We start from the raw sequence: 72089 nt of genomic DNA, 5'->3' as shown, positions 1-72089 counted from the left end.
GTGGTGTAACCCCTTTAAATGGGGTCACCCGATGTGAACCGCGCCCCTCCCCGCCACCTTGTGACGCCACTGGCTGTAACCTTGGAATATGAAACGATTATTTAGACACAACTATCTCATTATTCATGAACTGTGCGCTAAGTTTATGTTTTAAGCAAGATGATTAAAGAAACGTAGTATTATTGTCTAGACCAGGGGTCTCCAAACTACGGCCCGCGGGCCGGTTGCGGCCCGCGACGTCCTCTCATCCGACCCGCAGAGATCTTTTTGTCCACGTAAAAAACGTTTGTTGGTGATGGCTGAGGAACTTTGCCCGGAAATATCAAAGACATGCCTGGAAGAAACTGGCCCCCGAACTAAAATTTGATAGTTAATGCGGCCCTCGGACTGAAAAGTTTGGAGACCCCTGGTTTAGACGTAGAGTTCAGCTCAATGCAGTCAAATGAAGAAATAAACCACGACAGACATAAACCAAATATTTCATTATAACTGATGCTAACTCTTTTGAGGACTAGAACTAGGGATAGGGTTAGGGCTAAGCTTATGTTTATGTATGACATATTGTCAACATCAAAGAGAAGCCGTGGTTAGATGGTAGAGCTTACGACCGCTAACCCGAAAGTCTCGAGTTCGGATCCGGGGCCCGAGTATGTTGGACTTCCCTGATGGGTACCTAAGTCACTTGAGGGAAACAAAGTCGGATGGGTATAGCACTGACCACTTTATCCTCATTAAAGCATATGAACTCTACTTCATCTACCCCATTTGACAAGCCACACACGGTAAATTTTGGCGATTGACAACATCGATACCACGAATGTGTACGGCATCGATACTACATACTACTAGTGAAGAAGTATCGTATTTATAATACACATTTTAATCAAAACACAACGATTATCTCTTTTCAGCGATACCTTAAGAGCCCCGCTCCCCCACCGCCCACAGCGACCTACCACCACCCTCCCCCCTGCTCCCCCCACCAGCTTCAGCACTGTGGCTCCACCAGCTACATCCTCACCACCGGCAGCCGCCACCGCAGCCCCGGCACTGCCCCACCCCCTGCTGCTGGAAGCTGCCACCGTGCCCGGAAATATTGCGCCCTTCACGGTCACGCCTTTCACGGTTACGCAGTGGGAGCTTAGGATGGAGCGCAAACGAAAGAAGAGCAGCGAATCCTTGGAGTGAGTACTTGTAGAGATTCCTTGTTGATTGAGCTGTTTTTTGCTGGTTTGTTTACACTTAATGGATACGCTTGTCCAAAATTTATCTGGCATCTCTTGTAACCTACTTATACTTGCAAGCGATCCGTCAGTGCTGTGTTTTCATCTCTGTTGTTCAACCGTCCCATTATTCCATAGTCTATTGTGCTCAAGTCTTCTTTGTCCCATAACCCATTGTCCTGTAGTGTTTTGTGTTGTAGTCGTTATTTGTGCAAGGTTCCCGTAGGCTGTTATAATGACCTCAGTTTTTTGCCCATATTTCCAGTTTATATATATATATATATATATATATATATATATATATATATATATATATATATATATATGCTCATCGTCATTTGTTTACATTTTCATATAAATTGCTTACACGGTCTCATGTCCCATATTCCTTCTGTCTCATGTCTCATTTTCCATGTCCTGCTGTCTCATGTCCCATAGCCACATTGACCATAGTAAGATGTCCCATGGTAGTATGTCCCATAGTAAGATGTCCCATAGCCCCATGTCCCATTGCCCCATGTCCCATTGCCCCATGTCCCATTGCCCCATGTCCCATAGCCCCGCGTCCCATTAATCCCTGTCCCATTACCAAACCATTCTCACACATATTTCTAACCCCAGGAAAGACGACGAGTCAATCTCTTGTGCTGACCTCAACGACAGCGATGGCCGACAACCCGGGTAAGCCCAGATACAAATCTTACACAACTTTTTAACAGTATCTTAAAGCCTATTTGCACGGTATGTGTACATCAGCCCATCCAACACTATAGGGCTGGTAAGTAGGTCACCAACCAGTTCTACGGCTCAATAAAACCTGCATGAGCCATAGAACTGGTTGGTGACCTACTTACCAGCCCTATTCCCAACAACACTGTGTACATGGATGTTAAAACTTGCCACTGCCGGCTTGTTGTGAGTCGAGTTGTGTTCCCATGAAGAATCCACCCACGCTGATGGGCGATTGGCGCGCTACTTAACGAGGAGAGTGAATGTTAATGAGATGAGTTCCGTTTTCAAATAACTAGATTTAAATTTCGAGGTGCATGAGCTTTTATGAGAAAAAATTGGGGAACGGTTCTATGGTTTGTGTCAGCTGAATACTCGAACCAACTTCAGGCGTTTCTATGACTGCAAAAACGTAACAGGTCCGAAAAGAGAATCCCTTTATTGGTTTTGCTAATCAAATACTTTGAAAAAAATAGTGTATGTATCTTTACATTTAAAGTTAAGTTTCATTTGTTTAAAGGTTAATTTCAGTTATATTTTTGCAAAGTTTAAAATGGTTTTGGTTCAGAATTATTTCCGTAAAACAGTGGATTTTAAAAATAGATTAAACTGCTTTAGTTACTTTTTTTGTCATGCAGGTTAAGTTAAATTTTTCATGGGTTAAATGCTACGTCTAAGTGTTTTATTGGTTAAAGGTTTAAATTAATGTTTGAATGTTGAAGGTTAAGTTTAAATGTTTCATTGGTTAAAGGACTAAGTGTAACTATTTCCTTGGTTAAAGGTTAAGTCCAATGAACAAACAAAACCACAGCGAGATAGAGAAGAGGAGACGGGACAAGATGAACACGTACATCACCGAGTTGTCCGCCCTGATTCCCATGTGCAGCGCCATGAACCGGAAGTTGGACAAACTCACGGTACTGCGCATGGCCGTGCAGCATATCAATTCCCTCAAAGGTAAAATAATATCTACACATTTTTTTTACAATTAAAAAAAATTGTTTTAATGTTTGACAATTAAAATAAACACGTCTCAGTTGGGGAAGAGAGTGGTCTAGCGGTAGAGAGCTGGACTGCTAACCCGTAAGTCTTGAGTTCGAATCCGGGTTCAAGTCAGTAGACCGTCCCTGAGTCCACCCAACTCTGATGGGTACCTAACTCACGTTAGGGAAAGTAAAGGCGGCTGGGCATAGTGCTGACCACACCATCTCTTCATATGCGGAGGTCACAGAAACAGGTGAACTCTACTTCACTTGTCCCATAGACCCTCAGGTTTGAAAAAGGAACTTTACGTTTTTTAATTGGGGAAGAGGCAATGGGAGTCCATTTATGATGTCCACGCAGAGGGGGACTGGGGGTCCGAAAATAATCGCATTTGGACGGGGGAGGAGGGAGGAAATGGGGTCCATTTGGACGCTCAATTTAACATCAGAGTACTACCATTTTTTAAAGCAAACGTAAAACTCGCATCCTAAGTGTTAAAAGTACAATGGAGGCGAGCGAGTTGACGAGATTCCTTCCATAATGTTGTTGACATGGAATAAAAACGTGCTTTTTAGATTTAGACCGTAAAAAAAAAAAAAAAAAATAAAAACTTAAGCCTAAAATTAATTTAGAAATTTTATATTTTTAGAATAAATGCTATAAAAGTTGCAAATCCAGAGAAGTTGAAAATAATTTGTTGAGTTTAAGGCCACATTTCTATTTATTTTCATCAAGCCTAAGTTATAACCGGATGTTTCACTTTCGTAAGACAAATATTGATTGGCTGTACAGTAACTAAGTGATAGATAACTATTTGTTTACAAAACTTTGCAGATCAAGTTTTTAAATAACAATGCAAATTTAAAACCCCATGACCTAGTTTTCTATTTTTAGCTTACAATGTGTACAATAAAATCTATGGCGGCCTATCCAATAGCAGGATGCCATTGTTTATGTCGCCATTACACGTGAAAACCAAATTGTTTTTGGTTTTTTTTTTTAAATTTTTATTTAGTTACCGAAAATATTATAAACATCAAATACATCCAATCTTTAGTAAAGTCCGAAAAAAACCAGACAGGCAGGAGTTTATAACCATATTAATTGTAACTACGCTGTGCATGATTTTTAAATGAATTTATACACCTCTCAAATACCTTTGAGACTTTTTTCGCTGGTGTCCATTAAGATGACAGTGCTCGTTTAAAAAAAAAAAACAACAATCTCGTGTAAATAAATCACGGTATTCATCCAAACTTTTTGTGGACGTCAATAGATGACCCCTGATATAACGATATTTCTACTAAACAACTATCATAGATACCAACACCAGTTATACTACATACAGACAAGAGCACCTGTTGTGTTACCTATAGGTACCAACACGTGTTGTATTAGCTATCGACACAACACTTGTTATACTGCCTATAGGTACAAACATCTGTTGTGTTACCGATAGATACCAAATCTTGTTATATCACCTATAGATACAACAACTGCAATATTACCTATAGGTACCACCATGCGTTGTGTTACCTATAGGTACCAACATCTGTTGTGTTACCGATAGATACCAACACTTGTTATATCACCTATAGATACCTACGCATGTTATATTGCCTTTAGGTACCAACGTCTGTTGAGTTACATATAGTTACTAACACACACCTGTTATATTACCTATATATATCAACACCTGTTATATCACCTGTAGATACCAACACCTGTATGTTACCTATTAAACTCACCACCTGTATGTTACCTTTATTCAGGTACCACCAAAGTATGTTCTGAAATGAGCGACAAACCATCTTTCATCTCAGAAGATGATCTCAAACAGCTCATCTTGAACGTGAGTACACCCCCTCCACCACTACCCCACACGCATATACAGACACACACACACACATATATATATATATATATATATATATATATATATATATATATATATATATATATATATATATATAGTCCTTATTTATTAGCCTCTTCCGCCCCTTAGATAAAATCCTGCCTACGCCCAAACTATTCTTGTGCTTGTTTCCAAAAGTAGTTCAGCAAATCCATTGTTTGCACATAAAGTTTATTTTTTTAAAAAAAACATTTTTTTAGTACCCACACGCTTTTGTTGTTCAACAAAGCTTCTCGGTACAGCGCAGATCTTTCCACCACACGATGGGAAGAACTAATGTATTCGATCAATCGTTTTTATCCTGTCTCGTAGCCTGTAATTATGTAGTACCGTAAGTAATACATTCCGTCCGAAATGCGATCCAGACAGATTTATATTCTCTCAAATTTTTGGAAGGGACGATAACTCGGCTTCTACGTGGTAGATAACTCTGCGGAATTTTTTTTTTTTGTCTTTAGTCAAATTTGTGACTTGATTTGAAAGGGGGGGGGTCAGAGTTTCTTTCAGGCATCTCTTCGGGGGGGCTTCGCCCCCCCGAAAAATTTTTACCGCCCCCCCGAACGAAATGAAATTTATATATTTTATATAGAAAATATATACTTTTAACAGTGTCCGCCCCCCCCCCCCCCGAAGAAAGTTTACCGCCCCCCCGAAGATTTCAAGTGCCCCCCCGGAGAAAAAAGTCTGGAAGAAACACTGGGGGGGGGGGGTGCCAGTGTTGGAGTATGAAAACTTCCCCTTAAAGTGTGTTGTTTTATTCTATCTATGTAACCATCTCAGTGCTCTGGTATTGGGAGGGGGTATCTTTTCTGGCATTAATGTTTTTGGTATAATGTTGTGAGCACATATCAAACTCTGAACGTACGTGCAGGGTATAGCACTGAACAAACTATCCTTTCATAAGCTCAGGTTGCAGAAACAGGTGAACTCTACTTCCTCTGACCCATGGATCCCTGGATCCGAAAGGGTAATTTTACTTTTTTTTAACGTACGTAGCTCTTTACGTTCGTATCTCGGGACATTCGTAAAGTGAGATCCGACTGTGTTAAAACTGTCCTTTCCCTCGCTTATAATAACAACCTTTTTCTGCATCATTATGTCCTAGAAAACTTTTAGAAATTAGGAATGTTCGTAACCAAAGACGGTCGTAGCCTGGGACATTCGTAAACTGAAACACCTTGTATTAAACATTTCCTTTCCCACATTTGTATTGACAATCTTTTTTTCATCATAATGCCCACGAAAACTATAAAAAATAAATAAATTAGGAACGTTCGTACTCATAGACGATCGTAATCCGGGACATTCGTAAACTGAAGCACCTTGTATTAAACCTTTCCTTTCCCACCCGTTTTTTTTTTTTTTAATTATTGTTACGCACTTAACTGTAAAGAATCCTGAACGTTCGTAATTCAGGACCGTCGAACGCCGAGACATTTGTAAACCGAGACCCGACTTATTAAACATTTCCTTTCTCTTGAATGTAACAAACACCTTTTGTTTTTATTGTGACGTCCTGCTTAAGTTTAAGGAAATTCGGAACGTACGTAATCCAGTACAGTCGTACCCTAGGGCATTAGTTAACATATGCCCGACCGCATCAAACCTCTCCTTTCCCACGCTTTGTAATTTACCCCGCTTTTTCCATAGTAACGTCCCTCGTAACATTTGCCTGGGTTAATTGGGGCGCGGGTTTTTATTTCAGTGAACTTTGACCTTTATTCGTTCCAATTTCCTTTTACACCGGGTAATTTGTATACTACAAGACCCAATGACCTTGACAGAAACCCGTTGTTTTGTTTTTGTTTTAATTTATGGGAAACAGACTAGACACGATGGCATACTTTATATCGCCAAGGGCGGAGTCTGGATATTCGCCCCCTCGTCTAAATACGCAGAACGGTCTAATTACTCTATACTAGCGCAAAATTGGTCTAATTAAAAGTAGCACAGTTATACTCATTATACAGGCGAGTTTGAAATTATGTTTTGTTCACGTTATATAAAAAAAATTCGGGCGGCCCACCCCCTCTTTTCACCCACCCCATCTATCTCCGCCTCTGAGCACCGTAACCTCTGAACTCTGTGTACTACAGGTTGCCGATGGTTTTCTATTTGTTGTTGGTTGTGATCGAGGCAGAATCTTGTACGTCTCAGAGTCGGTCAAAGACATCTTACAGTATTCACAGGTAATGTCTTACTTGTGCTGAGAAAATCATTAGAATGGGGTGGATAGAAATGGCGTGGATTCAGTGAGATGGATGGAGAATAGGATCTAATGAATGGTATTGACGGAGAATGGGGTGGATGGAGAATAGGTTCTAATAAATGGATGGAGAGTGGGATGGATGGAGAATGGGATCTAATGAATGGTATTGACGGAGAATGGGGTAGATGGAGAGTGGGGTGGATGGAGAATAGGATCTAATGAATTGGATTGACGGAAATTGGATTGAAGGAAATGGGATTGACGGATAAAGGGATTGACTGAGATTGGGATTGAAGGAAATGGTTTTGACGGAGAATGGGATTGACGGAGAAAGGGATTAACAGAGAATGGGATCTAAAGAATGGGATTGACGGAGAATGGAATTGACAGTGAAAGGGATTGACAGAGAATGGGATTTAAGGAAATGGGGTTGAAGGAAATGGTATTGACGGAGAAAAGGATTGACAGAATAGGATATACGGTTAATGGAATTGACGAAGAATGGGATTAACAGAAAGGAATGGACGGAGAATAGGATTGACAGTGAATGGAATCGAAAGAATGTGAGCGACAGACAGTATTGAAGGAGAATGGGATTGGCAGAGAAGTGGTTTGTCTGTGAAAGTGTCTGTCATGTTTGTGACTAGGTTAGAGGGTGAAGAAATGCTTGACCCCAGAACCCTTACAAAAGTGTGTCAATTAGATTATAAAATTATCCTTTTTTTGTAAAAAAAAAACCCAGTCTGACTTGATTGGCCAAAGCCTGTTTGACATTCTCCACCCACGTGACATCAGCAAGGTCAAGGAACAACTGTCGTCTTCAGACCTGACCCCAAGAGAGCGGCTCATCGATGCAAAAAGTGAGTTTTTGTTTTCATAATTATCCGGCATTTTTTTTTTTTACTGACCTCACATATAGTTCTTGCTTTTTATCCCCCTCCCCAATTATCCCGTTGGTTTTTTTTCAGTGTCCCCTTATCCCGTTATGGTTTTTTTATTTTCCCAAAATTCCGTTGGTTTTTATTGTCCCCTCACCCACATACAGTTCTTGCTTTTATCCCCCCCCCCTCCCCAATTATCCCGTTAGTTCTTTTTTCAGTGTCCCCTTATCCCGTTATGGGTTTTTTTTTTATTTTCCCAAAATTGCGTTGTTTTTTATTGTCCCCAATTGTTTTTATTTTATTTTCCCTAATTCCCGTTCATTTTCCCTGAATTCCTGTTTTTTCACCCACTATCCCATTTGTTTCTTTTTTCCTATCTCTAACATCCCGTTCGTGTTTTTTTTTCCACCAAATTTTAATATCCTTTCGTGTTAAAATCCCAAGGAACAACTTACTGTGCGACACCAAAATAAAAACTGTTATGGGTGATTGACCTATAAAAAGCGACCCCCCTCCCCCACTTTTTTAAAATGGGAGTGAGATGGGGCGCTTTTTTTGTCGAGGTGAATAACTTCATATAAATCGCGTCGGACGCTGGAATGTGTCGCTAAGCCCCTGCATTATCGGCATCCACACGTTACTGTTAACAAATGAACAAAGTGGGTCTTGTTTCACATACAATACATACAGTTATTATCAGCGGTCCTGCTTGACTGCAAGAACATAGAGGTAGATATAATGCCTGTACCTCGAAGTCAGTACACCCGGACTAAAAAAATTGTTGGAAATTTCTGCCGGGTATTTTTAAACATGGAAATGTTTAGTATGGCCCTCTTGAAGAAGTTTTAAGGCGACAATGCTTTTCGTAATGCGCATCGAATGATCGAGAATGTCTGTTGAAAACATCTTTTGTTATGCTAATTAGCTCAATGTGGAAATAGGATAATTATACTTAGAAATTAGTTTCGACCTTTCCATAACCATTCCCGATTGTCATTTTTTTTCAGATTTGAATTACCATTAATCTAAATAATCAACCACACGTGTTTTAAATATTTTCTCTACCCCCGTGCCTCACAATTTACTTTATTGTATGCCCTATTTCAAATACTTTAGTATACGTAATTTATTGAGAGACAGTTATAGCAAACGACTTTTTAACCCGGAAATCTCGTCCCTGAGTCCACCCAGCTCTGATGGGTACCTAACTCAGGTTATAAAAAACACAGGCGGCTAACAGTGTTTCATCCAGACTTTTTTCTCTGGGTGGTGGCACACTGGTAGAAGTATATGTTTTCTGTATAAATTCAATTTCGTTAAGGGATGGGGGACGGTAGAGATGCCTGGAAGAAACTCTGGCGGCTAAGCATAGTGCTGACCACACTATCCCTTCATATGTCTAGGTCACAGTAAGATGTGAACTACTTTTTCTGTCCCATTATCCACCACATTCGTATGGGCAACCTTAGTATGTTACCCTTTCTAAACTAAACTTTTGAAATTTGCATCATGTCTTACTGTTTTTGCGAGCGCGGATAAATCGTACTACAACAGGTTTCAATTCAAGGTTAGCGTCAAGGTTTAGGTTAGAACGAGCATTGATTTTCTTACAGCAAGTCGATACACTGATATAACAAATGATACGATACTGTAGGTCAGTGGCGTAGCGAGGTCGGGTGTCACCCGGTGCGGCACTTAATGGTGTCACCCCCCCCCCCCCCCCCAGAGGCGTAGCGACCCTTCCCGGGGACAAACTTTCAAATTTTTTTATTTGCACCCTCCCCTCAAACTTTCGATTTGCACCCCCCCCCCTCAAACTTTTGATTTGCACCCCCCCCCCCTCAATTTTTCTCTATCTATATTGCTATTTTTTGCCTTGGTGTCACCCCCCTAAATGGTGTCACCCGGTGCGATCCGCACCCCACGTCCCCCCCCCCTCGCTACGCCTCTGCTGTAGGAACAGCTAACCTAACTGTAAAGTTTCTTTAAGAACTTACGTTTTTTTTTTGTCCACTCCCTGCTCCCCATCATTCCCCCCCCCCCCCCCCCCCCCCCACTCGTCTTTAAGAACCCTCATCTCCACACAAAAAAAATCCCCACAGTAAGCTTATCACTGTTGAGAGGAATTATGCGCGACTCAGTTATAAGACTATCTTTCACCATCATTCAATATTCCTTCTCTTTTTATTCCCCTTCTCCTTCTGTTTCAATAACTCCATTACTTAGTGCACCGCGGGCGACAGCGCGCAGGTCGGGGGAAACCTGTTCTATTTTTAGCGCTGACAGTATCGTAAATTCAGCGCGGCGGTTTTTTTGATTTTTGATACCCGTTGACAGTGACGCGTTTGTTGTTCTTTTTCCTTCAAATCTTTGCCGTCAAATATCAAAATATTCGATCTTCAAAAGCGGCCCACGATTTAATTGTCTTATCCGTAATGTAGGCGGGCCAATCCAGGCTTTGAAGATAGCGTTCCTAAAAATAAAATAAGACGACGCAATTCAATCTGATTTCAACCCAACCCTATCGTTACAAACTACAAAGTTACATGTTACAAAATCCTATCAGATCCTCTCACCTAAGCCCTAAGCTAATGTTGTAATTATTTATAACTAAGCCTTCTTTAAAAAAAAATAATTAGCCTTTTTTTTGCTAGAAAACCCTAGATCTGTAATCTATATTCTAATTCTATAACACTCAAAATCGAAAGACCTCGTTGACTTTTTTCCAAATCTAGAATCTACATGTCGAGATTAGATCTAGATCTAGAATCTAGATCTAACTTAAGACAGTCTTAAAGAATTAAGAGCTGAGCACCTGTGCTTCCAGGTTGCAGTGTTTTCTTCCAGACCTTTTTCTCGGGGGGGGGGGGGGGGGGGGGGGGGGGGGGGCGGTCAACATTTTTCGGGGGGGGGGGGGGGCGGACACTAGTAAAAGTGTATGTTTACTATATAAATTCCATCTCGTTCGGGGGAGGCCCCCCCCCCCCCCCCCGAATAGGTGCCTGGAAGAAACTCTGCCAGGTTGGCCATTAGACGCACCTTTTTGAGTAAAGCATCTCTACCGCCATGTTGTTTGTCAGTTTAAGAGATACAAGAATAGAATCATTAAATTTATTCCCAGTGTACTATCCAGGGGGGTGGGGGGGGGGGGGGGGGAGACACTGGTAAAAGTATATATTTCCTATATAACTTTCTATTTCATTCAGGGTGGGGGGTAGATGCCTGGAAGAAACACTGATCTTGATTCTGTCCAATATAGCATTTATAGCAGTGGTCAAATTATTAAATTTTTGTTTATAATTAGTTATTATTAATGCTAAGGTCTCAAATACAAAACTAGGCCCTGAATCAATGCCTATCCTACCCTTTAATAAAAAATGGCATTGGGAACCCCTCACCATTATACACCCTATTTACACATCATTATTTTGCTCTGGCTTCTAGCAATGCTTCCAGTAAAAACTGAATACCCACAGAAACCCACTCATCTTTGCTCTGGGGCACGGAGATCATTTTTCTGTCACATGAAATCAGCTGGGAAAGTCTCCGCAGACCTAGCAGCCTCCATCAAAGTTAAAAAGGAATTAATGGAGACAACGTACCACCGCAAGAGGAAATCAGGTCAGTCGTGATTTTTATGTCATTTTTTTCCATCTAACTGCTCTATGTATTAAATAATTTAAAGGGCATTGATAAAAAATTTTTTTAAAGTAATAGCCTACAGTTGTTTTTCTAAAAATATTTTAGAAATATCTAGATTTTGCAATTAAAAAATTCGCATATCATTACTAATGAAAAAAAAAATCTATTTGGGAGATGTGGAAAAAATATTTTTTTCACAATTCAAGTTAGAATAATAATCATTAGTAAAAAGTAAAAGTTATATTACTATTGATTAGATAATACTATTGACTTTTATTAGGGAGCTTGTAGAGAGTCAACAGTATTAGAAACTGTAAGAAAATCACGGCGACCCACATTTTTGATCGCTTATAGTAGAGTGATCGCTTGCATTATTGTGATGTATAGCAATTATTTTCTACTTTTTAGTTCAATTAGAAAACGTGGGTTTTTTAAAACTTTTTTAATGATTATTATTTTCTACTTTTTAGTCTTTGTCTGTTTGTTTGCATTAAAATCTTGCTATCGATTTTATCTTTTCACTTTTTTTTTGGGTAAACGAAGACAATTCGTAAAAAGACAACTCGTAAAAAACACGTTGTGTGAATACGTTACTGACTAGAACACATAGATTTGAACCCGTGTCGAGTGGGATAGCAATCGTGTGCCCAACCACTCGACCATATCGTCTCCCCCATTCTGGCCACCATTTGTTACGGTTGTTTGTACACATACACCGCGTGAACACTACTCAGTAAGCAAAGAGGGAGAGTACCGAACCTTGTTTTCATCAAATTACAGTTACTGGGTTATGTCCCCTTTTCCCCACGTTTTTACTACAATTATATAGCGGTCTAAAATGCTCAATAAAATGTTTCCATGGATCAATTTAGTAATAATAACAATTGAATATTCTATGGTCATCAGAAACAAAGCTTCCCTGAAAATTTCAGCGCGCTAGCTAACTGGGAAGTGCCCGAAATATCGATCGCAAGATTTGATTGGAGAACCAAACAAACAGACGCGAAAGCAAGTTAAAGAAAACGTGGGAAAAAAGATTATACTCCCCATATGTTCTTTGCTATATTTTTGAAATTGACAATCACGTAGTGATGGCTAAAAGATGAGATGGACACTCCACTTATCTTCCATCCCCCTCTCCCCTGTGTTTTTATAAAAAAAATTCTAAAAAAAAATTCACTGGATTTGAACAACAAAATTAACAAAATTGAGTTTGTTCCTGCAGCGTGTAGGCCTCTCATCACAAACTTTGTTTATAAATATTTACATTTTATTTTACAGAGCGTAAAAATTTCAAAGTGATCCATTGCACTGGATACCTAAAATCCTGGAGCAAGGCCAAAATTGGCCTGGATGAGGATAGCGAGGCAGATAATGACTGTTCCATTCTGAACTGTTTAGTGGCCATTGGCCGAGAGCAGCCGACCTATAACCCCTACCTGGCGGAGGAGAGTAGTCACATAAAAGTCAGGTCCCTGGAGTATATGTCCAGGCATAATGTGGATGGGAAGTTTACATACGTTGATGAAAGGTGAGGATTAGATGTCTTACTAAAAACTTTTTTTTTCTGTTTTCAAGATGAATACTAATAAGCTAAACACCTGTTATAAAAGAACCTTTTATTTTTCAAGATGTAAGAAAAAAATTCAGTGTGAATAGAAAAATATAAGCTAAAATTACCCAAGTATAAATCATTATCACATAAAGTGTACAAAAAATATTGATAACATTAATTTATAAAGGGATTTAGCCTTTATTGGCCAGAAAAGGCATGAAAGTGCCCAGAGTGACTCATTTAGTGTGATTGAAAATACTATGTTGGTCTAAGTGTGATTGATAGTAAAATCTAATAGCAATCGATAGCATTGAAAATTCACTAGAGGTTTTGTTAGAAGTTATGGTTTTGATTAGGATTATACAGAAGCAGAGTTCTGAAAGTTTGGTTATTTTTTTTTTTATCCCTTGTTTAAAAAATAGTTTCTACATTGAAAGAGGATCTACAACATTTGCTCAAAATAAAAATTTTAAAATTAAAGTGCAGTAATCAAAGCTTGTGGTGCTTATTTCTGATGTTGTTTTGTTTTAGGGCAACTGTAATTCTTGGCTATCTGCCCCAAGAGTTACTAGGCACATCTGTTTATGAGTATTACCACCAAGATGATATTCCAACATTAGGTCAAGTTCATAGAAAAGGTAAGCATATTTGAATTTTATTGGTTCAATCTAAGGTCATTGCCATAGGGATGGTAGCATATTTAAATTCAATGGGTTCAGCATATTCAATATTAGGTCAAGGTCATTGGGATGGTAGCATATTTAAATTCAGTTAGTTCATATTAGGTTAAGTTAAAATAGAGAAGATTTTTCAATTGATTGATTTAATTATTTTTATATAAGTAAGGTTTATTGACAGGGTTAGCACAATTAAATTCACAGGGTTTTATATTCAGATGAAGTTAATATAAAAGATTAGCACATTTAAGTTTATAAACAATGAACAAATATCATAGCTAAATGTTACATGTGTCGAACAGATTAAATGAACTTTATGTTAATGTTTGGAAAAATTCTGGGCCTCCTTAAAAACCATATATTTCATTGTAAACAAAAAATAATTCACTTTGCAATAAAAAGTTGAAACTTAAAATATACAGGAATAAATTTCTCCCTTTTTTTGTGTGTGTGCAGTTTTATCTTCAAAAGAAAAGATAGAGACAGACGTTTATAGGTTCAAATTGAAAAACGGAAAATTTATTCATCTCAAGTCTCGGTGTTTTGGTTTCCGGAATCCATGGACAAAAGAAGTTGAATATATTGTATCCACAAACACAGTTGTACAGTAAGTTTATATTTTATTGATTGAAATGGATCATGACATTATTAACAGGCTAATTGATTTTATCATTATGATATAATTCTTCATAAAACAAAAAATGTAGCGCACATATCAGACAAGGGGGAGTATTCATTATTTTAATTGTTAGCGTTACACTAATTTAACAAATTAAATTATAGTTGATATGTTGAACATAAAAAACAGTTTCTAAAGCAAGCAGACTAATACAATAATTTTTACTGGGTTGCCCTAAGTCTTTGATGACCAGTCTCTTGTTACATTTTATCAACAACAAAGAATAAAAACAAAAACAAAAGAGTTCTCTCCTACACGGGGGATAATTTGTTTACAAAGCTATTTTTAACCTCTCCAGTATGCAGGAAGTTACCAGCTCAGGGCAGATGTTTGATGCAACACTTTCATTACCTGAAGAAAGCAATGAGTTTCAAGCGATGGATATGATGGGTAAGTTTCTATTTGTGGCCATGATGGATTGTAGGACCCTATATTTTAAAAACTACCCCTTAATATCATGAGATCACAGAAATAGGTGAACTCTACTTCACTTGCCCCATGGACCATCAGGTTTGTAAAGGAAACTGCTTTTATTATTACAATTTTAAAGAGTGAATTTTTCTTTGTATCCACTAGCTCTCAAATTATTTGTTTTTGTTTAGCTATTTTTCTGTTAATATTAAACAAAAGAATTGACAATAAACTTATTTTAAACTTCAATTTTTAAATAGCATTAGTGATATTGATTAATGTGGGATATTTTCAAAATTTAAACAACCACTCATGTTTACAAGGTGGTTAATTTATAATTCATCAATAGTTGCATTATACTTTTGTAATTATTAGCGTCTTATTGTAATCTGTGCAAGCCAAATTATTTGCATTCTAAAAGCTGTTTTCTTTTACTGGGCAAACTAAACTAAAAGCGGAAATATTTAATTATCAGCTGTCAGAGGTAATGAGCACTTAGTCCAAATGTCAGAGAGTAATCCAATAATATCTGAACTTGAAAAATGATTCACTGTCATGTGACTTGACCATAGACTAAGGGGAGGCAACTGTAATTATCATTGTTTATGTCTTCAGCCTTTTAAGTTTTTCTTTTTTTTGTTAATAGATCTAGAAAGATTTCTTAAGTCATGGGTTGTAGGCCTACAAAAAAAATTCACATTTACTTTGATTATTAATATTGCAGGCCTACTTTAAATCTAATTACATCTTTACTTATAATTTTCTTTACACCCTTTATAAATTTGAGTATATTTTTATATAGCATATTAGTACAGGGTATTGTTGATTTATTTCGAAAAGGATGTTTGTGGTTTTTTACAATATTGGTAGACTAAAATTATTTACACTCTTCAAAGGTACCACTTTTTACTAAAATATTTTTACTTGTCAATACTTTCACTTATATATATTTTGTTCTGATTTTCTTTAAATTAAAGTTTTATACTAGTATTTACATCTATAGAAATTGAACATAGCACAAGCATTTGTTACATATGGTTATGAGATGCATGCAATATTATAATATCTTGTACTATACATTTAAACTTGTTTAATTGTTAAAAAGCAATATTTCCTAGCCAAATTCCACTTGTTTATCATCACTGTTAAAATCAGTAGTTTCTTGATCAAGTTAAAATAACAGTCAACTTAGTTGGTCAAATATTAGTTCTATCTTTATCCATCTAATACCTGGTGTAGAAATTTCAGGATAATGTTATCAATGTTAAACTAATTTTTTCAAAGTATTTTTTTTAAATGTATAGATTTGGCCTGGTCTTGACATTTAGTCAAGAGTTATATCCCCTTACAGAGTGATTTCCCCTAGGGTTCTGTTTATTAATCTGCCTGTCCTTAGTAATGTCAGGTTGCTTGTAACAGTTCACTCCCTTGTAATGTGTTAGGTCAGCTACTTGTAATTATAATGCTGTGGTGTAATTACCTCTAAGGGTTATATTTTTGTTCTTTAGCTGTAGTGAAACTGAAAGAATTTTTGTGTGTTGGAAATATTGCTTACTGACTTTATATAGTTAGTTTTGAGTTATTTTTTTATGCATTATATTTTGTTTTTCAAAAAGCTATTTTCCCTCCTTAATAAATTCAATTTTAATTTAGTTCTATTCTTGTATCCTTTCAATATATCTTAATGAAAAACAAAAATTCTTGGGAGTTATTTTAATTAAAATGTTTGTAAAACTATAAAACTATAGAAACAAGTTCTAGCATATTCAATTATAATGACACTTCATAAAACTTCATCCATTGCTACATCTTTTTTATACTGCAAAACTTTTTTCTCACTCTTCATTTTCGGATGCTGTTTTTAATTAGACTAAAATAAATTTTCAAAAACCTTAATGAGGATTCCAAACAATAAATGTTTTTACACTTATATATATATATATATATATATATATATATATATATATATATATATATATATATATATATATATATATATATATATATATATATATATTTGTTAAGAGATTAAATAAAATATAAACAAGTTAAGTTACACATTTATTACTGGGGGCAAGTGGTCACCCTACTTATCTCTTTAGGTCTTGGCCCTTTCATTTCATAAAACTTTAAATATTGCATTATTTGTTTCATTTTTATTAGTTTAACAGTTAATAATTTAAAAATAAAAACTATAACCTGATATTGAATGTGAATTTTTATTTCAGCTGAGCTTGCGTCTAGCTCTAAATCAACCATACCAAATATCCCCGGCATATTGGGTGGGACTTTAGCAGGTGCTGGAAGGATAGGTAAACAGATTGCTGATGAGTGCATGGAACAGCTCAAGTGAGTAACACAACTGTCTAATCATTAGTTTGATACAGGGGTCGGCGTGGTCAAGTGGGTAAAGCTCATGGTTGCTAAACTGAAAAGTCTCGAGTTTGAACCCTCGGACAGATGAGGCTCGTTAGCTGGGGATAGCCACTCTAGGAGAGACAACTCCAAAATCAAACAACTGCTGCCTTGTAGTTTGTTCTTGGTTGAACAAAGGCTATAGAAGCAAATACAAAAAGAAATGCAGGCTGAAATTGGAGTCAATGGCCTCAATGGCGCATAATCAGTTGACATGTACACTTAATTGCGTTGGAGGGGATCCCTTCCAACACTATAATTAAGAACGAAGAAGAAGATTAGTTTGAATATTTAACCAGCTTAAAAAAAATATCCTGCTTAGTAAAATAAATAAAATTGACTTTTAGGTTAAAAATAAATTAAAATTTGACGAGTCTACATCTATTATAGTCATCAGGTATTTAGAGGAAAAAGCTGCAGAAGATTGTCCTGCTGATCAATCAGGCAGATAAAGTAGTGTAAATTTATCTGTGAGCCAGATACTCATCAGAGCTAAGTGGACTCAAGCATGTCCTACAAATTGGAGTCCTTAATCAAACTCGTAAATTTCAGGCCATGCACTGTATAGCCCAATATCAGTACCTTACTCATCATCATCTTTTCCCAATTTTGCCCAAGACACACAGGGCAGATAAAGTAGAGTTCATCTATTTCAACAACCTTGGCATACAGGAGGATAATGTGGTCAGCACTATGCCCAGGTTTCACTAACGTGAGCTGAGTGTACTCAGGATCGTTCTAGTGATTTGAATCCGAATTCAAACATTCCGGGTTTCGCAGTCTAGCTCTACTGTTACGCCACTCTGCCCCCATCAGCTCCCTATTGCTGAGGAATAACTGTAATAAAAAAATTTCCTTTTTTTGGTGTTGAATATTAAACACGTCTTTCTCTTCACCAGCAAAACTCCGTCAGCCCATGCAGACAGCAGTAACCTCACCCAAGCCAACAACCCACCCCATTTTTTACCCCCTATGGTCCCCAACAACTTCACACTCCGACCTCCTACCTCCGCGCCAACCAATACCAACTCTTCGCTGTCGTCCCAGTTTAACAGTAACATGAACAACATCATCAGTAACAATAACAACAATAACAACAACAATCACAGTACTCATATCCCTTCAGGTGAGCTGATTTAACCCTTTATGGTCTAGTTACTGTTCTGTGTGTCTAGTTTTCTTTCTGTTTACAATATATATAAATTCTTTATACAATAGACCTATATAGCATCTAGGGTATTTATTTATGCAGATTAATAGGGAAAAAGCTGCATAATATTATTTCAGGTGTGAGCCTATAATATTATCTAGTATAAAATACATTTTCTGTTAGAATTTCTATATGAGCAATTTTTCATTCACTTCAATGCCTGTATATTTAAAAGTTGTTTAAATAAAATGCTAGTACATTATTAGTTCAAAATAATAATAAAACAAAACAAATAAAACATCAGTGTTTAATGACATTTTTATTTATTAAAAACCTGATTTAACCCTTTATTGTCTAGAATACTTTTCAGTAATCGGAGTTTAGCTTTTAGTCTTGTTTTTTGTGACAATTGAAAATACATGTAATTTATTCATATATGCAAAACCTACATCATAAATTTAAGATATATTTATAATTTTATGTTCTGCATTAGAATTGCTTTTAGGAATTTTGTTTAAAAAGTAAATTTTTTAAAACGACATTGTCATTAAAATTTTGTATATTATTTTAGTTAAACATTTTAACAATTTAATAACATATCATATATAACGGAAAATTAAATTTACCCAAATAAATTTCACTTTATTTTTTTTAATAATAAACCACTTAGCAGCAAGTGATTTTTACCAACATGAAATACACATTATTTTTTTTTTAATTATGTACCACATACCAGTATCTGATTTTTATCCAAATAATTTGAGTATTTATTGTAATATTATACCACACCCTAGCATGTGATTTCATCCAATCAATTTCTCCCAAAGGCTCCTCCAACTGGTTTGACGTCAGCCATGTTGAAAGATCTGGCAATGGCCTCAGCCTCCTCCACACACACTCCCACTCGGACGACTCGTCCACCGAGGGCTCCCTCATTCAGAGCGTCATGCAAGAACAAACCATGGACAACATCCAGAACCCAGGGAACGACGTCAACGACGAGGCGGCGTTAGCGTTTTTAATGAGTTTGCTTGAAGCAGACGCAGGGCTGGGGGGCCCAGTGGACTTTAATGATCTCCCTTGGCCATTGTGATATTTGCCGTGCTGTTTTGTTATTTATTGTTGGTCTCATGGTGATACTGTTATATTTTCCTTACACTTCAAATGTATTTACATTCATGTGTTTTAATATATGTGAAGTACACATTTTGTACTTGAATCATTTATTTAAAAAGAAATAATTTAGTAAATCAGTACTGCAAGTGAGTGAACTACAGATAGTTCTGTTTTCAAATATAAGTTTAAACATAAAAAATTAGGTTATTTATATCAAATACCAGTATGCTTGTTAACATTAAGTGGGATTTGTTTGTGTCAGCAACCAAAAAAAAATTAATGTCCAGATTTAGCAAATTATTTACAGTTTTCAGTCTCAGATTTAGTTTCATGGTCTGTTAATGTACAATAATCTGTTTATCTTTTAAAAACAGCAATGTTGTATATCATGGTGCTTAATTTTTGGCTCTGTAATCTATATAAATCTGGAAAGAGACATTTTATAATGTTTGCATTCCAAAATATATGCTTTATTTTTGGTCTGTTACATTTCATCTTTAGCTTTTAACAAGAAATATTTATATCTTTTACTATTCTATCTGTGCTTGGAAAAAGAATTCACTTTACTATTTAAAAATAAATTCAAATATAGCTTTATTAGTATTTAGTTCTTAAAATGTGGTTGACTACTTGTAAATTAAATTACCAGATTTTTATATTATTTTTTACATAGATTAAAAATGGTATAAATAATGCTTTTTTTAATAGTTGCCCAACTAGAAAAATAAATATTTAAACATATTTAGTGCAACTTAAAGCCAACATTTAATATTGACAAAATACTTTAAAATGTTCTTAGTAACTTATCTTTGAATTGATTTTCAACCATGAGTAAATTTGTTATTTAGCTTACATTCCAACATACAGATAAAACACATTGTTCTAGCCTCGACCAAATTATTCCAATATTCTTCATTTTGAAAATTGTCTTCTCAGTAATGTATCAGAGTTTATGTGATAGGTATTTAAGATTCATAACACTGAAATGTTCAAAACTTGTGTAATAAGTTTACATTAATATATTTCTAAAAAATTGTGCCTTTTGTTAAAATTTTCAAAATATTTTAAAAAGTAGTAACATGTAATAACACGTTCTTTAGATAAATGAATGATTCCTCTTCTTTTATGTGTTTCACACCATGTGTATGATAAGCTATAAAACAAACCAATAATAACAAATTATTGTATTTATTCTAGTACTCTTTAAGAAAGATATAAACAATAAAGTATTTTATATATTTAAGAAATCATCATGTGCCTGAATTCAAAGTGCCACATAATTCTTTCATATACATACAAAAATCTGGTATTGTCAAGAAAATGCCTTGTAAAATAAATTTATCAGGTTTGGTGATTTTCCCATAGCCTACAGCTACTACTGTATTGTCATGTCTGTTATGGTAGATGTACAAATGAAGGATTTATAATCTTTCCTGATATATTTTTTTTTCTCTGTGAGTTTGTCTTAATTTAGCCTAATTTGTTTCTTTGTAGACTCATTCCCACCTCTGGCATAGGCATTGGCTAAGGCAGGGGGTTACAGTAAATCCCCACAATAGTTGCAGCGTTATGATTAGCTGCTGGCAAAGATATGCTTTTGTAGCGCTTAACTGCAAAGCTCTGAATGTCATAAAACCAAAATTTGTTTAAAATTTTATATATATGTGTAAAAACACACATATATGTATATATAATGTATGTGTATATATATATAATATATGTATATATATATATATAATATATGCATGTATATGTATATATATATATATATATATAAATATATATATATATATATATATATATATATATATATATATATATATATATAATATGAATCATCTTGTAATCCCTCTAAGCAAGATCCTGCCTATGCCACTGCATCCCATTGTTCAATGTAAAAAAAAATATTGTGTACTGATATTTAGTTTTAAAACTGAAGTTTTTTACCAGTATTTTATCACCTCACGTATTCATTAAAATCTGACTAATTTAAAAAAAAAAAATTTTTTCATTTAATAGAACAGTTTTATTTTTGACTTGTGATAAAACATTTGAGATTTTTATTTATCTAGTAGAAATATTTTAAATAAAATATTGTGATGAAACAGTGTATGCATATGTTGTATAAGCAGACTCTTAAGTGTTAGTGATCAAGCTTTTTCAGCGTAGGATACATCTGTCCCTTAGTTGAGTCTTTCAACTTGATTGGCCATCTTATAATCTGAATAAATTTATTTTTAAAAAAAAAGTGGCATATCCATGGGTGGGCTCTGAATTAGTTATCTCCACCTCCCCAGCCAAGCCCTGATATAAAACAAGTTAGCAGGTTTATGATGTTATTAAGCTTGTGAACTGCTTTAAAAACTGGTTATAAGAAAATTATGTGTGGTATGTCAAGGCTAGTACAGTTTTATTTCACATTAAAAGCTTATTTTCAGATACATTTTTGGTCTACATATTCACATACAGAAGTAGTTTCTTTCTTACTAAAGCCATGTTTTTTTTTGTTTTTTTTTAAATTCTGCTGTATTTAATTTATTATGTTCATTTTTAAGGCTGTAAATTATTATTTTATTTTTTTATTTGTTTTGCTTTGAAACTTTCTTTATTTCAACAAAATTTAATTTTTTCCTACTACTAAAAGACAGTTAACTATAACCCATAGGCTTATATTACAAGAGCCGCATTACTTATTAACATTTTAACCAGTACTAACAGGTAATTTTCTGGATTCTGAAATAGTTACAAAAGGATATATTGAGCCCATATTTCAGCTTACTTTCTAATTTTATAAGTCTCAGTTACAAATACCATTTGTTTTTTCTTAACTTATCTTAAAAATTATAGACAATCTATAAAAGATTCCTCTTTAGACCTAGCAATCCGTTGCACTGTTGAAGAAGAGTTCTCATGTTTCTTGACCTATGCCCAGACGCCTTTACTCTCCCTAACGTGAGTTAAGTACCCATCAGAGCTGGATGGACACAGGGATGTTCCACTGACTTGAACTCAGATTCAATCTCAAGATTTTCTGGTTAGCAATCTATCGCTCTACCGCTAGGACACACAATATCATCAACCTATAGGGCGTTACATATGTTACAATTATTTTTCTTTATAAAACAGCTTTACATTTTTCTTATTTTGAGTGTTAAAACATCAAAGCTGTTGAATTGATTTTATAATTATATTCCACCTACAATTATATTGATTTAGACACTCCTTGTATATGAAAAAGGTTCAATTTTTAGTAAAGTTTAAATGGTAAAAATCTAGGCCATGGAATAGAGCTCAGCATGCTTTTAAATGGCTGTGGTTAATGATTGGTTTGAAAGTAAATTGGTGCTGCAAGTCCATTGCTTGCTCACAAGCCAAGCTTATTCTTGCTGATTTTTCTCTAGGTTTTATTTTTAACAATTTGTTTGACGCTAGAAGAGAGAGGGAGGGATAAAAATAATTACAACATCAATACAGATTAGATAACCTTTAGAAAAGTAATGTCACAGCTCCTAGTTGAGATCAATCTTGTTATGTGGGAGGACTGTAAAGTAAACAGTTACTTGACTTCTTCTTCTTCTTCTTCTTCGTTCTTAATTTTTGAATATGGTGGAGGATTCAGACAACAAGACCAACTTCGTGGACAAACCGGACTGTGGTTTCCAGTTTGTCAGGTGTCCCATATAATTTTTCCCTGAGTGGGGTGGGCTGGGGCCAGTGTCTGCCTCTTGCCTGGCTATACAGAGTACAATCCTGGAGTACGTGTTCAGTGTTTTCCGGGGCCTTGCCACAAGGGCACATTTCGCTACACCCAACCTTCAGTTTTTTGTGCATGTGTTGATTTAGTCTGTTGTGGCCTGTTCTGAGTCGAAAGATTATGTATTGTTGTTTTCGTGTTAAATTGTAATAGCCGTCGTCTTTAATGTAGTGAGGGTGTGTGACAGACCACATTTGCGTTTGTTTGTTTTTAATTATTCTTTTTATTTCTTTTGGGTGTAGCGAAATTTCCGGTTGTGGTTTCTTTCCCCCAATTTTTGCCAGCTGGTCTGCGATCTCGTTTCCCTGGATCTGGCAGTGGCCCGGGATCCACTGTAGCACAATTCTGCTGCAGGTATATTTAAGCCTCTCTAGTGCTGTCATAAGTGTTTGAATATAGGACTCCGGATTTTGTAGGGATTGTAGGACTGATTTGGCATCTGTAAGGAATACAATCTGACTATTCGGTGATTCAGGGTGTTCTGACAGGAGGTTTGCTGCGTGTTCTAAAGCTTCTTTTAGTTACTTGACTGAAGGTCAAGGTTACCACTCATTCTTTTTATTTTATTTTGTAAAACATCTTTACATACTTAATTAGATTTTTTTTTAAAAATTATTTGGAAATGTATAAAATTAAAAGGCTTTAAGAATTTATTTAGATATTTTAAATTTTTTCACTACATCTTTAAATAATGCATATTACTGGTATAAATTAAGCAAACTTTATTTTTTGTTTGATAGAATTTAAAGCTTTTATAGAAGACCTCTCTTTTAAATAATCTTAACTTTGTAGTTTTGAGAACTTTAGTAAAACTATTGTTTTCATTTAGTGACATAAAAACTTAGAAATACTTGTAGAGGAAAATATTAACTTTGAAAATGCCAGGAACATTTTTTTTAACCTCCTTCCATGTACCAATAAATCAAACAAGTTGCTTGTTGTAGCATGCTCAAGAATTTAATTTTTTTTAATTCCCATTCTACATTCCTTTCAATTTTAATATTACTTTGTGAAATTACATAATAGGTCTGAGATTTTTTGCCATATTATTTTTATTCCTTTTATTTAAAAATTTATTTTTACTTTTGTTTGCTCATATCATTGATTTTTAAACTGTACATTTGGTTTGTTTAAACCTTTTTTTTTTCTAAATAATTTAAGTTAGTTTTTTAATTTTTTTTTTGAGTTTTACTTATTAGGGAAACTAAAATAAATATATTTACATACAACATATAGACTGACATATTTCATATCTGCTCAAACCATTAAGAGGAAAATATTTATGATCTCACTAAGCATGATACAATTTTTGTTAGTCTTAGCTATTCTACAAGTCCCTTCAGCTGTTTGATGGTATGTTTTTTATATACTGAATGCCTTGGCTTTCTATTCGTAAAAAATACATTTATTTATATATTTATATGTGGTTGCTCATTTTTGTAATAGCTCACATTCCTGATTGCCTTTTTGATTGTGCATGTTATTTCGTCTTGTCTTGTTTTTAATTGGCTTTTTTAAAGTAATTTTAATTTAGTTGGTTGTCTTCCTTGCTTGTAAGATTTTTTTAACGTATGGGAAAGAAAGTAGTATTCTTATTAGAATCAAGAAAGAAAACAACACTTTAAAAAAAAACTAAAACAAATCAAGAAAGAAAACAACACTTTTTCAAAACTAAAACGAATAAATGAAAACTTCTTACACTTGCCATACATTTTTTTTTAAATGTTATATTTGTTTGAAGATGTAGATACATAATTATAAAGCTTCTATTTTCAATTATTTTTTTTAATTGTTATATTCCATTTATAAAATTTCATTTTATTTTCACATTTTTACTTAAAGGTAAATCAGGCTCATAGTTTAATTTAATGGTTTTTTATTTGGAGGAGGAGGGAAGACAATCACAATTATAACTACATACCAACAGGGTTTTACATGTATAAATAACATCTATATAATGTTTATAGACAGGGTTTACAGGAAAGCTGCTAAGATACTTAGCCATCCCAAGTATTTTTCAGTTTTTTTTTTTTTACATTCTATTACCAAAAAAAATTTTTAATTTTCATAACTTAATCTTTTCTGTGGACTTTTTCATAAATTCTAGATTAATCCAACAACTGGAATAACTATTTAGTGCTTACATTATTTTAAAAAAAATATTAAATACCACACAAATTTATCAATATAAAAATGTTTTTGTTTTCATAAAAAAGCAATATTTACAGTGTCAAAATGTAAATTAGCTGGTATAGGAATCCTCTGGGTTCACAAAAGGTATTGTGTTGATGTACGCATATATTTTCTTTAGGATTTCTCATTTATTTAATGTTGGTTGTTTTTGTATTAAATTCGTGTCAAATTTTATAACAAATGCCAAACTGTTTTGTTAGCAATATCTTCATTTTTAATTGGTCTTGCTTTTTTGCAATGTATTCAAAAAAAAAAAAATCTCATACTTAAAAAATTTCATGTAGAAATGCATGTGTCTTTACAGTGAATAGTGTGCCAAATTGTGTACAAATTGTATTTTGTTTTCTGTGGTGAATTGTGTGCCAAATTTTGTAAAAATGCATGCGTCTTTACAAGGGGGACTACTACACTATTTGTTTTTCTATTTTATCATTTACACAAATTCTGAATTTTTATCCCTGTTGGTTGGTTTAGTTTTTTTTCAATCCTTGTGATTCTTGCACATCTTTTAGTTTCCTCAGCACTTTATACTAGCTTTGAATCTTTGATAAGTTCTCTATTAACAATTAGAGGTTTTCTTTTATATTTCTGTTTACAAATTGTTTTACTCAAGTATTTTTTATTTAAATAAATGTTAGGTTCTGTTATGTTCTTTTTATAATGGAATAAGGTAAATTTATTGGAAAAGCAGGATAGTCTACACTACATGACAAGTGAATTAATGTTTCTATTTTTTTCACATTTTTAGCTTGTGTGTGAATACATTTTAAATGCTGTCAGTGACATATTTTAAGAAAAAAATTCACCAAAACAGTCTTCTGGCTTGCTTGTTTACTTCTTGTTGTTTAAACTGCTGTATAAATATCATGACGTCTTTTCTCCTGACATACATACATAATTCATATAACAATTTCTCCCCCATCAATCAGTCTTGCCAACCCACATCAAAATGTTCACATGTCCACATATTTTAAATAATATTTCCAGTGCCAATTTGTTTTTGTCCAATTGTGTTATAAAATCAATGTGATTATAGATTTTCATAATTTGTTCAGTTCATGCATAAAAAATGTTAATTTTCAAAGGTTAATTTATTCCTTTTTTTTGTATTATTTCTTTTTATAATTAAAAAAGAAAGACATTTTAACTTACTACGTTGTTTGAAGGCTTGTTGTGTGTTGATTTTTACCGATGCTGATAATTAAGAATTTTGTACATTGAGTTTATTTAACATGAGGGAAACTGAGGGTGTACATTGATGAAAAAAAAACAATCGAAACATAATTAATGTAAATAAAAAATTTATAATGAAACAATCACTTCTGTATTTTGCTGATTATTCTATAATTACTTATTAGATTTATTTATAAAATGTAAATAAATAAGATCTATATCTGTATTATGCATGTACTTTGCATATTATTTTTTGCCCAACACTAATTTAGTGTGACAACAATATGAGAAAAAAAAGTTAAAACTGGCATTTAAAAAAGTTGCAAAAACTTGCTTAAGTTAAGATACTTTTTAAAAAAAAAAGTTGCTAATCAATTTTTGTGCCCTTTGTTACCGATATACTTTTAACCATTGAAGCAAGTCTAAATAAGGCTAACTAAAAATATAAAACACTGTTCACATTAAAAACTTGGAACGAATCAGGCTTTAATACAAAACAAAAACAGGCATTCTTTGCTTAAGCTGTGTGTTTAATTAATTATCTGATCATTTAAAACACGACAGAATTTGTTTTTTAAATGCAGCACAAAACATGTCAATTAATTCACAGCCACAATACCCTATAATTTAACAAAATTTATGCTCCTAAAATCTAGTTTAAAAAAAGTTATACACATAAATTTTAGACTAGGATTTAAAGAAATAATTAAAACTCCCTTGGCATGAAAACAATAAATAAATGCATGTACATTAAGCAACCTAAGATAACTAACTGCTCCAACATTTGTTAACATTTAAAAGTAGTACAAAACTTTGAATAGCTAAAAGCATAAAACGATGAACTGCTTTTAAAATCTAGAGCAAAAATAATTTCTGAAGATAATCATAATATAAATACTTGCAACATAAAACTGCAAATTTTAAAATGCTTTTTCAAAACCAAATATTGTTTCAACAATGAGAAAAATACTGCATTTTTTAAAATGACCAATGTTTAAAGTGACTAAATTATAAGAAAATGATGGAAAAATTTGTAGTATATACTTGTATTAATTTCAAATGTTAAGAGATTCGTATTATGAAAACTTGAAGAAGTTTAATAAACACTGTATAGAAACATGACTAGAATAATGAAATTATTTAAATTATATCAAGAATAATAAGCCAAATAGGTATATATCATTTTATGAAATCATTATGATTGTGAATTTCTTTTAAATTTTTACAAGAGTTAATACAATGGAACAATATTTTTAAAAATTGTATCCTTTTTCTTAATTTAATTTAAAATCAACAAAATGGTTTTAAAAAATAAATCATTGTTTAAATTGTATTTTTTTACAAAATATTTCATAAATAAATTAAAATTAAATTGGTTAATTAAAAAACTACACTTTATAAATAAAAAACTGCAACACAATATACATGCACATTAAATTAATAAAAAATAAAATAAAACAAGGATGGGACAGGATAGGAAGATTAAAACAGATTGAGAAAACAGTTCAGGGGAGAAAATACCAATAGCTTGGCTAATTAACAATAGACAGATGCCCTTAACCAAACATTACACCATTACAAAGCACAATACTGAACTAGTTAATTCTTCAGACAAACTTAACTTCATATAAGCTGTTGACTTAGGCTTTAAAACTCTGGTTTTTCATTTGGTTATATTATTTAGTAGACATTTATATTATGTAAGGGAAATTTATTTCTTTAAAAAAAAATTTGATTCAATTTTTACTTTAACCCTATTAGTATTAGGCCCAATGCAAAAAAAATCTATTTATATCAATCACAATTTTACACATCACAAATAGCTGGGTGTGCAACTTTATGCAAATAACTAAAGCTTCAAAATAATAAATCACAAACTTAATAAAATGCACAACCACAAGTTGCTAGTGCAAGGTGTCACAGTTGACAAAAATGTTTATCATTAAAACAATGAGATAAACTGCTATGTAAACAGCATAAAGTTTGCAGATCTGGTGCACACAACAGTATTGCACACAAAAAATAAAGAATGTTTCCACAATAGATAGAGGAATGATGGGTAAGGAATGCATAAACATAATCTAAACATTAATATGACTAGTTATTTTTTTTTAAAATTAAAGCTTATGGATGAAGTCCATATATTCCCTAGCTTAAGTTTCACTGATTTTAATTCATTTCTTTTTTTGTCAACACTTACACAAATATTACTTTATCTAAGACCATTCTACTAGATCTAGATCTACTACTTTTAATTTCCTATAGTAATAATAACAAATGGAATGTGATACAATTTTTACACATTTTTTAAATGTATTAATCAACCAAAAAAGGTAACTAATCCCACATAATATAGATCTAAATTAAGAAAAAAATTATTTGACTTATTTTAACCTTTTCACCCATGGAAATGTGTACATTCCAATAATACCATGTAATAAAAAAATTTTTTGCTATAGTGAAATTAAGTTTAGTTTTTTTAAGTTTTTAAATTGTCCAATCAAATTATGCCTTTCATGATATTGAGAGATACAAAACAAGGAGTAAAATCTCCAGTCAACAAGTGGTGAGTAAATAAGGGAGGTAATCAGAATAAAAATTATTATGGCAGTCTTGAAATTTGTAAATAATATAAGTGTCACAGATGTGGTTATGGAATAATTATTAAAACCAACATTACCAAGTAAATAAAAATGTTGAAAAGACCAGCACCAAAAAAAATTTGAAGTAAAATGAAAGAAAACAAATTAAGTAGTCAGATTACATTAATATTGACATGTGAACGTTTTTAAAAAAACTTGCAGATGAACTTTTATCTTAATAAAGTCTCAAGAATCAGTGAAACATAATTTGTTTTTTCAAAACTATGAACACTTCTATAATTTGAAACATATTTAAATAAAATGCTCTTTTAACAAAAATGGAAACAGAAAGGTTTTGAACATTTCTTGAACATCAAAAAATATTTTTGCCTTAATGAAACCAAATGTTATACAGTATATAAAAATATTCTATGAATTTTTAACCCTATCAAAACTATTGATGAACTAATGATTAGGACATAATTCTGAAAGTAGCAGTTATGTATTTTCTTTTACTGTAATACTGATAAAATACTGGAATGAAAAATAAAATACTTACAAATAAGAAATCTTAAAAACTGTAAACAGTTAAATTAAAGCTTAAAAAATGTTTCTCCCTTTTAAATACAAGTTTTAGGATTAATTACACATGTCAGCAAAAGGTGATACTGTGTAAGCCATCTGAATATTGTGGTTTTGTAAATATTGGCAAAAAGACTTTCATTCTACAAAAAAAAAATGGAATTTCCAATAGTTACAAAAGATAGTATTTCTTTTGTTTATTGTAAGCAGTTTTTGAATTTAACTTTAAAGGAGAAAATATTTTTATAACAAAAATTATATAATCCAAATATACTTTTTCTTTAAGTAATATTTTGAATACAATTTTAGTTACACATTTTGATAAAAAAAAATAACATTGCAAATTAATAATATTTTAGCACTTTTAAAAATAATGGCACAACATTCTATACTCAAAGAAGGTTGTAAAATAACTTTGGTTAAAACTAGAAAATAAATCTATTATCACAATTATTGCACATCTTCACAGAAATTCACTACAAAAATTATGATTTTCTTTTCTAATACAGCAGGGAGTGAGAAAAAAAAAAAGTAAAATCATAAATGGGAGATAATAAGTAAATAAATGCTTAAATTTGTTACGGTTCTTTAAATGCCAGGTTTTACTATGTGTATAACTATTTTCACACCCTTTATCTTAAAAGAATTTGAGACAGAATGATTGGTTTTTAAGAAATTGGGCATTAGCTGTTAATTTCAAAATACCCGAGAGACTTAAAATTTTTAGACCACAGGATCAAAAGGCATCTTTGATGTTGCTGAATGTTCTGACAGCAAGGTCTACTGGCAAATTGAAATTAATGACCAACAAACGTTCCAACGATCGTAAAGCATCTTCAAAACCTGTCAATAGGAAACACATTGTAAACCATATTTAAACCTGTCAAAAGGAAACATATTGTAAATCATATTTAAACCTACTAAAGTAGTTTTACTGAGGTACAGACACATGTGCAAATATTTCAAGATGTTGGTAGGCCAGATAGCAGAAGGTATTATTTAGTTCATGTTAGCTTAGTGGGGGGGGGGGGGGGGGTCCGAAAAAAAACTGATTTTTGTGTCCAAAATCCCAAAAAAATTGTGGACGTCATAAATGGATGACCCCTAATCTCTTTGAAGGTATTTATTTAGCTCATGTTAGCTAAATATAAAGAAATATATCAATTTGTTGGAAGGTATTATTTAGTTCATGATAGCTTATAAAGAAATAAGTTACTCTTAAAATGTATTTTTTTATTTAGTCCATGTCAGTTTAATATAAAGAATAAAGTCAATCTATTGGAAGATATTTATTAGTTCATGTTATATTAAAAGAAATAAGTCAATCTATTGGAAGGTATTATTTAGCTCATGTTAGATTAAAAGAAATAAGTTAATCTATTGGAAGATATTATTTGGTTCATGATTCGTAAATATAAAGAAAAAACTGAACCTTTTGGAAGATATTTATTTCATATTAGCTAAATATAGAAAAGTAAGGTAACCTTATGGTTATTATTTAGTTCATGCTAGTTAAATAAATAAGTTAACCTATTAAGATCATGTCAAAAGTTTAGAATACTTTTATAAAAACACCTTTTCTTCCAACATTTATTCTTTTTCCTGAATCTACTTTGAGTTTTAAATCAAATAAAAAACTATCGTAGAATATTCAAAGAGCCTAGTATTAAGAAAAACAACTAGCTATCTGCTTACAAACTCAATGCAACAGACCTGTTCGAGCAACATAACTCCAGTCCTGGTAATACATGTCAATGAGGGTCTGTGTCCTGAAGAGTAGGCGCAGCCAAGTCACTAGTTTACGTTCACTACAAGTAAAGCATAGTAAGTTAGACACAGCATAGTAAGGCAAATTTATGAAATTTTTTCTTCTTGAATAAACAGCAGTATAACTATGTACATACTAAAAGTTCAATACAAGTAAAACATAGCAAGTTAGACACAGTATAGTAAGGCAAATTTATTAGATTTTTTTCTTGAATAAAATTGAAGTATAGCTTTGTAAGTACTAAAAATAAAAATACCAAAAACAAATCTTGTAAATTTTAAATAAGAAAGTTTTCTACTAAAACTAGACCAGTTATTTATTCTTTCTATAATAAGAAAACATGTTGAAAAGTAGTGATATAAACATTTTGATCATGCATGCCAGCCTTTTGGTTACAAAAAGTAAAGAAAAAAAAAGAACAGGGAATAGGAACATAAGAATGCCGTTTATAAACATAGTTCTTAACCCTTTAACCTCCAAATGTCACTCTATGCCCCACACAACATCCAAGTAATAATAATACAAGAAAAAGTCTAAATCTATTATATGATACAAGCTAATCTATAAATTGGATTATGAATAAGGTGTTGGATCAAGTTAAGATGTGATATGGTTAGGTTTAGTCTAGGCATAGGTAGAAAATGTAGGATATAAAGAAACAAAATAAAAATAATTTCACAATAGTAGTTTATTCTTATTATTCATTTAAGACATGGCAGGTCAAGGATGTCAACATTTCACTTACTTGAGAGCCATACTTATAAAAGCCTTGAGGTGGGCGTCCTCGCTGCGCTTGAGGGGTGTGTGAGAGTTGATGACTGTATCAATAGCCCCTAGAAAAGTCTGCTTGGCTGTGATGGGTTTACCCCCCACCATATCAAGGTGAAACGACTGGGACAATTTCCTGGCTGGAGACTCATTATATTCCCTGCCATTCTGTAACACATAATAAAAATATTACAATATATTCCCAGCCATTCTAAAACACAATAAAAATATTACAATATATTCCCTGCCATTCTAAAACACAATAAAAATATTACAATATATTCCCTGCCATTCTAAAACACAACAAAAATATTACGTTATATTCCTTGCCATACTAAAACACATAATTAAAATATTACGTTATATTCCCTACCATTATAAAACACACATTACAAAAATTATGATATTGAATATTTTTTGCAATGAAATCTTGAATATTGAAAAAGATTTTTGGTTATTCAAGCTTCATTCAATTTCAACATTTGCTATTTTGGCTTCATTTCTATACAGGAGAAAATGTCCCTACTCACATCTTTAACAGTAAAGTTTCCCTACCTTGATCTATAGCAGTGAAGTTTCCATATATTCATCTATAGAGCAGTAAAGTTTCCCTATCTTCATTTATATTGCAGTAAAGTTGCCCTGCTTTTACCTCTAATAGTAAGGTATCCCTACCTTCATGTGGAGCACAGTAAAATCTCCTTACCTTAATCTCTAAGAGTAAAGTTTCCCTACCTTCATCTCAAATAGTAAAGTTTCCCTACCTTCATCTCGTAATACTTGAGAAACAAATCCCAGGCATGCAACATCCGGGTCATCTGTGCTGACCGGCTGGGAAAGCAGCCAAACGGCACTAGGCTGGTGGACTGGCCCACTTCCATCAGGCCATGCTGCATCAGGTCGCGCAGGGCCATGGCCAGGTCCTTGCGAACACACTGGGTCAGTGCAGGACTGGACTGGTTGGTATTCTGGGAAGTCAAGGGAAACAACTGATTGTCCAGAAATTACTAATTCAATAGCATGTATTATGTATGGTTAGAAATTTGGGTTAGATAGGACTTGGGATAGGGTTAGTATTAACATTAGCAAGTCTTATGTGTACTTAGTTTACTAACAGTAGTCTAATACAGTTTTATTAAGAAGATTGTGCCATTATTTGACAGTGGTTTAACAAATACACTTAATTTCTATTTGATCACAAACTGACCTCATCTGAATCAGAAGAGTAGTCCTCACTGTCTGTGTCCTGTTTGGCTTCCTGTTTTTGTTTCTCTGCCAGATCAATACATTTTGTTATGGCCATTTCCAGTTTGGCTCGCAGGTCCCTTGTAACAGTAAATTTAAAAAATAAAATTAGAACTTTAAAACAACTACATAACAAAATAATAGCAAAAACAGTCACATGAAGACCACATAGGAAAAACCCTACTATGCATATCCATCACATCTTTGATATAAAAGCGCAAAACCATCTCGATCTCCAAAACATTTAGGATTTTAAAATCAACACACAATGGAAATAACAAGGAATCTCAAACACCAAAAATGTCATGTTTCTCAAAAGTCGAAAAGTGTGACAACCGTGGTTTATGCCCTGTGGTCTTAATATATTTTCTACAGTTTACAATTAGATTTATCCTGTATATATAATTAATTAAATTTTGCACCATGCAACAAAACTTTGTTGGAATTATGATTTATTATTTTTACAATACGACTGCGCAACTTTACAACTGCACAGCCTTGCAGCATAGAGGGGAACATTGACCTACCCCCAATGATTTCCTTTAGCAGTTTTTTTCAGCAGGTTTCTCTTAAAGTCCCTGCTGCCACAGCCCAGCTGACTTATGATGTAGATTTGTAAGACAGTCAGGGCCTTCTTCATGATAGTGTTGGCTGATTCATTTAAATGCTGGAAAGTTTACATTTTTCATCAATACAATTTTAAAAATCTCAAATTTTGGTAACCTAATTTTAGTTTTATTGATATCATTTAAATACTGGAAAGTTTCTATTTTTATCAATATGGTTTCAAGAATCTCAATTGGCATACACAATATTTAACTTAATTTTAGTTTTATTCATAACTTATAATCAGTTTTTTTATATTTTTTAAAAATAAATTAATTATAAGTTATGAATAAAACTAAAATTAAGTTAAAAATTTAAAAAAGTTTTAAATAAAAGATAATTGACTTATTTGGTAGCTAATTCTGACTTGAAAATAATGTTTTTCATTTTGTTAATTTAAAAACAAGTGTCAGGCCTAAGTGGGGAACTGTGCCTTTAAAACCATTATTTTAGTATTATAATTTTTTTCCTCATTTGTAAATGAACAAAAGGGAACTAACTACCTTTGAATGTTCATGATCTTCTTTTTTGTCCCTACCACTAAAGCTGAAATGATTTTTTTGTTTCGAGTGACTAGAAGAACCAATGCTCTTCTGATCACCATGGCGATGGTGTCCACTTGCTGGAGTCTAAAAATAGAGAGAAAAATGTTTTTTATTAAATTATAAGTAAGTGTTCAATGCTTTTAACTTATCATATTGAACTCTTGAATTAGATGGAATATTAAGTTGAGAATTACCTGCCCATCTTCATGAACAGGACATAAACATCTGTCTTTTCCTAAAGGACCTGGACTAGTTGCTTCCCCTATGAACACATTTTTAAAACAATCTAAATTAATATTGAATCTATTAAGAAATCGATTACAGAGCAAATAAGAAAACTTGGAAAAAAATATTTTGAAAATAAAATACATAATATATGTATTTATTGCTATTGTAAAACAATATTATATTGCCACACAATGAAGTCTTATTATACATTGTAGTTAAATAGAGTTCTAACTGATACTTTTTCAATTTTTAAACACTATTTCAATCTGAAATTTGCCAGTAAAACAATTTCGACACCTACCTTGTAAAAACTGTATAAACCTTTCTAGATCAACTATTTGGGTCTTCAACTGTTCCACAAGTTTCTCTTTAACTTTGGCGGGGTTCACTATTTGACCAACAGCATGGTCCACAACCTGACAAAGCTCTTCAGTGCTGAAAGGTAACATTTGTGTTAATTATATGGTAGTGACACAATTACATAGATGCAACTCTTCAGTGCTGAAAGTTAACATTTGTGTTAATAATATGGTAGTGACACAATTACATAGATGGAACTCTTCAGTGCTGAAATAAACACTAGTTTATAAAAAATTAACTACACTTAAGTTTATAAAACAGCATACAATAATACATTTATTTTAACAGCTGTAATGATTCACAAGAAGCTACAAATAATCAATCTTTGTATAAAAATGCTGAGATAACAAGAAAGGATCTACTTAATTATACCTCCCCAATGAGTCATGCATGCCAGTAAGGAAATAGTCACATTATAGTAATAGGGATAGACCTAAAGTTTGGCTTTATGATAGGGAGAGGTGGAAGGTAACTTTAAAAGGGTTTTGCTATTAGGGTTTGGGTTAAGGACAGTGCCAGGTCTGGGCTCAGCAGTAGAATCAGGTCCAATTTTAGGGTAATACAGACAAGAGTACATATAAACATAGTCTTAAGCTTTGAGAAACTGCATCAACAAGAAAGAAGATTTTTATAAATGAGACTGAAGTAATCTTATTTTTGAAAGTTGTAAATACCTCAGACTGTCTAAATTCTCTAAGTTGAGATCCAACTTGTGTTTCAGCTCCTCTAATACAACTTTCTGTTTCTCCATCACTTTACTTGTTGGCAAGCTGTCGGCATCTCCAGTCTTTGTAGACAAAATATGAAATGAAGATAATATGAGAATTGGACCAACCACTTGTTTGTAAAATAAACCACTTCATATTACCAGAACAACCAATCATCTTTTACTACAAGAAATGATCAACCACATATCCCTAGAATGACCCACCACACAATCACCTCGAAGAACCCACAACACCCCACCTAGAGAAAACCCAACAGACACCCTGTAGAAGAACCCACCAGCTAGCCCAACCCACCAGACACCACCTAGAAGAACCCACCAGACACCAGTTAGCACAACCCACCATCCAGCCCAACCCACCTCGTAAGCATAAGTCTCCAGGTCCTCCAGCTGTGACTTGAGCTGTTGTATCAGCTGTCTTTGTTTCTCTCTTTGTTCACCAATCTTCATCTCATGTTCCCTCTCACTCTAAACACAATTTTAAACACAAACATTAAAAAAACAAACATGGACAACTAATGTTTGTTACAAAAAAAAAAATTAAATAGTAATAAGTATTTTATTAGTAATCTGTAATATAATTATTATGGGCTGGCGTGGTCAAATGGTAGAGAGCACAACTGCTAGCCAAAAAGCTTCAAGTATGAATCCTGTGCTCACAAAGACATTGAGTCCACCCAGGTTTGATAAATAGCTGACTGCCAGACTGGCATAAGAGAAAATGAAGGCGGCTGGGCATAGAAGTGACCACAATATCCTTACAAAAGTCAAGGTCACAGAAGCAAGAAGCACATGAACTCTTCTTTTGTTATATAGACCGCCAGGTCAGAAAGTAACAATTTAGGGTGAAGTTAATTATTGTTGTTGGTACTACTACTCTATCACCATTGTAGAATTAACTGTCATGAGATTCTAATTTCATGGGAGAATCTCTGCAGATACTCAAAGAAACACATTCAACAATTGTGTAATGACTGTATCCCAACTATGTAAAATTGGGAAGTTACAGCTAGAAGCGATAGTAACAAATATTTGCAGATGACCACAAGAAACTTTAAAACAAGATGCAATATGAAAACCTACCACTTCCTCTAGAATCTGTGCATCTTGAACCTTGCAGCCTCTAACATCAGGGATTCCTTTAAAAGCGAACTCTTCTAGTTCTTTTAGGAGAGTCTGTTTTTTTTTCATTATGAAATTTAAAGCAATAATTTATTAATTATTAATCAATAATTTAATAAATTACTGAACATAATTTTTTAATTTTTTAGAAAAAATAACTGTAGGACAAATTTGGTTGTACTGAGCTTAGGGTTAGGGTTAACAATAGGGTAGTGATAATAGCAATGCAATGGAATCAAACACATACTACTGATAGTTTAACAAATTAAAAAAAATTGTATTCAATAAACTTGTAAAACAATACACTAAGGATGAATGAAATAGGAACATCTTTATGCTGTGGGTATTCAATTAATTCATAAAAACAATAAACACTAAAGATAAAATGAAATAGGAACCTCTTTGTCCTCTGCTTCAGCACTGACAATTTGCTTGAGACGAAACTGCACTTGAGCAAAATGTGTTGTAAGGGCCAGCAGAGATGAGTTCAGCTGTTCTTGCTCTTCTTCTAGACGTCTAAGCTCTTCGCAGTCACTTGCTCGCCTAGAATGGATTTTTAATCAACACTTAGGGTGTACGAACATTAAACATAATTATGTTCACTAATTAAATTATTTTTCCTGATTGTGTCCCTAATTGTTAAAAAGAAGTATAGCAAAAATAGTATACATAACTTAGCAGCTATTACTACTTAGATTAAACAAGTTAAACAACAAGATATAAATTTATCTATATTTCTAATTTTGTTCATTTGTTTAAAAATAAATCAGGAACTTGTTCATTTTTAATAATAGTAATATTGGAGACTTCCTACAACACAATTAAGCATTACATGATAACATGCTATGCGTCATATGGCATTTTGACTCCAACTTCAGCCTGCTTTTCTTTTTGGATTTGCTTCCAAAGCCTTTGTACACCAAAGAACAAACTACAAGGCAGCGGTTCTTTGATTTTGGAGTTTTCTTCCCTAGATGGGTTGCTGTCCCCAGCTAAGGAACTCTGCCTGGGATTTAAACGTGGGACCTTCCACGCCATCCCACGGAGGGACTAACATATTATTTTTACCTGGGTTCATAGGGAGAAGGTGAGGGGCTGACAGCAGCTCCAAGGGGAGCCCATCTCTCTGTTGGCCTGTCGTTGCCGCTCTCGTCAAAGCTATCATAGTCTAGGTCAGCGTCCAGATCAACAGAATCAGACAGGTTAATTTTTTCTTTCCCTGATCTGGCACTGACGGGTTCCTCAGTGGCCATTTCTTGATCAAAGTTGTCAACTACTGTAACATAACATGAGGAAAAATTATTTGTAACTTTATTTTATAATGGTTAACATGTGGTTTGATCTATCTTTGTGTATATAACAATCAAATATAAAAGAAGGACCTCACACAGGATACATTCTGCAGATGATTTCCTGCTAATTCATTACATTTTTGGTGTGGTTCGTAGTAAAAATATTTTATTGTTCTTTTGAAATTAGTGTGAGCATACAGTAAACCTTTTCTAATGTGTGAAATATTTATGTGGCTTTTAAACAAATATAAATAAATCTCATGGCCTTTACCAAATGTAAAGGGGCTTCCCCTTTAGAGAAAGGGCAAAACAGTTTTAATGTTCTAGTATTCTGATAGATCAATGGATTCAATTTACACTATATCAAATGGAAAACACAAAGCGTTTTATAGAGGAATTATTAGATACCAGTTAAACATAAAAAACAACTAATAACATATTAGGGTTTTGTTATATTTTCATGTAACAGTAGCAGCCTTGTTGTCAATTGTGAATTCTGTTAATAAATATGCAGATAATAGGGAAACTCTTTTTTTAAAAAAAATAATTTATTACTAAAGCATTGTTTGTTTCTGGCAGATTTATGACAGAAAAAAATGTTGAAAACATTGTGTATTTGGTAATAAAACATTAACAGGGAGGGGTAAGCAATGGGGCAGAGAAATTTAAAAACTATGAACAAGAAATTAAATCTAAGGGATAAATATAAATCACTACTAGACAGAAATATAAAATGGTTTTCAGTTGAGTACTTAAAGAATCTGTGCATAATAATACTAATTATAGCCACATGATCTTCACGCCCAAGAAATTGAATGCATTTTGTGGTAGTGTTATATAATGCACATCCAAATCTTGAATGATTATATCAATCAATGGGGAGAAAATGGAGAGTGAATACAATTTAAAACAAAAAGTAAAATGATGTATTTACTGAGTTATAAATATTCTTTTTTAGCTGTAGAGAACGACGGTCAATTATTTAAAACATTATAGAGTTACCCACCTTAACCTTACATTACACAAATTATCCTTGCAGAAATTTCATCAGTTTAACTTGCTCACCTTAAGGAAAAACTTAATTTGAAGCTTACATACTCTGAACTACTTTTATTTACAACCTCTATATTAATTCAATCACAAAATGAAATGACATTACTGTAGAGAACTATTACAAAGCTAAAATAACTGAACAGTATTATTTAAGACAAAAAAAAAATCAAAACAATGATTGATAGCTGTAGCAGCTGTTACTTCCTGAGACAATAGATCAGTGCAGTGTGTTATAGGGTGGCCTATGTGAAACACAAGGGGCCAACTGTGATATATGTAACTCACTGAATTGTTACTGCATAGTATGGAAGATTTTTCTGGCCTCTGAATAGCAGAGAGATAAAAAACTTCAATAGTGTTTTAAAATTAGTTTGTAGTTATGGTACTACAGGGAGGCCTCTATGGGCAATCCTCATAATGCTGCATGTCATTATTTAACTAAGCTCTTATATCATTACTAGGTTATAAAGATATGATAATTAATTAGTTTTAATTTAGAATTTTTAAGTGATATAAACGATTTACACAATTTATGCCAAAATACCATACTCTTCTACATCCAGCCTTCCCCTAAATCACTTTGAAAATCAATACATTCTGCACATTAAATAATTATAATAGTGAAGCACTTTTTGAACGAAAAAAAAACTGTATAATGATGCACTAGTGCAGAAATCTATTTGTTTTTGTAAGTGATCTGTAGGCCTATTCTTTATTATTTTATTTCTGTTTACTGAGTGAAATAAAAAAAATAAAAACTGTTTCCCTTCTGTTAGCCTATGCTAAATTTAATTATATTAAGTTTAAATTAATTATAGGCCTAGATATTTCTGTAATATACCTATAGTGTAGATCTATGTGCTAATTATTGCTGCTACTAAACATTGTTCTAGTTCTTCTTACTACTTTTTTTTGGTAATCTATAATTTTAGGTACGTAAAATCGCCCCTGGCTAATAATGTCCGAAAAAGTTACCTTAGTGTCAAGGCTTTAATAGAAGTATATTGTGATATATTTGTGTCAAATATTATAGATAAATGAATAATAAACCTAAATCAATGGCTAAATATATCAATATAGGCAAGAAATTAACTTTAAACAGCAGTGTTAGCGAGCAGGATTTGCTATATAAAAAGCGGCCATCTGTAAGTTAGAGTGGCTTCCCCTGAATCTTGCGCCATAAGTTTACAATAAAAAAAATAAACAAGATGGCTGCTTTAGTAAATGAGCATGGTTGCATCTGTTGGAAACATAACTAGTCTTCATTTATTACTGAAAATTTTTAATTCAATTGTTTAAAAACAGGTACATAAATGAAACAAGGAAACATTTTTGTATTTTTCAAAACATAAATCCTCCTCAAAATGTGAAATAATTATTAAACTTTAAGGAGTCACCTGTTTTTCACATTACAAGTCGCGGAAACCGAAACGATAGATTACCGATCAACCAGATAATTTCCTATGCCTTATTTTTTGCCATCATTTTGACATTTGTTATCAACAAAAACTTCACTTCGGTTAGAAAGTTAGAGATTAGTATCATTAGTTGATTGAATGGTTGGTGGTGTTACTGACTACACAGTTTTGAGTTTAGTGACTTGAGTTACAGTGAGTAACACTCATCACACTGACTACACTACTCACTACTCACTACAGACTAGTCTAGATCTAGAATCTAGATACAAAATAATTTACTAAGCCCACCTGTCTAAATGTATTCCTAAAAAATATGAATTATATTCATTTTCAAACACTATTTTCCATATTTCTAAAGTGTTGCTGCATTCAAACAAATGCTGGTCTAAGCCTAGAAATCTACAAGGCCAGTTTTTCGATATTTTTATATAAATTATACACAACAGCCGGTCGCGCTAATTGTCAAAACAAAACTTGTAAACCTTCAGCTCCTTCAACTCAAGCGACGTTATCTGTAACGGCATACGACTAATAGTATTATAGTTATTATACTGATAGATCTACATAGTAGGCAGAGTTTCTCAGCCCCCCCCCCCGAAAAAATTCTACCGCCCTTCCCCCGAACGAAATGAAATTTATACAATTTATATAGAAAATATATACTTTTAACAGTGTCCGCCCCCCCCCCGAAGAAAGTCTACTGCACCCCCACCCCCCGAAAATTTCAAGTGCCCCCCCCCCCCCCCGGAGAAAAAAGTCTGGAAGAAACACTGATAGAAGGTATACTTATATGCAATGTATTTATATTAAAATGAATTTGCTAATGTATTTTAGTGAAATTTGTGTTATTATGACTTTCAGTACCAATAGGTAGGTCTACATCATAGCCATAAAATTAAAAGATTATGTTAAATTGAAAATCTTTAAGTAGTTTAAGCCCCCTAGTGAGGCTCTGTATCTGTTAATAGCCCATAGGTCTAAAAAAATATAGGCTTAGGGAGCTGTGAATACCGTTAGGAGGAGGGTTAAGAAACACGTCATGTATTCATTCATTCATCGTTGTATAGGCCTTTTTTTTAAAAAACTAAAAGTTATGTAAAATTAGAATAATTCTGACTATAATCATTGTTACTCTAGCTATATTATCTGTGAGAGAATATATATATATATATATATATATATATATATATATATATATATATATATATATATATATATAAAGAGAGAGAGAGAGAGAGAAAGAAAGGTAGGGTTGTAGAGCTCTGTAACGTTTTAATAATTAAAAGGGGCTAGAATTTTGTTACGATATGTAACAATAGGAAGTGTGGGTCATACTCTGCTTAAAGAGGCGTAGCGACCCTTCCCGGCGCCCGGGGACAAACTTTCGATTTGCTCCCCCCTCGAATTTTCTATGTGCACCCCCCCCTCGAACTTTTCATTTGCACCCCCCCTCAAACTTTCAATTTGTTTTTCCAACCCATTTTGGCGCCCCCCCCCCCCTAAGGCGGGGACATATGCCCCCGCCCCCCCCCCCTCGCTACGCCTCTGTATGCTTATATAATATTACATGACGCCAGTGTTTCTTCCAGACTTTTTTCTCCGGGGGGCACTTGAAATTTTCGGGGGGGGGGGGGGGGGGGGGCGGTAGACTTTCTTCGGGGGGGGGGGGCGGACACTGTTAAAAGTATATATTTTCTATATAAATTATATAAATTTCATTTCGTTCGGGGGGGGGGGGGCGGTAGGGCGTCGCCCCCCCCCCCCCCGAAGAGATGCCTGGAAGAAACTCTGCATGACGCCATTAGCCTAACGATGTGACCTCATTGAAAAATACATTTTGGAAAAACAATGAAATAGATCTAATTGCAATTATTTTTTTTGCTATCTTAAATATGATCAGATTATTAATAGCTTGTTGCCTAATTAATTATCAAGCGTTTTTTTTTAATCTAATACGTTCAATACATTCTGCCCGACTTGAAAATGATATGTGTGTTCTTTTCTAAATTTTATCTTTAGGTTTTAGGGAGACCGCTTTGTGCTGTAGAGTGTGTTGTGCCAAGATTCGGCGTTGTTTTTGTTGATTTTACTGCAATCAATGTCTACATACTTTCTTTAATTATTTACACATTACAAATTAACAATGCCTAAGTAAGTCTGCATATCTTATATGTGATACTTTATTATAATACTGAACTTTAGGCCTTAGAGTTTTTTTTTTAAAGTTAAGAAATCAGATCAGACCCCAGCAGTTGAATGCCCGTGGTTGGTGGGTCACTGGTTACTGACTTGAATACTGGTGGTTAGTCAAAGTCTTTGATAAAATTTTAATTTAAAAAAAAAAATTGAAAACGTAGGCCCTGATGGCACCATCTGATAGACCTCATTTATCAAAACAAAAATACTTTCATTTTGATTTTAGCTTAAACTTATGATTATGAATTTTTAAGGGTGTGGGGAAATTGTGAGACGCGAAAAGCGAAATGGCGAGGCGGGAAAATGCGAGAAGGTAATGCGAGACATACCTGCGGAATTAAGGGTAAACAGCGAGACACTTTTTGCGAAAAAAAATTTTCCTTTTTTTTTCCATCTTTATTTATTTAAATTATTTATTTTTTGTTTTAAAATAAACAAGCATTTAGCCATACCCTTTAACACGAGTGTTGTATGTTGTTATTTTTTATCTAGATACTAAGAAGATAGATAGATCTAGATATAGATCTATCTATTTAAAAATCCTAACATCGTTGCTGTGCTACTGTCATCGCCCGCTCTTGTTAGCGAGAGGAAAATCCCGTCTCAGTCGGCATTAATTTAAAAATCTAGCCCGCTCATGTTTATACAAACGTGAGCTGTGTCATTGTGAATTGGTATAGTCTTGTCAGCAGGAGAGATATTTTGCAACATCTATTTATGGATTTTTGTACTTGCAAAAAGTGTAAAAGTATAAACAATTCTAAAAAGTGCAATTTATTTTTTTATTAAGTAATTTTAATTACAAACAAAATTTACAAACAAAATCTTCTGTAACAGTCCTCAAACACACCTCGTGACACCATCTTTCACACATAGTACACCCAACCCAGTTCATTAGACTCCCATTTATACATTTTTCTTTTGCTACTTCTTCCAATCCATATTCACAACATTTCACATTCTCATCACAGTTGACCTCCTCGTTCATCCCACAAACAACACTGGCACCCATGTTCTCATCATCATCATCCGCACGCTCAACATCTGTTTTCCGTTTTTTATAATTTCCCAAAATCTTGTCTAATTTCGGTAAAAATTGAGTATTTTAATCAATTCCTATTACAATGTATTAAAACAGTTTTCTAAAACGCGAAAAAACGTCTAAAATTATTTTTCTAACATTGCTTTTTTATAGTGTGACTTCACATCTAACCCCCCCCCCCTCCTCCCCCTCATCACACATCGTCATAAAATTACAGACCCCCCCCCCTACGAGTGTGACGTCATTTATGGAAGACCCCAAATAACACCACCACCAAAACCAAAAAATTCAGATAAGTTCAACTTGGTTTTAAAAATATTTGAAGTAGTCGCATAGCTTACGATATAGCACGACCAACTGATAATATCGGTGACGTCACTTTATTTTGTTGTATCCAAATGATGTAGGCATTTCCTTGTGCTTAGATTTATATGGTAAAAAAAGCTAGAAAAAAATCGTAGGCGGCGGCTATAATACAAAATTTCTATGCAACAATAGAAAATATGTTTGCGGCGGCAGCGGATCCGGGCACAGCGATCTTCAAAGACGGTAAACCAGGCGGCCTCGGCGTTCCACACAAAAGACAGAAGTTGATCTATCGTCTGTGGTATTTCCGTCGGTTTCGAACAAGGTGGTATTCTAAGTCGACACAAAAGATGGGGGGAGTTGACAAATCATCAGTATGTCTAGCGACGGAAAAATCGGAAGTTTTAACAATGTAAACGAAACGTCTTTGAAGTCTTGACCAAATACCACTGAAAATCGGGTGCGGTAAATTTTTTGCAGAAATCTTCGCATTTCAACACCACCCAGCGTAAGTATCGGCTTGTGGTAAAATGCGAGACAAAAAAGTCACGTGACCGACCGTTTTCGCACCCTTCTCGCATTTTCCCGCCTCGCCATTTCGCTTTTCGCGTCTCGCAATTTCCCCACACCCAATTTTTAACGTATTTTATTTTTAGGGTTTTGAAAGATTAGGCCCTATTAAAAATTAAAAACTATGTTATCAAAGAGGGTCACCCCCCCCCCCCCCCCCCCCAAAACTTTCAAATAAGCATTGTTTATAGGCAACACACAATTTGTTGCCAAAATTTTATTATATTTAATAATAGGCCTATCTTACTGAAAATTGCCCTAAATGTGATTTTAAAAAAAATATTTGTTTTCATAAAATGTACAAACATCTTCACTCACTAGATTGCTGCATTATGTTTTCTTGCCTGCGGGCGGAATATTCAACCATGGTTTGGTAGAATCTCTGTGAGTTCAAAACTTCAGCAGGCCTAATTATATCATATGTCATAGGAATGAACATGAGATTGTTGGGGATGTTACTCCCTCACCCCCCCCCCCCCCCCCCCCCCACATCACACCCCCCCCCCCCCCCCCAAATCTTATATTTAAAACAGTTCTAATTCTGGTCATTTTTGTTTTTTGTAAGTTCACATAGGCTTATAGACTTAGAACAACTACCACTCATGCCAGATAAAAACACTAACCTTACTAAAGAACAGTTTGAACTAGCTATTAAGCTACATCTTTCATCTGTCTGTCCTACTACTGCTGTACTGTCTTTTTACCATATCTAGATTCTATTCTTTTTTTTAACAAGCGCCTCCCTTTGATCAGCATTGAATTGCTAAGACGAAACAAATTCGGTTGCATTCAATCTAGAGAACTGATTTAGCATAGTAGAGCATTCTGTGCAAATTAAATGCGTCCTACTTTTTATAATATATTTTTTTACTGATTTGAATAAATCTAGCTTTTAAAAAGTAAAAAAAAAGTTCACCTGTTTCTGGGTCCTCTGTCCATAGGCTGGATAGTGTGGTCAGCACTATGCCCTCAGTCTTTCCCCAACATCAGTAAGGTGAACTCTGGGACATCCAACTTACGGACTCGAGCAAGGGCCCAATTTCGAGTATCTAGGTTCTAGAGGAATATCATTGTTCACAACCTTTTTTTCCTCTGCCCCACCTAAATCAAGCCATTCTAAAATTCTAATGTCCCCTCTCCAAATTTCAAATATTAAAAATTTTAGGGAAGTTTGCAAAGTGTCAGTGCAAGATAGAATGTCCTCCAACTAGGCTGGGTTTCAAGCAATAATGCTGCATCTGTATATTGACAGTGTGAGGTCACACATGAATATTGTATCAATATAAAATAATTTTTTTGCTTCAGTAGGTTCTAATTCCTGTTGTATTCTAGTAGTAATGAGGAACAAATACCTGTGGTTGTGCTTTAATGATGCTGATTTTACATTGTCACTTGGAATTATCCTACAAATGAACTAAAATTTTCTATATAGCTTTAATTTGTTTTTGATACTTTAACGATGTTTAGCAAAATCTGAGATGGCATTGAATTATTACACTCCAGGTGATGTAAGGAGAGAAACCTAGCCACATACAACTTTAAAAATTATAAGGGGCACATTAGCTTAGGCCTACCTTTTAAATAGGGTATAATTATCTTTGTTCCATAACAATAAAACCAACTCAGCTCGTCCAGCCATGAAAAAGGAAAACATCTTTATATCAATCTAGTTTGTTTTTGGCTTATTGTTATCCTATTCAGAACTAAAACATGTTATCCTATTCATGCCATATATGTTGCCCTAAAAGAAGCAAATATTTAAGAGCACACTCTAAAAGAGCAAATATAAACACAAAACTTAAGTCAATTATTTTTTCACATACTTAATCACAGACTTGATAGTACAAAATCGAGGAGTCTTCTTATGTTTTGTTTTTAAAAGCTACACAGTTGTTACACAAACCACTTTCACATTAATGGTATTGATGTAATATAATTATCTACTGCATTCTTGTTTCAGATATTATTGTGATTACTGCGACACCTATTTGACACATGACTCTGTAAGTAACTAAAACTTAAGTTTTCTCCATACTACTTTTTGTATTTCATGTGGTAGAATGTAATGGAACGCCTGCATGTGTTGAATATTGAGAGGAAATTACAGCAAGCCTTTAGTCCAGTTGTATGCAAAAAAAGTATCTATTGTGTATTTCTGAATAAGTTCTTGTTTGAGAATTTTCTATCAGCGATACTGAGACAAAGTATCTTTTTGTCTAACTTTCATTGGCTCCTAGTTTTAAAAAAAAAACTTGTCTGTCAAAGTTATTGATTCTTTGTTTATGCCTAGTCCTAATTTATTACCTGGACTCTTTCAAAATTTTATATGGTGAAATACCATTAAGTTTAGCAATTAATTTTAATATTTCACCTGCCTGCTTTTGAAAAATAAAAGAAAAAATTTTAAGAGTGTTTTCTGTAACAAAAAATTGCCAGCTGAGCCTGATGCACTCAAATATTTTCCCTTAAGTACCCTAACTTATATACACACACAAATAAATAAGGCTTACAAAAATTAAAGAAGTTTTTTTAAGGAGCCTTACCCCTTATGTATGTACTTTTTATATAATAAGTAAATATTTTCTCTAGCCCTCAGTCAGAAAGACCCATTGTAATGGTCGTAAACACAAGGAGAATGTGAGACTTTACTATCAGAAATGGTTGGAAGAACAAGTCCAGAAACTGGTCGATGATACTAGTAAGTTTTGATTTCACTTGCAAGTTAATTCTTTAAAACAAGATAAATTATTCACTTTTATTTTGTTGCTAAATACTTTTGTGAAAACATTCTTAAATGTTTTTTTTTTAAACTGTCAACAGCTGCTGCGTACCAAGCTGGAAAAATCAGTGCCAATCCCTTTACAGGGCCGGGTATGCAGGGACCTGGAGGTGTTATGATTCCACCACCTGGAGGGCGTAAGTGTTTACAGATATTGTTACTTGTGTTTTAATTCTTGTTACATGCAATAGTCTATATATATAATTCTCTTCTGGGAGCCGCTAGAAAACAAGCTGCAAACGCTCTCCCTACCTCCCCACCCCTAAATGGTTTTAGTGAGCTATGTTCACTCTAAATGTTTACAAGCAGAGCCAACAATTTTAAACGTAGGGGGGGGGAGGAAGGGGGGGGGGGGGTCCTTAACGAGCTACTTATAGTGTTTTAAAGAAATATTTTCAGTGGCAGCGTTGGTACTGTCGAATTCACAAATTATGAATTACTGAAAAGTAGAAAAAACAAAAACTAAATAGCGGCGTATGTTATGCCGCGGGCCGGCTCGTTTGTTATATTTTCTTTCTTACTGCATTTCACATAGTCCATTCTGCACTGGTCTATTGTCTCAGCTGCCACAACTAGCTATCAATAGCCTGTCGCTTGACCTATTTTTTTTACCATCATCATGGTAATGAGGCTGTCGAAAACAACCATACTGTGATTCCATTTTTTAAAGTTTCACGGTTATTGCTGAAATATATACTTATAATCATTATTTTTTTGTATTATTCAACGATACCGATCTAGTTTTAACAATGAACAATAGGTGTTTACTGCAAACTTGCCAGTTGTAAATTTTTTGTGTGTAATCGCTGAGAATATTATCAAGCAGAAAATAAAAGTAAACAAAATGTGAATTGCTTTGTTTGATATTATATGGTAAAGATACTCAAAAATACTCTAAACTATAGAAAATTATATATTGCATCCTACTAAATTAATTTCATTATTTTAAAAAAAGTCATGCAGGGTAAAAAAAAAACCTTCATAAATTAACTTGATCGAGGCAACAGCTAACTAAGCCTGTCCATTTTGCCCACCTTGTATTTGAATGGGAAAAAATCTAGCAGACAACACATTTCTGCTGCTTTGGCAATGAATGATCATTCACACCACAAGAACACTCCTTAAAAACTAACCCACTGTATTAGTCATATCATCATGGCCATTTAAAAACAAACATGTTTTTTTTTTCACAAATATTTTTTTAGGCTAATGATTAAATTTGATAATCAAAATCGGTATCAAATTAAAGGTAAATAAATGTAGTTTTTAGGCTACACCCTATTATCAATCAATGTTTAGATTTTTTTGTTCCTAAATACTGTTCAGTTATGTCAGATTTGTTATGTAATATAATAGTTCTCTATGGTAAAGTGATTTAATTTTGTTTGAATTAACATAGAGGTTGTAAATAGGCATTAGCCTCGCTATACTACTTTTCAATTAAGCTCAGATTTTAATTGCTTTTTTTTCTGCCAGCAAATATGCCTAAACCAATGATGGGAGGACCTGGTATGCCAGGGCAAATGGGTCCTATGAGAGGACCAATGGGGCCAGGTGGTCCTATGATGCCAATGATGGGCCCAGGACCAATGGGTCCTATGATGCCAGGTAATTTTTATAACACATTTCATATTAATAATTTAGCTTTTACTTTAAAATTTTTTTATTCCATTGTAAGTTTATTGAAAGTAAAGTGAGCGTTATATATGAGTCAATCTTTTCTCTGTAAAGAATACAATAATCTAAATTAACTCTTTGACCACTAATTTGGGTTATTTTTTCTTCTTCAAGGCATGAGGCCAATGGGACCGCCTATGGGAGGACCTCCAATGGGAATGATGCCAATGGGTCCAATGCGACCAATGATAAGAAAATAATCTCTGGCACCTCTCATTTGTACATAGTCATATTACTTTTGTTTTTAAGTCATACTTGTGAATGAATGTTGTATGGGTGTATCAACCTTTGTTGAATAAAATTTGTTTTTGTACTGAAAAATTGTTTTCTCTCTAGTGGTGGTATTATTTTTGCAGGATATAAACAGTAACTACAGAACTCTGCTTTGTTCAGGTCTTCTCCTTTATTCTAAATTGTAAGATACTAGAGGGCATTTCCTCCAAGTATTATTTAGTGATTAGTGTCAATGTGCTAGGTATATGACTTGACTTTTCTTCCATATACTCTATCCACCTAAGGACAAACTACAAGGCAGTAGTTTTCATTTTATTTCCTCTAACAGATACCTTGCTGTCCCCAGCTATTCTCATCTCATTGGTAGAATAAGATAATTGCCATCTGTTATTACAATTGGCTATATAAGTACTAGCTGCATCCCGTGCTCCGCCACGGTAAATCTTTTTAAAATGTACCAACTTGGGAACAGAACAAAACTAAACACAACACAAACGAACGCAAAAAAAAAAAAAAAAAAAAAAAACGAACAAACAAACACAACACTCATAACATAGACACAATTTAAATGCATTCATACAGGCATATTGCTCACAGTCTAGCCCGTAGCGCCAAATCGCGCCCTTTCCGGTGATTTGCACCCCCCCTCAAACTTTCGATTTGCACTCCTTCCCCCCCTCCCTAAAACTTTCGATTTCCACCCCCACCCCCCCCCTCGCACATTTTTTCCAACCCACTTTGGCGCCCCCTAAGGTCGGCACCCGGGGACATATGCCCTCCCCTCGCTACGCCTCTCCTATAAAACCCCTAACTTGTCCTCAAACCGAAAGATAGAATAATAATTAGTAAACAGTATAAATAATAGGCAGTATTTAAAATATCCGTGTTTCACCTAAATATTTCACTTTATCCATTCACGCATTTTTCCCCCAGTACTTTAAATTTTAAAAATTTACAATAGAGTTTCATAACTAAAACCATTGCGCACCATCCACCCAATGAAGGTGATGACGCGCCTATAATATTGCGGAATAGTCGATTAAAAATTATAAATAGTAAACAGTAAATTCAGTGAATGAAATAAATAAAAGATTGCCTTTTATCAATCCATGCTAATTATAATTTTCTAACAATCCGCATCCGCACAATTTGCATTCACATTTTGCTAATTATATTATTGCAACACTAATTCCTTCTAGTACGTCCGTACATTTGCATTCACATTTTTTTTTTATTAGCGTGAGTTAAATTTATTTTTGAATTACCTCCCTTGTCAAAATTAGAAAAAAGAGTTAAATTAATTTGATTTTTCTAGCCTACTGTTATTACGTTATTAAAATGTTTCCACCTTTCTCAGGCATAAAAAAGAAAACAATATTTGACATTGATCCTTTTAATATGTTTTAGCAATGTGCGTGTATTTAATATTCTCTTTACGTTATGCAAAATTGTACAAACAGTGGAAATTATAAAATAGCTCTATGCCGCTATATAAACAAACCCTACTCTTTTACTTGTAATAAGACACTGCGGTGCACTGAAAAGCACAGCTTGGTGCGTAGCTTACTTTTATAGTCCCAAAATCTATAGCGATGACGGACGGAAGGACACGCTCAGCCCGATTATATTATAGATGTGTACTTCAAAATCAAGTTATGCAACCAGTTGTAATAGTCCAAACAATTAGTCTCCTTGTGCATCACCAACTACATTATAATTAAACATGCTTTATCACCACAATCGGTAAAATGTAGGAATATCAAACAGAAATACACTTTTTTCCACACAATTTTTTTTATTAATTTAAGAAAGCTGTTATCAGACAAGAATTAATAATATTGCAAGCTTAAACTAATTATAATTGCCACTGTTGTGTCTCATGCTTTCAATATAAAAGTAGTTTTCCTAACCTACATGAAAAGCACACAATTTCAACGATAGCAACAAGCTGTGAAAGCTAAGAAAGTAAAAGGCACAATACATTTCAATCTGCTACTTTGTATTTACATTATTTTAAATGTTGATTCAAAACAAAGAATTCATGTTGAAGATGTTTCTTGCAGATTGTGAGGTAATCTTTCTATTATGCAACAGCAAAAGTTGAAAGAAACAATACAAAGATGGAATGATTACAATTAAAATGTTTCAAATCTGAAAATAAACTCAGGTGAGATCAATAATCACTCACTAACTAGTGCAAATAAATTCTGCACATAAAATGTGCTCGTGTGTACAACATTAATACTTGAAAATTAAATTTAAGAAAAAAGAGTGAACAGAAGCTGTCTTTTTTTTTTTAAGCTAATTACAAAAATCATAAAAAAAATCTGCTAAGATCTAATTGCTTATGTTTAATTAAATTCTGTTCCTGGTATGAAAAAAAGGTAAATTTGTTTCTAATTAATTTTTTAAGCTGTTGGTGAATGTCTAAATTTCTTTTTTCAAAGAAAACAATTTACACTAGTATCCTTCCTCAACACCCATGTTAAATACTCCATTTTTCTTCTGTGATCTAAACTTGTTCAGCAAGAAATCTCCACCAAAGTGACTTTTAGAGCTAACAGTTGGATCCTTGGTGGGTGCAAAGCCAATGCGGTTGTTTCCCAAGTCAAACTCAGTGTAGTAGGGACCAATGAAAACATCACCCAAAATCCACAGAGGTCCCATTGGTGGTGGGACATCCATTCCTATGAAGCCACTAATGCACTGTGATTGGCCCATTGTAGTCACCTGTTTAATAAAAAATTTATTAAGTTAATTTTAACTTGACAGAATTTAACATTAACTACATTATTAAAATTAATTAATAAAAAATACAAGTACATTTAATCTGAGTCAATGGCTACTACGGCACATTACAAGTTGATATGTTATAGTTATATTGAATTGTGTTAGAGAAAATCTTTTCCAAATTTAGAACGAAGAAGAAGAAAAATAATCAAGATTGTATTTTTTTGGGAAATAAACAATACTAAAAGAGCAAAGAAGATCATATATATATTACCATCAGATAGATATATTTCCAAAAGAGACATGAATAGAAATAAATACATTATAAGACAAAAAGTCTCTACTAAAGAAAGCTGTCCATATGGTATATTACAAATTAATGACAGAGACAGTCCAAGACAAACTTACGGTGAGCACATACTGCTGGGGTGTGAGTAAAAACTGCTTTCCTCCAATGGTAATGGTCACATTTGGCATCTTGGGAATATTGGCACAGACAACAAGGTACTGTAGATACAAAAATCTTTCCATTAGTCTACACAACTGAAGGTTTATGGGGACTTAGCTTTTTATTCGAAGGACATTTGTTTAACCCAATTCTTGAAACTATTTGAGCTAAGGGAGATAAACCACAATTAAAATTTAGAAAGCTGCAATTCCATTGAAAAAACGAAGTTAATTTAGTTGCTTTTAATAAATAAATTAAAATACAAAGTAAAAAAAACTAGCTATTTATCTCTGATAATCATATTAAATAATAAAATACGTCAGTGTGCAAATTAATAAGACATATCTAGTAACTTTAAATAGAGTGGATAAAAACATCTTTTTCCATTAAAAAAAAAAGCATCTTATTTATTTAAACTAGTTGTTCACTCTATCAAGTTACTTGTCTACTTTGTTAAAAACAACAACAATGTTGAGTAGCAGAGGTTTAAAATAGCAGGGTTAAAATCTAAAAAAAATTATGGAAACAAACCTCTCCTTCAATAAACTTGGTGGCACCAATTTGGGCATTCAGTTTCTCAATTTCAGAGCTGGGCCCAGCCAAGAGAGAGGTGCCAGTGTCAGCAATGGCATTGCATCCTCCGTCACAGTATTTAGTTGTCTGAACTGTCAGGCTGCAGTACAAGCGTGCATGTTCAAGGCCAAATATTAAATAAATATTACACAACACAGAAAAATTATAAGCTTTATGGTTAATGACCAATTACAAATTTAATAAAACAATTTTTTTATACTGAAAAATTACTTAAAAAACATTAAAAGCTTTACTTTTATTACTTACATTTTTTTTATTGTTTAATAGGTAGATACAACAAACATGTGAAGACAAATTGTTTATCAAGATATATTTCTCAGCTTAAATATAAAAATTAACAGTTTTGATCAAAGCCTTACCCGTCCATTTTAAATTCCCAATATCCTCTCTGAGTGACAGGTACATAAGTGAAGGATCCTTCATAGAGGGATGGATCACTGCCACCAAAGACAATTTCGCCTCCTTCAGAAGCATTGGGATTTCTGGGGGAGAAAAAAAAGTTCGTATATGCTGAATGTGGTCCTCAGACACTACCAACTGAGCAGCTAAAATACAAGACTTGATGCATGGAAGGAGAGGCAATTTGGGGCAGTGTGGATTGGTAGTTCAGATCCCGTTGGGTTTAAAAACTGCTTTGTCTCTACTTGTTTTAATTTTTCTGTACCAATGTCTACCCTTGGGGTTAAAATATCACTTACTGTTTATATAGCTAAAATACACACTGTACCAACTATGTAGCTAAAATAGTATATCTAACATAAAATTTATAACTTTATTTTTCATGCTAGTAACCCAATGTAATTTGATATTAAAGTTGCTGAAATTTACTTCCTGCTTAAGGGAGATTGTTCCACATTTAAAATTAGGCTCCATTTAAATGAATACTAGCACTACAAGGAGAGAAATAATTTACTGCTAACTGCCAATTTTTTTCCATGTGTAAAACCTAGGATACATGGATCCCAGTTATAAGCAGTATCACCCTCTGCACGATTTTCTACTTTTTTCTTTGTTTTTAGCTATTGGGGGTAATTTTCTAATTAAGTTCTAATTTTTAAATTAAGTATTACATGTAAACATGTTATGGGCCTTATGGCATGTTAACCAACTTTAGCATACTTTTCTTTCTGGATGTAATGCCAAAACCTTTGTCTACCCAAGAACAATCTGCAAGGCAGCAGTTGTTTGACTTTGGCAATTTCTCTGTTAGATGGGTTGCTGTCCCCTGCTAGTGGCCTCATCTACACAGGGGCCAAAACTCAGAAATTCCAGAGTTAGCAAGCATGAGCTCTCCTAGCAGACCACGAGGGGGGGGGGGGGGGGGGACACACTGTTAAAAGTATATATTTTCTATATATACGGGGGCGGGGGGTAGACTTTCTTCAGGGAGGCAGAGCCCCTGCCTGGAAGAAACTCTCATTACCTAATTTATAACAAATATGTTAACCTTAAACCCAGCATACTAAAGTCTAAGGTACCTGTTCAAAAAGAATGAAAACACTGGTGCGTCCACTAGCTTCTGTTGTACCATCCTGTAGAATGGCGGAACAACTCCATCAACAGATATGGTGTCGTAGCCCAGGCCCAAGATACCATCAAACTTAGCAGCAACAAATGTGATGCCTGGCTGAGTCACAGCCTCAGCAAAGGTTTGATTCTGGATCTTCAGACCAGAAATCTGAAACAGTCGTGGTTTAACACTATAAACATTTCAACTCTTTGCTTAATCTTGAACATTAAAAATAAAAAATGTTTTAAAGTAAAGTACATCTTTTTTAATATTGTAACAGATTAGACTTTTGAATATTTAATTTTCAAAGGATCCATAAATGTTTAAGATGAGAACGTAAAAAAAAGTATTTATGTTGGATACCCCAGAGGAACCCCATATGTCTATACTGCCTTTATGCTAAATACAGTACACTGGAATGGTACCTATAGAACCAAATGTAGTTTTTATATCTTTTGGCTAATTCAGAAATAATCAGCTTTCTAATTCAAAATTTATATATCAGAACCTTACTTATTTGTTAGGTCTGAAAGGTTGACCACTTTTTATAAAAAAAAAAAAAAAAAAAAAAAAAAAAAAGCAACAAATTTAGTTTGATCCACTACACAGACATGGCAAAATAAACTTACAGTCAGCACATCAGTGCTCAAAAATCCTGTCAGACTCCCAGTGCCATACTGGATTGCAAAGCTTGTTCCATTGGGCTGGTAAGTGCCAGACTTGGTACTGTCATATTTGTTGTGTAACACTGTTGATTGCAACAAAAAAATTATTTCTGATTCTACCGAAATGTGTTAATTTTGTTCAAACAGATACCAAATGCAAATATTTATGATGAAAATATTCAGCAGAATAGTTATAGGAAAATAAAATAGATGGTGAAAGTGAAATTTTGGTAAAGATATTTGGAAAGATGTATTTATTCAAAGGCCACAAATTTCAATCAAATATGGTAAAGGGAAACAACCTGATGAATCACTCACAATAACATTTTCATTTAACTTACAACAGGCAATATCAGTCCATTTGCATTTTTTGGATGGCACCCAAAGGTTAGATGATCCAGTGTCAAAAACAACCTTGAAAGATTGTTCAGGAGTTCCAAGACCAATCACACCATAATACTGGGCCTAAAAGCAATCACGCAGTTGATTATTCAAATACATTTAAACTTTTTTTCTCTATCTAGATAACATATATCCTAATGCTGACTTGAAAGTGACCTAATTAGTTTAAAAAGAAATGTTATCTATTTTTAATCACTGATTTAGATTGACAAGGGTCTAGACCATCTTGTTATCTAAGTAGTTCAGACATTTTCCTATAATGTATGTATGCAGTAGATGTCAAAAGAGATAGATTCACATACACTATCAAACTGTTATTTAAGAGAAAAAAAAAACAGAACAAAGAGGTTAAAAGTTGGAAAAATATGTTCAAGATGAAAACTGCTGGGTAAAACATTGAATCATGAATGAGTAACAGTAACAGGAAGAAACAACTTAAGGATTGTTGTATTTTAGAAAGCTTATTTAGACCTGGATCTATATATAAAGACAAAGACTTACATCTAAGTAGTTGTTTAATGGCTCATAGCCAGGTCTATCCAATCTGTTATAAACCTGGTACTTCTTTAGCAAATATTCAACATTATTTTGATGCTCCTGAAGTGTTCGTCTAGCTGTTTTCACTTTTTGAAGTTTAATTCTGAAAAAAAATAAATGAGGCATAACAAAATAGCATTATTATTTATGTTTCAATTTACTTGTTCATAGCATGAAAATAATATTGGACTAATGCTTACTGTAATGAATATAGCCAAGAAAAGGTTTTTAATCTCATTAAATTATAACGAGCTGACCCGCGGCGTATCATACGCCGCTATTTAGTTGTTTTATATTCTACTTTTCAGTAATTCATAATTTGTGAATTCGACAGTACCAACGCTGTCACTGAAAATATTTGCTTTAAAACACAATCAGTAGCACAATCTTTAGCTTCAAGCTTGATCTAGGATTCTGGATACTAGAATCTAGCTAAATGAAATCTTAAACAACTAGATATATATTAGTTAAGGGTCGCCCATAAATGACGTCACACTCGTAGGGGGGTTCGTAATTTTGTGACGGTGTGTGATGAAGGGGGGGGGGGGGGGGTTTCAGATGGTGCAACGTCACACTTTTTTGCATTATAAAAAAGCAATGTTAGAAAACGAAGTTTAGACGTTATTTCAGGTTATAGAAAACTGTTTTAATAAATTGTAACCGTAATTGATTAAATACTCTATTTTGACAGAGTTCAGACAAGATTTTGGAAAAATATCGATGTTTTAAAAAAAATTCCACTGCAATATTGTGGGGATGGGGGGGGGGGGGGTTGTAGGCTGAGGTGTGATGATATTTTAGGGGGGGGGGGGTGTCTAACCTTTTGTGACGATGTGTGACGGGAGGGGGAGAAGTAAAATCGTCAAAAAAAGTGTGACGTCATTTATGGATGACCCCTTAGGCCTAAATAAGTAAATATAGATCTAGAATTAACCTTTAGCAGCATAGGCCTAGTAACTAGATTCTAGAATCTAGTTCGGTAGTTGCTAAATCATAAATGTCAATAAATGAAATGATAAAATATAAATAAACTTACAAAGTACCAAGTCTTACATTTGATTAGATTATTAAATGTATTAATTAGGCCCTAATAATTATTAATTAATAATTAGATCTAGATCTAGTAGCCTACTCTACTAAATGTCCTATTAATTATTGTATTAACTACTAAATAACTAGGCCTATGGGCTATCTACTTATAAATTATATTCTAAACTGTAGGCTACTAGATCTAGATCTATTAAAAAACAAATAAGAGGTAGATTTCAGGAGTTATTGTTGAGTATTGAGTATTGAGATTTCATTACCTTCGCAGCTCCGCTGAAGTTTCAACAACAAAAGCGACAAATAATAAACAGAGCACAAACGTTAGTTTCATGGTGGCGAATGTTAACGTTGCAACCTAATGCAACTAGATTTCTAGATCACTAGATCTAGATCTACCAGTGAATTTTTAAATGATAAACAAATTCACTGATTTGACAGAGGCAGAGACAACCAGCGTCAGAAATATATAGGCAGATTTATCTTTAATCGGCCTGTAAACTCCGTTATCACGTCGATATGAGTTGACTTTGTCACATGACAGTTAAAAAAAGACAACAAAATTGTTATGGCCGACTGCGACTACTTTAGTCTAAATTAAATGGTGGCGATACCGATTTTGAAAAGAACGTTATTTGTTACAAAAAATAACCAATGCATATATAATATATAAATCTGAATCACCCGAGTAAAATATTTAAATAGCCTATAATTATAATATTGACATATACTCATATAGTTAGAAAACATTCATTTCTTAATGTTAATTATTCTTTTGCATTTATTATGTTATCCGATTACAGCAAATAAACGATACATTGATTAGTTAATAATCCAGTTTGGTTGTTGGAATTTGATTTGGCTTTTATTTTTAGCTTTACCTTCAGATTTGTTATTTTGACACTGCCTGCAGAGGAGAGGATGCACATGATCTTCCAAGTCACCTGCCTAAGTCAACGTCAGCACACTGAATTTGATTTTTTTTTTTAAAACCAGGCATTAGCACTATTTGAAACGCGATATTCTGCGACTGGAAACTGAGCAGCAGTACGCGAATATTTGTGAAGAACTATATAGTCTAGGCAGAGGCGTAGCGACCCTTCCCGGCGCCCGGGGACAAACTTTTCGATTTGCACCCCCCCCCCCTCGAGATTTTGATTTCCACCCCCCCCCCCCCCTCAAACTTTCGATTTGCACCCCCCTCGAGATTTTCATTTGCACCCCCCTCAACCTTTCAATTTATTTTTCCAACCCATTTTGGCGCCCCATAAGCTCGGCGCCCGGGGACATATGTCCCCCCCCCTCGCTACGCTACTGAGTCTAGGCCTACTTTAGTACTTATGTATATCGTCCTTCGCTCTTGTATGAACTGATCTCTCATTTGAAATATAACAATACAGTGGCGTAGTTAAGAAAGGGGTGGCTGAATTGCCCAAGGTTGCAGACAGTGGCGGATTAAGGGGGGTGCTGAAAGGGCTGCAGCTACGGGCCCCCGATTTTTAGGGGCCCCCAAATTTACCACCTAATTGTAACTAGTAAAGGCATAAAAAAAACCAAAAAAAAACCCATCTACATTGGTCAGAATACAATAGGATATCACATTACGTTTTTTTCCCAAATTTACATACCAGGTACAAGGGGGTGGAGGCGGAGGGAGGGGGGGGGGAGGGCTCACTTAATCGACCCATCGCCATCCACCTCAGGTAAAACAATCTCCAGGCGACCGTAGTTCTCTTTCCTGCACATAACAACTAGGTGCGACACTAATGTCTTCTTATAAAATACAGCATTGTTCAAATTGAGATGGGGAAGGGGGGGGGGGGGGTAACTCACTAGGCCTAACATCAACCGTGGCCTCAGTTGTAACAATAAACAATGGCGAACTTTGAACTTTAAGTTTTTTTCCAATTTAATTAAACTGTGAACTCTGCCCGACCCGTTATGGTAATGGAAACTGGAACCTCTTTTGTTGAGCTTGGCATATCACCCCCCCCCCACACACACACACACACACTTCCGGTATGTCCCCAAACTATATCTTCCTCCCCGAAATCCCATTCGGAATTACATTTGTTGAGTCAGTCATTCTTTTGGATTTATTCGCACGGAGTCTACTCAAGAGTTTAAAATTTTTCTTGATTTCCAACCCTCCACCATTATCCAGGCTTCAGACTTTTCAGATAGACAAAGTAATCCTAAAGGCTCGTTCATCAGACCTATATGTCAAAAAATTGCTTGCTGGAGAAAAAACGACAATTTGCAATTTCAGCAAAGAGCCGGACTTTTAATTAGATTCAGCCTTGTTTTTTTTTTTTTTTTTAAATTCTATTGAATATGTCTCGTAACTATCCTAGTGGAGCAAAAAAAACGCGCATTATCGGTGAAAAAAAGAAAGATCGAAGCTGAGCTTGCTGAAAAAACTACAAAACTGCTCTCCTTTTTCAAACCAACTTCGAGTACCAAGGAAAATAGTCACGTAGAAAAGGGATCTGCAATTGAATCAGACACCGCCGGGGTAAAAGATGTAGAGCAGGCTCCTACTTTAAAACAATGTGATTTGAAAGATGATACAGCAAAACCCCTTGAAGATAGCCATGCTATATACGACCTTCATTTTTGGCCAGAGCGGGAAAAGATGTCAGAGGCATTTAGAAACTATTGGATTCAACGTGGTACCACACCATGTCAAAACAAAAACGGGGACTTTAAAGAATCAGTCATACAGTTAGAAAGAGAGTCACAACGTCGATTCTGCACCATTTCTTTATTTACACGTGTCCATGCACGAACAGGAGAAAAATTTGAAAGAAATTGGTTGTGTTATTCCAAAACAAGCGGGTGTGTTTATTGTTTTGTATGTAAGCTGATGTCACCTATAACTAACAAAATGACATCAGGGTTCAAACAATGGAAAAGTGCCCATGAAGTGCTATCTAGGCATGAAAATTCCAAACAACACATTGATTCATTGGCAGCGCTGTGTTCACGAAAATCTACTGGTCAGATTGACATGAAACTTGTAACGCAATATGAAAGTGAAATTCAGTACTGGAGACAAGTACTTCACAGAATCGTGAGTGTGGTACAGTTTCTTTGTATTCGTGGTCTTCCGTTTCGGGGTAGAACTGAAGAGGTTGGTTCTCCAAACAATGGGAATTATCTCGGGTTGCTGGAGCTGTTAAGTCAGTACGATACCTTTCTCGCAGAACATAGCGGATACACGCCAACAAAGGACGTGGACATACATCCTACATATCTTCAACAATATGTGAGGAGATGATTGAACTTATGGGTCAAAAGGTTTTGTCTGTAATTGTAGATGAAATAAAGACAGCGAAATATTTTTCTATATCTGTAGATTCGACTCCAGATGTTTCACATGTTGATCAACTCACAATCGTTATTCGCTTTGTACAAGACACCGGACCTATTGAGCGCTTCTTAAAATTTGTACCAATGTTTTCACACACTGGTTCGGAAATAGCTAATTTAATACTAACATTTTTGGAAGAAAATGGAATTGACATTAAAAATTGTCGCGGTCAATCATATGACAACGCGTCCAACATGAGCGGCAAGTATAACGGCGTTCAGGCTAAAATCCGGGAGAAGTGTGACGTAGCATTGTATGTACCGTGCACAGCACATTCACTCAATTTAGTTGGGAACTGCGCAGCTGAGTGCTGCCCCACGTCAGTTGGGTTTTTTAATCTCCTTCAGAGCCTTTACTCTTGGCTTTCTGCATCTACCCATCGTTGGCATATACACAACAAGCACATGAATGGATTGCCTGTTGCTGAAGCTTTGTCGGAAACCAGATGGTCCGCTCGACATGATGCTGTTAAGGCTTTAAATAGAGGGTATAAGGAAAATATATCGGCTTTGGAGGAGTTAGCAGCCGATGAAAATCAACCTCTTAAATGTAGAGCTGAAGCTGAAGGATATCTTAAAAGTTTACAAAAACTAGAAACAGTAATATTATTGGAGGTATGGGATACAATTTTAGAGAGATTGCAAAAAACAAATATATCTCTTCAAGAAAAAGGTTTATCTCTTAATACAGCAGTTAATTTGTTAAAATCTGTTCTCCTTTTTATTGAAAGTCAACGTAATGAATTCGCTAGCTTCGAATCAAAAGGAAAAATTAAATGTGAAGTCAAAGACTACACATATTCCAACAGACGACCACTAAAGAGGAAGCGACAATTTGACGAAAGCAAAGTTTCAGAAATGCAACTTTCTCCTAGAGAAAAATTTATGACTGAAGTATTCATCTGTGTGATCGACCACCTAAATGCAGCTCTACATCATCGCTTAGATTCTTATAAAACTGTTCAAGAAATGTTCGATTTCTTCAGTGACCTGACCAACCTTAGCACTGGTGACATTACAGGAGCAGCTACAAAACTAATCAACAAATATCCCGATGATTTTGAAGAATGTTTTTCATCGGAGTTGATTCAATTCGCCGAGCTGTTTAAATCAATTCATGGGGGGAAAGAGCAAAACGTCTACAATGATAGCATTGAATTAGAAATGTTGATGTTTTTAAATAGATTCAAGTGCATTCAGAGCTTTCCAAATGTGCACATTACTCTTCGAATTTATCTGTGTATGATGACGTCTAACTGCAGTGGAGAGCGCTCATTTTCCAAAATGAAAAAGATTAAAAGCGATCTTAGAAGCACTATGGGACAGCAGAGACTTAGTATGCTCTCACTTATGAGCATAGAAAATGACATTGTAAGCTCACTAAATTATACAGAACTAATAGAAGAGTTTGCTATCAGGAAAGCTCGAAAATGTTCCCTATAAAAGTTACTTGGTCTTTAGTTCTAAATAAAAACAACTGTAATAAATGTAAGTATTCATAATTTCTTTTGCATTAGTAAATAAATAATTGTCACTTTAAATGCTCTTAAGTCTCAATGTAATTTAACATTAAATTTAATGTAACATTTTTTGTATATGCCATGGCTTCTGTTAACATTTAGCTTATTCCATTCAACCTTTATTTTTTGGAAAGGCCTCTGTTTTGTGATGTCATTATATAAACTACATATATATATATATATATATATATATATATATATATATATATATATATATAGTTTAGGGGGCCCCGGAAAAAGTTTCAGCCAGGGGCCCCGCAGAAGCTTAATCCGCCCCTGGTTGCAGATCCAACATCTTATCTTAATACTACTAAAAGTCAAGTTTGTTTACATGTTTGAATATTTTTTGTTTGTTTGTTTGTTTGTCCGATCGAGTATTGTGATATGTTCGACTCTATCTGGAGAGCTGTAAAATAGTATGTAGGTAGAGAATAATTTCTTAATGCAGACAGACTGTTAATCACAAATTTATTTAAAGACGTTAATTAATTTATTGATTTATTCATACGTAGAGTAACCCATTTTTTTTAAATGTTAAAACATTGACTAAACTTTGTGGGAATAGTGACGTCACAGGTTTTTGTTTACTCTTTAGTACAATAAAATGGCGGCGTCTATCGAAGAAAATTGTGTTCCCATTCAAAAGTTTAACGCGTTCTAAATCTAATTTTCTGTCGGTCATAACTTTAACAATACGTCCGTTTGCTGTATTTATTACGTTCCAACACTTATATCAATTTTAAACTGTCTTTTTTCATTTAGTTTTACAATAAATTTCTCTAGATCTAAAGATCAGCTGTCGAAGGAAAGTTATGAATCTAGCCTAGATCTAGATCTAGCCTAGATCTAGGTCACTAGACTCAATGTAAATTCTAGATCTAGACTTAATGTAAATTCTACATCTAGAATCTATTTCAGGCCTTAATACATCTAGAATCTATTTCAGGCCTTAATTATTTTATATAAATCTTTGTTTGGCTAATTTAAGATAAAATTTAATTTGAAAGTTACTAGATTCTACTACTAGACTTAGATCTAGATCTATGCGCGGAGACTCAGAAGTATAGTATAAAAATTCATTTGTGACGTCACGAGTAAATAGCTAAGTTGGTAGCGTAGTCCGCTCTCATGCGGGTGGCACAGGTTCTAGACCAATATGTCAATGATAATTTTTTTTCAATTTTTTTTTTAGATGTGAATGATAAAGTTGCCTATCTGAACTTGGCAGGATACAGGGCAGGTGAAGTAGAGTTCATCTGTTTCTTTGTCCTAAGCATATGAAAGGATAGTGTGGTCAGAGACATGCTCGGCTGGAATCGTTTTTTAAACGATAAAACATGTTGTCTGAGACTTGGCGGGACACTGGGCAGGTGAAGTAGAGTTGAGTAGGTCACATGTGACGTCAGTATATGAAGGGATAGTCCGAAATCGGTGTTTTCGGTGTTTTTAAAAGATAAAAAACATATTTTTGAATGTGGGGTCTGTTTTTTGTGACGATAAGTGACACTGCAGTAGCGTAGCGAGGAGGGGGGCGGGAGGGGGAGGGGAGGCGGGGGGGGGGGGAGGGGAGGCGGGGGGAGGTTGAGGGGGGAAGGGGGGCGGGGGGGACATATGTTGGGGCGCCAAAATGGTTTGGAAAAATAAATTGAAAGGTTGAGGGGGGTGCAAATCGAAAGTTTGAGTGGGGGGGGGGGTGCACATCAAAAGTTTGAGGGGGGGGGGGGGTTGCAAATCGAAATCTTGCGGGGGGGGGGGAGGTTCAAATCGAAAAGTTTGTCCCCGGGCGCCGGGAAGGGTCGCTATGCCTCTGAGTGACAGACGTGATGTTTTTTGATGGATGACCCCCGAAACCCACAGTTATCCAACGGATGACGGGTAGTCTAGTACAATCTACAACGATAATACGATGCTAAATTGGTAACTGAGTGATTTGTCACTGTTCTGTTATATAAGGTAGGGGGTCGTCCATTAATGACGTAACACTCGTAATTGGGGGGGGGGGGGTCCACAGAGGTGTAGCTAGGGGAGGGCGGGTGGGGCGGCCGCCCCGGCCGCCGACCTTAAGGGGGCGCCAATAGGGGTAGAGAAATTAATTTGAAATTTCTTTTTAAGCTGTATCGAATTATTCACTGTCAAAGCTACGGAAAAAAAGGACTACAAGGCTTCACACACCGATTTAACAACTTTATGACACCGAAATAGAAATTGTTTCAGGATAGTAACGGGTAAGAAGCGCCACAAACCTTTCCAACTGGGATGGGGGCGCTTTTTCACAGACAGGAATAACTATATATAGAAATGGGGGGGGGGGGGGGGGCGCAAAATTGATAGTCCCCCCCCCCCCCGGGCGCGGGATTAAGTCGCTACGCCTCTCTGCGACGTCACACTTTTGCATTATAAAAAAGCAATGTTAAAAAACGTATTTTAGACGTTATTTCGCGTTTTAGAAAACTGTTTTAATAAATTGTAATAGGACAGAGTTCAGACAAGATTTTACAAAAATATCGATGTTTAAAAAAAATTCATCTGCAATTTTGAGTGGGTTTGTAGGCTGAGGTGTGACGTCATATAAGGGGGGTCTGGCTTTTTGTGACGACATGTGACGGAGGGGAGGGGAGGTAAAAATAGTCAAAAAAGCGTAACGTCATTTATGGATGAACCCTAGGGGTGACATTTAGAGAAGATACGTCATTTGCTAGTTAATTTACCTCTGTCACAAAATTTATATTTTGAGTGGATTAGTGAAGAAGTTGACGTCCCAGAATCACGCATGGGTTTTTTTTACGAATCTATAAAGAAATGTGCAAATTTGTGTTTCCAAATTATTTTATTGATCATGGGTTATGTGTATATAAGAAAAGTGTGTGTGTGTGTGTGGGGGGGGGGGGAAGGGTTTCCTAGAAAAGTTATATAAAAATAAATATACAATGAGGCATAATAGAGCAGTACAATGTTATAGGCATACAATGTTATAATTCATGTGTTGTATTAATATGTGTCCGATCCCAAGAGTCCAAATCGAGAGTTTTTGCCCACATATAGGCATAGAATATATATATATATATATATATATATATATATATATATATATATATATGTATATATATATATATATATATATATATATATATATATATATATATATATATATATATATATATATACACTCATACATTATATATATATATACTCATACATTATATATATATATATATATATATATATATATATATATATATATATATATATATATATATATATATATATATATATATATATATATATATATATATATATATATATATATATAAATATATATATATATATATATATATATATATATATATAAATGATATATTAAAAATGTGTTGCATTATCCCATAACATTCTATTATCTCTCATTATCTATTAAATAGAGCCTTGGATTAGTTATCTTTTAATTAAAACAGCCGAGTGACCGGTCACGAGAAACCCAAGATCACGTCACGTATCACATATGTATGTGAAAATGTTGATTATTTCATAGGTACAACAAGGTTGGACTCTCCACTTTGACATGGTGTGTCACGAGCTTCTCCGTGGTACTGTGATACTAAGATGACGATGGATGGGGCACGTACTAAAAATGAATCTACATGACGTTAAAGGAGCGGCTCTAAACTGGACGAGTCAAAGAAAGCAAAGAAGGCCAATGGAGACGTGGAGGCGCACGGTGGAGAAGCAGCTGGCAGAGGCAGGACTGTCATGGGGGCAGTAGCGTAGCAAGGGGGGGGGGGCTGGGGGGGGGGGGTATATGTCCCCCGGGCGCCAAGAAGGGTCGCTACGCCTCTGCATGGGGGACTGACACTCAGGAAAATTGCGGGTGACCCACAAAAGTGGCAGCACCATGTGTTTTGGGCACAAGAAGAAAAAGATGATGACTGTGATATTTCAGCTTTGAGATTTTGATCTAAGACTCGACCTACTACTACGGTCCCTGACGTTATTTAATAACAGGTTTTGCACTGCATACACCGAATAATTTAACGACTACTAACGTGCAAATACATATTTCACTTCTCAACACTCTCCTCCCCACACCCTCATACTAACACGTAACAACAGTGTTTCATACAGACTTTTTTTTAATCTCCGGGGGGGGGGGGGGGGGGGCAGAGCCTCCCCCCCCCCTCCACGAAGAGATGCCTGGAAGAAACTCTGGGCACTAACACCACCAAATAATTTATGTATTTTATTAGTGCGATGAGTGCGTTACCCAACTACAAGTCGCGGGCTGGAGAAAGGATGTTCTATAATTTTTACACACATATCTTAAGTTTAACACAAACTATGCCGAAAAATTTCGTTGGGTGTGTTAGATTTCAATTGAGGGGAGGTAACAATGTTAATTGTTTATTTATCACTTACTTAGTTATCTTCCATGAATCGAGGTATTAGAGCGAGTTGTGTACATTTTGTTTCACGAATTGTAGTGATTTATTTTTAAACTACGCCGAACCATTTTGTTGGTGTGTTAAGATTTCAGTTGAGGGGAGGTAACAATGTTAATTGTTTATTTATCACGAGTGCCCGTTGTAAGATTCCCTCAACGGGCCATTTATCTAGTGTTTAACAAACAAATATCATTTTATCACACACCTATAACACAATCTACTCTCATGATTCTACACCGCTTTATACATCATCAACATCCACTACTCGCAGAAGCGTAGCGACCCTTCCTGGCGCCCGGGGACAAACTTTTCGATTTGCACCCCCCCCCTCAAACTTTCGATTTGCACCCCCCCCTCCCCCTCCAAGATTTAGATTGCACCCCCCCCCCCTCAAACTTTTGATTTGCACCCCCCTCAACCTTTCAATTTATTTTTCCAACCCATTTTGGCGCCCCCTAAGGTCCGCGCCCGGGGACATATGTCCCCCCCCCCTCGCTACGCTACTGACTACTCACCATCCACATCAACACCAAACTGCGCGTCATCATATGCATATTATGCACATCCACATCTACACCTGTTATACATGAACTCTTTGTCCATCAAAATTGTCGTTGTCCAAAATTTTTACAAACAAGATGGTGCACATTAATCGTCCTTTGAAATTTACAAATCTCACACCGCATTAGTTATTAACACGATTTGCATTACGTAAACCAGTAAACGCATCTGGTGCAATAAAGCCCTGTGTAAACCAGTTAACCTGTGAACATCATAGGCGAATATTTGAATCTATCTAACCTTTATATACCTACATCCCTAAGAGAACAAAAGCATTCACTCTGTGTACTTTCAGCTCTGAAGTGTATCTGAATCTCATTATGGTAAGTAAAGGCGGTTGGTCTTAGTGCTGACCACACTATCTCTTCATATGTTTTGGTCACTGAAAAAGGTTAACTCTATTCCACATGCCCCATAGACTGTCAAGTTTCAAAGGGTAGTTTCTTGGTCATGCATCTGGTATTTAAGTGCATACTAGGTGCCATTTTGTCGGGTAGGTTAGATAGTTGGGTAGGTTAGATGGTTGTTTGGGTAGGTTAAATGGATTGTAAACGGACTACATGTATGATTGTAATAATAACAAATACATAGAGGGAAATGCATTGTAATTCCACAGGAGTAACTAACTTCATTAATTTCTCTCACTCAGTCATGTTTGTTTCAATGGATTTTAGCTGACTATATCACAACAGATGTCCATCTAAAGTGCTCAGACTTTAAAGTTTAAGGATTAGTTAGTTTATATGCGGGCAGCAGAATGACTTTACCATGGTTAAGCCCCCTTAAGCGTAGTACAGAAACAAGCTTATTCAAAGCCATAGCGCCCGCGTATGTTTTTTTTTTACTTAGCGTTGGTGGGGTGTGTTGGAGCTTTGTAGCAATGTTTCGATATAAATGCGTGAAGAAACTAACAATCTACACATCAGTATCTGTATCTACATCTTCTGTCTGCGTCTGCATCTGCTTTTGCGTCTGCGTCTGCGTCTGCGTCTGTATCTGTATCTGCATCTGCATCTGCATCTGCATTTGCATCGGTATCGGTATCGGTATCGGTATCGGTATCGGCATCGGCATCGGCATCGGCATCGGCATCGGCATCGGCATCGGCATCGGCATCGGCATCGGCATCGGTATCGGTATCGGCATCGGCATCGGTATCTGTATTTGTATCTGCATCTGCATGTGCATCTGCTTCTGCATTTATATCTGTATCTGCACCTGCATCTGGGTCTGCGTATGTCTCTAAACCTGCACCTTCACCTGCCTATGTCTTTATCTCTGCACCTATATCTGTATCTGTTGGTTATATCCATCTATCAATGTATATATAAGTACCTAACATTCATCCCCATCGTTAAATCTTTATGAATATCTCTTCCCCGATTACAACTGGATACTATTCTTGGCATAAAAGCACGTGATTTGATACCAACAACTTATCCCCCTTGTTTTATGTTTATCTCGTCTTAGCCACAACCCGTATTCTTATCAACACTGCACGCGTTCATCATATGAACAAACCATTACAAGAATTATACTCTGCTTATTGTATTAAACGGATCTACCTTTAGTAAGCCGTTTACCTAGCGCCGCACATGGAAATTTGTGTGTTGTATTTTTGTATAAAACTATGTTGTGAGTTTCGTTCACTTTAGCTTTTCGAATCCATGTCAACGTGAACGTATTGTGTTTGGTTTAAATCTCACTAAAACTGTAACGTTGTGTGTAAGATAATTCGAAATATTCACCGATAACAATTTGAGTTTTGTGACGTTATGAGTAAGACAATTCTAAAGATTCGCGGAGAAAATTGAGTTGTCTATAAACTTTTCTTGATAATCAACGAGTGAAAAGACGTGATAATAAATTGGTAATTAGTGTTCGTGTGGTGATTCTCCATCCTTTGGATTCTAAGGTAATTAATACATTTCCCATTTTGATAGTTGATAAATTAACCATTTTTATAGTTATCCGTCATTAACCCAACTTTAATTTTATTAACGATTAATCAGATATTGTTAATAATCAATAATAATACCCCCCCCCCCCCAAATAAAAATAAATAAATAAATAAAAATAAAATAAATCTACACAGTTTTGTATCATCGAAAGAAGTTACCTTAGGCTGTTATTTACTTAGTCTTCTTTACTCCTTGTGGAGCATATGGCCTATACCATAACCTTAAATTTTCCCGGCCCTCGGCTGTTGATTTTGCTGCCTCCCAAGACATCCCTGCTCTCTTCGGTTCTTCAAGCAGACTCCGCCTCCAGGTCTGTGCGCCCTCTTTTTCGCCTTACCTGGGGATTCCACTCAAGCGCCTGACGTGTCACATTTGAGTGAGAATTTTGCAATGTGTGATACAAAAATATTCACTATGTAAACAAAACTTGTGCTCTCCTTGTTAATCTTATCGTAGTTTATTCTTGAGTAATCAATCTTATTAAACCCTAGCCCTAAACCAGCTCTATTTCCTTCTATCTTTATGACGATACGACTATAATTAATATCAGTCAAAAACAACATTTAATAGCGTTCTTTAATTTATTATTTTTTTTATATAATTGTGTCTAATTTTATACTGAAGCGGATTAAGTTTGAGTTGGGCCTTTGGTTGAAATTTTTTCAAGACACCTTAAAAACCTTCGTTATTATTTCACTGGATCCAGTGTAGCGTCTAGCCAGTTTTTAACGTAGTGTCTTCGAGACGTCCGGAATAAGATGATAAAGCTTAAATACGCATTTCACAAACAAATCGTAAAATGCAAGTAATTAGCGCGAACACTTCATTTAAAAAATTGGTATATTCATGATGTTGATGCCTCGCTTTATTATTGTAGCCTAAACACGTTTTGAAATATTTCAGACGAAGTAAACACAATACACATTTGACATATGTATTCTAATTACGCTATTAAAATATAATTGCCGTTGGTACCCCTTACCCGTGAATTATAGGCCAACATATTTTAATGTTATACTTGTTTGAGAAAAATATTTTATAAAATAGTTATAGGTCATATATTTTAAATGTTATAGGGCCTACTTGTTTGAGAAAAATATAAAAAAAAATAGTTATTGGTTTAAACGAAATATGCTTTGCTATAACGTTGAACAATATTAGTTACAAAGTTAAATAGACGCGCAATGGTTTTTAGTCATGTAACACTATCCTAATATATAAAAGACCACGTGCGCACTTCTCTCTCTCTCTCTCTCTCTCTCGCTCTGCCTGTCCGCAAAATATTTTCGCCAGACATCACATCAGAATCTGCAGCGATATATAAAGAACTTTATATGGACTTTTGTTGAAAATAATATGTTAGATGTTTTAAATGTATAACCACAATGTTATTTAAAAAATAAAAATAAAAAATAAAGGCGTATTCGAATGTAGAAAACCAATTTTAATTGTGCAACCGGAAAAGTGTTTATACTGGGACAAGAACGCATTTAACAATGACGTCGCTTATTGTTTACACTTAAGAAAAGAGCACGAAACTGATGACGTCATCTTCCGAGTTTAGAATAAAATAAAGAAATGAACTATTTCATTCAAATATGATTTAGAGCTAGATTCTACCTACGCTATGAAATGTATACAATACGATTTGCTCGGCCTAAACTTTTATAAGTTTTTATTTTATCTATTTGGATTCTAGATATAGATCTAGATCTCGATTCTACGGAAAAACTAGACGTAGACGCTAAGATCTGGATTTAGACTATCTACTAAAAACAACATAACTACCATTGAACAGACGGGTTTTTAAAGAAATCTTTTAAGTCTCTAAATTTTAAGTATCTTAATCAGCGAGTGCATTTAATGTGGTATGGTTACTGATGAAGAAATGAACTATTTCATTTAAATCTATAGATCTATTCATAAAAACCTAATAAAAATAAATCACTTTAAAAACAAGAAGAATACCGTGGAATAGACGAGTTTTTAATGGAATCATTTTAGTCACTTAATCAGTTTGTGCCTGTGTTATGTTAAATGTGTCGGATTTTTAGCTAATTAGTTATTTGTTTGCTTTGTCAGTAATATCGTTCAGCGTGTAGTATTGCACATTGCGTTTTGACCAATAACTATTTATAAATTATTTGTCTCAACCAAGTTCAACATTTTAAAATATATAGGCATATAATTCACGTGAAACGGGTACCGATGGCTAGTTGTAAATAAAACATGTAAAGTACTGAAAAAAACCTCATAAAAAACGTTTTAATAACAAGCTTTTATGTACTAGTGCACTAAAAAGTAGAAAATAAATTATACACTACTATTTAAATTGCTATAAAGAAAAGCGTGGGTCTCTTCTCAAATATTAGTAAAGGTATCCAATAGGTACTAAAGTACTAAAGTGACCCAGTAATTTAAATAGTAGTGTATAATTTATTTTCTACATTTTAGTGCATTAGTACATAAAAGCTTGATATTTAAAAAGTTGTTTATGAGTTTTTTT

At 34.4% G+C, this 72089-nt stretch overlaps 5 protein-coding genes across 6 annotated transcripts in view; 3 read left to right on the top strand and 2 right to left on the bottom strand.

Moving 5' to 3' along the window:
* LOC131929803 (basic helix-loop-helix ARNT-like protein 1) overlaps positions 1–19600 on the top strand; it is a 21522-nt gene extending 1922 nt beyond the window's left edge. Inside the window, exons 4-17 of the mRNA XM_059286190.1 lie at positions 912–1184; positions 1845–1904; positions 2734–2909; positions 4709–4788; positions 6948–7040; positions 7803–7920; positions 11386–11562; positions 12865–13114; positions 13670–13776; positions 14272–14422; positions 14793–14884; positions 17134–17254; positions 18220–18446; positions 19298–19600. Of these exons, the coding sequence (XP_059142173.1) occupies positions 912–1184; positions 1845–1904; positions 2734–2909; positions 4709–4788; positions 6948–7040; positions 7803–7920; positions 11386–11562; positions 12865–13114; positions 13670–13776; positions 14272–14422; positions 14793–14884; positions 17134–17254; positions 18220–18446; positions 19298–19563 (2191 nt within the window). The 3' untranslated portion in view covers positions 19564–19600. The remainder of the gene's footprint in view (positions 1–911; positions 1185–1844; positions 1905–2733; positions 2910–4708; positions 4789–6947; positions 7041–7802; positions 7921–11385; positions 11563–12864; positions 13115–13669; positions 13777–14271; positions 14423–14792; positions 14885–17133; positions 17255–18219; positions 18447–19297) is intronic.
* Positions 19601–26215: 6615 nt separating this feature from the next.
* Positions 26216–41426, bottom strand: LOC131929801 (RUN domain-containing protein 1). 2 transcript variants are annotated; one of them, XM_059286188.1, is made up of 15 exons: positions 41291–41426; positions 38308–38512; positions 37638–37782; positions 37201–37293; positions 36478–36585; positions 36065–36177; positions 35332–35465; positions 34997–35064; positions 34761–34886; positions 34179–34318; positions 33614–33731; positions 33171–33374; positions 32384–32574; positions 31584–31678; positions 26216–30713 (listed from the first exon to the last, which is right to left on the bottom strand). In XM_059286188.1, exons 2-15 carry the CDS (start codon positions 38490–38492, stop codon positions 30607–30609), a joined length of 1827 nt encoding a protein of 608 aa, XP_059142171.1. In that variant the 5' UTR covers positions 38493–38512; positions 41291–41426; the 3' UTR covers positions 26216–30606. The 2 variants fall into 2 exon arrangements, with proteins under 2 accessions (XP_059142171.1, XP_059142170.1); XM_059286187.1 differs by having other exon boundaries at positions 26217–30713; positions 38308–38515.
* A 1593-nt stretch (positions 41427–43019) lies between these two features.
* On the top strand, positions 43020–49893 carry LOC131929799 (U1 small nuclear ribonucleoprotein C-like). Its single transcript, XM_059286185.1, has 6 exons — positions 43020–43153; positions 47077–47119; positions 47706–47814; positions 47937–48032; positions 49372–49503; positions 49687–49893. The coding sequence occupies exons 1-6, from the start codon at positions 43146–43148 to the stop codon at positions 49770–49772; spliced, it is 474 nt and encodes a 157-aa protein (XP_059142168.1). The 5' UTR covers positions 43020–43145; the 3' UTR covers positions 49773–49893.
* Positions 49894–51578: 1685 nt separating this feature from the next.
* LOC131929802 (lysosomal aspartic protease) lies at positions 51579–58293 on the bottom strand. The gene is made up of 9 exons (XM_059286189.1): positions 58000–58293; positions 56657–56795; positions 56095–56218; positions 55718–55836; positions 55057–55256; positions 53938–54060; positions 53516–53657; positions 52945–53043; positions 51579–52536 (listed from the first exon to the last, which is right to left on the bottom strand). The coding sequence occupies exons 1-9, from the start codon at positions 58068–58070 to the stop codon at positions 52267–52269; spliced, it is 1287 nt and encodes a 428-aa protein (XP_059142172.1). The 5' UTR covers positions 58071–58293; the 3' UTR covers positions 51579–52266.
* Positions 58294–60623: 2330 nt separating this feature from the next.
* LOC131929800 (zinc finger MYM-type protein 1-like) lies at positions 60624–62551 on the top strand. Its single transcript, XM_059286186.1, has 2 exons — positions 60624–60918; positions 61056–62551. Exons 1-2 carry the CDS (start codon positions 60624–60626, stop codon positions 62549–62551), a joined length of 1791 nt encoding a protein of 596 aa, XP_059142169.1.
* The last annotated feature ends 9538 nt before the right edge of the window (positions 62552–72089 follow it).

This window comes from Physella acuta, unplaced genomic scaffold (genome assembly GCF_028476545.2).
Source record: "Physella acuta isolate Inbredline_101_S28 unplaced genomic scaffold, ASM2847654v3 ptg001678l, whole genome shotgun sequence".
In the NCBI taxonomy this organism is placed as follows: Eukaryota; Metazoa; Mollusca; class Gastropoda; family Physidae; genus Physella; species Physella acuta.
Note: the sequence above shows the minus strand (reverse complement) of the source record. Positions and strands in the feature narration are given on the sequence as shown.

What these genes read in the sequence shown, in the direction of transcription:
- LOC131929801 (XM_059286188.1), bottom strand. Translation starts at nt 38,492, where the DNA reads ATGGCCACTGAGGAACCCGTCAGTGCCAGATCAGGGAAAGAAAAAATT. An exon ending in CTGAAGCAGAGGACAAAGAG is followed by an intron (nt 37,294 to 37,637) that starts GTTCCTATTTCA and finishes AAAAAAAAACAG; the next exon opens with ACTCTCCTAAAAGAACTAGA. An exon ending in GAGTTATGTTGCTCGAACAG is followed by an intron (nt 30,714 to 31,583) that starts GTCTGTTGCATT and finishes TCCTATTGACAG; the next exon opens with GTTTTGAAGATGCTTTACGA.
- LOC131929799 (XM_059286185.1), top strand. An exon ending in GATTCCACCACCTGGAGGGC is followed by an intron (nt 48,033 to 49,371) that starts GTAAGTGTTTAC and finishes TTTTTCTGCCAG; the next exon opens with CAAATATGCCTAAACCAATG. An exon ending in AATGGGTCCTATGATGCCAG is followed by an intron (nt 49,504 to 49,686) that starts GTAATTTTTATA and finishes TTCTTCTTCAAG; the next exon opens with GCATGAGGCCAATGGGACCG.
- LOC131929802 (XM_059286189.1), bottom strand. Translation starts at nt 58,070, where the DNA reads ATGAAACTAACGTTTGTGCTCTGTTTATTATTTGTCGCTTTTGTTGTT. An exon ending in CCAAGTTTATTGAAGGAGAG is followed by an intron (nt 53,044 to 53,515) that starts GTTTGTTTCCAT and finishes TTGTATCTACAG; the next exon opens with TACCTTGTTGTCTGTGCCAA. An exon ending in CCCAGCAGTATGTGCTCACC is followed by an intron (nt 52,537 to 52,944) that starts GTAAGTTTGTCT and finishes TTTATTAAACAG; the next exon opens with GTGACTACAATGGGCCAATC.
- LOC131929800 (XM_059286186.1), top strand. Translation starts at nt 60,624, where the DNA reads ATGACATCAGGGTTCAAACAATGGAAAAGTGCCCATGAAGTGCTATCT. An exon ending in CGGGTTGCTGGAGCTGTTAA is followed by an intron (nt 60,919 to 61,055) that starts GTCAGTACGATA and finishes CTGTAATTGTAG; the next exon opens with ATGAAATAAAGACAGCGAAA.